At 42.7% G+C, this 72,089-nt stretch overlaps 1 long non-coding RNA gene across 1 annotated transcript; it reads left to right on the top strand.

Moving 5' to 3' along the window:
* The first annotated feature begins 24,411 nt into the window (after positions 1–24,411).
* LOC142591054 (uncharacterized) lies at positions 24,412–51,078 on the top strand. Its single transcript, XR_012830321.1, has 8 exons — positions 24,412–24,439; positions 24,837–24,866; positions 33,826–33,855; positions 37,064–37,090; positions 41,508–41,537; positions 42,731–42,760; positions 45,644–45,670; positions 51,043–51,078. It is a non-coding gene; the product is annotated as an uncharacterized LOC142591054 (long non-coding RNA).
* The last annotated feature ends 21,011 nt before the right edge of the window (positions 51,079–72,089 follow it).

Genomic DNA, 72,089 nt, shown 5'->3' on the forward strand with positions numbered 1-72,089 from the left:
TATTTTTGATTCGCTATGTGGCTAAGTAAGGAGGCATCAGGGTGGCGGTCGTATGTCGTCATAAGGAGGGACCGGAAGACAGTAGGTTCCGCTTGAAACTGTACATTCGTCCTTAAAGCGTATAAGGTAGATACCATATAGAGAACACGCCACACACAAGTGCTTGCATGTGTCGTGTTCTTAGTGCGGGGTCTGCTTATGGTGCAACAAAAAGAGAACGTGTGACATACCACTGAAATTTACCGAGTAAAATTTTAGTTTCTATTTTTCTGCACCGTTTTTCCTTCACCCAAGGCCGAATAGCGATTGCAGCGTCGCGACTATTTGAGTGAGTTGTGCTATCGCATTGCTCAGTTGTTCGGTTTGCACGGTTTGCTGATCTATTGCGCGGTTAACTTGCATGGTTTGCTGTGCTTCTTGCTCCATCATTGCGTCTACCTTGTCTTCGAGTCGGTCGACTCGTTCACGGAGTTTCTGCTCGCGTATTTGCAATTTGGTCTCGGTCTGTTCCGTCTCTAGCGCCTTGCGTTTAGTAGGTGCGGGTTGCGCGTCCTACGGCTCCATGACTTCTTCAGCTCTCTCGACCGTTCGAGCAGCCGTGTCTGCGGCGAAGGGTTTGGTCAGAGGAGGACGAGAGGTAGTTGTCGGGCCCCCTTTAACGTGGCGATTCTAACTGATCCAGTCGCTTCTGTAACAGGCTTTCTGTTCCGCAGTTGCTACTGTGAGCGCTACTGCGGCTTCTAGCTGCTTCTTGAGTCATGCATAAATAGCCCAAGGGTCTCATCTGCAAATCAAAATTTCGTCGATGGACGCATGTGTTCGTCACTGGCGTTCTTCGCCAGTGTAACTTGTTTTTGTGGGCACAGGTTTGCCCAGAAACGAGTTACATTTTGGTTCGCCATATTTTGACGGCATCATATTAGAGAGCCGCTCTCAGGTGCCCGTTCCTGCGTTAAGCGTCAGTGTCATACTTCGGTGGCGTAACCGAGTGAATGAGCATAGGGAAAGAAGAAAGCGAACGCGCAGCGCCGAAGGAAAGGATAGCGCGCGCTGAGGAAAGTGAAGAAAGACGCTACACTGAAAGCGTGAAGGAAAGAGCGGAAGGCAGCGGAGGGGAGATGGCCTATGGCTGAGCTGAGTTGCCGGCTCCCACGGCCGCCGCCACGGGGGCGGTCTCACCTGCGCTTCCGAGGGGAGGGCTATAGAAGAGGGCAGAGTAGCGTGAGATGCGGAGTGCTACGTTCCTCCGCGGCGTCGTCATTCCGTGGTACCAGCGTGTATGATGGGGATTGCTGCTCCAGCAAGGGGCGATGGCGAGCGGCTACGAGTAAGGTTCGATGTGACACTCCCTTGGGTGTTGACAGCGCTGACGCTAGTGGCACAATTTCCCCGTTAATAAGGGCCGCTCTCGTCGTTAGTGGAAGGGAATGATGAGAAGAAAAGCGCAGTGCCGCGCAAGACGGGCGACCATGCAGTGCTAACACACGATATGGCTCCAGAGTAGCGCGCCTCGTCTGTTTTGACACAAATTGAGCTACTAATAGCGTTGCCTTCCTGATATAAACTGTGTTTCGAAGGACCTGTATAAAGTTTCACCTTACCATATCTATGTAATGCTAAGGCAAAATATTGACTCGCCAAATGAAAACACGTATAGAACGGCGCTCAAATTTTGCATCAGGGAGTGTCCTAATCGTCGGTGAAGGTTTTTGTAAAGTATGGTACAGGTAGAAAAAACACCTGCTATGCTAGCATTATCTGTCCTAAAGAGCCGCGGTAGGAGGTAGTCACTATACATTTTTAATATGCGCAATTGAAATCAGATATGGTGCACTATGTAGAACGTATCCCAGAGTGTAGTATCGAGAAATAGAAAATTTCTTCCAGTTTAGGTGCTTTCTAGAAAGACTAGCCTAAGCCGTCAACGCGTTTCAGTTGGATAGCTTGTTTACAATGACTGGCATACTATTGCTTAGTGAAGGAAGGACAAGTGTCATCGTCTTCATTACTCTCGTTTGTGTTTCGTATTCATTGGTGGGTTTCCTTACCTCTGCCAAACCAATTCTCAACATTCTCGCATCGAAGGGTGTACCGGAGAAAACGAGATCTAGGGAGCGTAAATTTTAGGACAATATTGCTAAGTATCAAGTATGTGTCAATAAACGGGAACATTTGCTTGAAATAGCATGAACGCATTTCACTTCCATCAATAAAGTTATAACTTTGAAGCTTCGCCACCTCGTGGAAACCTTCGACTTTGCGACATGACATTCATCTAGTGGCCATTACAGTCTCGTCTTATAGAGTCTTATGAACGGGCAAATTTCAGGAGCAGTGTTGCCGCATAACACGCACTTTCTGGAACGCGTTTCCTTGTAGTGCCCTTACAGTGTACCTCAAGAGAGGCGTTCAGCGGGAACCTTTTTAATACTAATGAGTCAGAGCCAGTGCGCTGTCCCTGTGATATCGGTGGCACGGCCCTGTGGTTGTGTTTTTCGCACGCACCTCAAGAGTATTTCTTTCGGCTTTTCCTAAATTACAGTGTTTGACCCGTTATGTTCTTACTGTTGCTGAAATTATAACAAAAACTATTTCTTTCAGAAGTTGGAGCAACAGGACAGCAGGGCGGGGAAGGTAAGTGCACATCCTATTCTCACATCTAGCTATTAGATGCCAACTGCAATAACATTTAGGGCAGCGTAAGAAGCCCAGTTTCCGATATTGTAGATGGATAGGAGCCTTCGTGCGAAATGATGTGTTTGAAATACGAGTCGGTCTGTCACGCAGGGCTCACCGAGGTACGAAATCTTTAAAGTGGACTAGAAAAAAGGCTGCAGATCCAAATTTTGTTCCAGTAGGCCTTCATTGGCCTTAAACGAATCCATGTAAAAGAGCGTTTTCTTTCTGAATATAGCTCATGGAACTGTCCCTTTCACTGTTTATAGAAATTGGGAATGTTGAATATTTGATCGGGTATCGGAAGGACGGTGTTCTCAAGGATACACAATCAATTTGATTAGGAAGTTTGGGCATTTGGACGCACACATTTACTACTTTGGCTTGCATGTTAATACCCATAATTCTATTTTTTTATTTATGCCAAGGAGGAGGTGGCGGCAATGACGTCAGCGGTAAGTGTGTAATTTTTTCAATGCACACTTGATACGTGGTTATTATTTTGTCCAGAGAAGTAGCACAATTATTTCAAAGCACCGAAGCTAGGTCTACTAGTGCATCGTTTTTGTAAAGCATTCGTTTGGATTGAGGGAAAATGAAGTTGGAGTGTTGCATAATACATGAAACATTTCATAAATGATTATGCTTCGTTAGAGGGCTACAGTCATTCCATACACTTCTGCGTTCTTACAGCATGCCACGCTCTTAGTCTCTATTGTATTTACAGAGAGCATTGCTGCATGCACTGCAGTCAGCTTTAAAACTCTCATCTGACTTTTGTGGAAACATGATTGGGGGCTTGTTCGTTCTGACTGAACACGATAGTGTTGTATACTTAGCACAAGACGAAAGGAAAAACAGGCGGAACGCTACACTAAAAATTAAGTTTGATTGACGGAAAATGTAATAGGGGTGCATGTGCGATAAAAATGCCGCCATGAACAGATAGAAAGAAACAACGTTGATGCCACAATGGGGCTTTTATAAAGACAACGTTATCTTTTTAAATTACCCTCTAACCATACCTTACCCACGCCTCTCGGTGAGAGTAAATTAAACGTGTCTCAGCACCCCCCCCCCCCCCCGCGTTGTCACTTCACGTCTGTTGAATGCTATAAAGTACTAAAATGCTATGAAACACTGATTGGTTCTTAGATACGTTGCACTGCTACACTAGCTGCAAATAAAGGGCAGGAGTCAGGGTCAGCATCTCATAAACAGGAAAAGAAAAAAAAATGGCACAAATTGAGGGAACACTTTATTTCTAGTTAGATCGACAGATTATATCCACTGACACGCATAAACAACAACACTTGCAAGAAAGACTTGCGAAGTGACCATGCCGTTTTTATGGAACGTCCGATAGTTTATATTCCAATGCTCATTCGATTTACCTCCTTCCTGAATGCATAATAAAACATATTTTTTTCAGAAGCAGCACCTGGAAGTGAAAATGAAGGTGGGTCAAGTCTTCTGTAGCTCTTCTAGGGTAAAAATTTAGTAAATTCATACCAATTGCACGTTTGACTCCTCCAGATCACTTTCATAAGTTTGCAATGAAGAATACATTTGTTTCGTCTAAGTGTAAATTACAAGAAGTTGCCTCCTTGTCCTATTATTGCACAATAGGTGCAGCAAAACATTTTGCAGAGATTCAGCTTCGTATTCATGACAACGAAAGGAAAAAGGAAACAACAATAACTTATTGTATAACGCCCTCATGGCAGGCTCAATTCACCGAGTTGCTCTTGGCCGGTACCATAATGATGTTACCACAACACCTTGCTAGGATCACTGTACGCATGTATATTATGCAGCACCTTAGTGGTACTTCGGAAATTTGTATCGAAGGATATCAGACTTTGGCGTCAGATCGCAAGCCATCATAGAAACTGTATCGGCAGGGCTATATTTGGGTGATACGACAAAACTGGGGCCAAGGTAAGAATCTTCTGTATATACGTACACTGTTGAATACCTAAACCGGACCAATGTTACCAGATTAAAAATTATTGTTAAAGACAGCTTCAGCAAAATCATACCAAAACAGCAGTTGAAGATGACATCAAGGCTACGTCTGTACGGATGCCATTGTTTACGCGCAAAGGCGCTAGTTCGTACAAATCTTCATTTAATTATGTTGCACAAAATTCGAGAAGGCCGTGCGCCTAGACACACCGTTTCCAGGCATGCTGCCGCTTCGAATTGTCTGCTTCGCTGGCAGAGGATCTCCTTACCGCATTCTCAGATTTAGAGAAGGTCAGTGACACCATATTTACCCCCGAAAATTGTATATTTCATTGACGAACTTCGTAAATAATACGGTAGGAGGCGGCATCCAGAATACTGTAAAGATTTTCTGCTCGTTCGTCAGTGCAATTATATGGTTCGTGAACGTGGCAGCTAACATTCCGGATGTGTTTCAGCGCAACTTGGAGAAACATTTTTGCTGTTTTCTCTTTCGTGGCTACTAATGTTTAATGCATGCTTATATTCTAAATACTTTGACCAGATAAAAAATAGCCCATTGAGCAAGGCGATAAAGGCAAGTGAATTTTCATTCTACGAAATGAACTATTGGACATAAAAAGAGAGAACAAACAAAACAGTTAACTAACGATCCATGTTAATTACTGTTGAAAAGGTATTCGCGGAAATTGTATGTATAAGTACACATACTAAAACAGTTTTCCCTGTCACGGCACAACAATGGAAATCGCTAATGCCTGTTTACTAGTTCTGAGCTTTCAAGCTTGCTTATTTTTGGACCTTCATTTGCACCTTCATGTCCGAATTCACTAAAAAGAACGTAAAGTAAATAGCTGATTACACTGATAGCAATGGGTTGTTCATTTCTAACCTAATGAATTCAAATTCACCGAAAGCGATGATAACGGCGAGTAGAGTTTATTTCTCTCTAGTAGACTAAACATGGAATGAAGAATATAATACGTTACATCACTGTTTATTTCTCAATCAAATGAAAGCATTAGTCTTGATTCTATGGAAGAAGTTAAAGTGGAAAGTTTGTTGAAAAGCTTATCGGAAATGACTGACTTGGGTATTTGCAGGTTCGTGCGCGGCGTTAAAGCTATTTGTGTTATTACAACAGAAGAATTAAAGACGTAAGATGGTGTTCTGGTAAAGCCGTTAGAAAAATTTTATCAAATGTGTATCTTTAGTAAATTTAACAAGCTTTGTAGGAAAAATAAAAATAAACTTGTTCTAGCAATATTGCGTTAGCTTATAAAGCTTTTTAACTGCAATGCAAAGTGTCAAGGTAAACGTATTTACAATCAAACTGTCTCGATTTGCATTATGTATATTTTGTTACAAAGTAAAAAAAAAAACATTTACAAGCAGAGAGACAATTTGGTGTTGGAAGTGTGTGTATCGCGTATTTCGTTCCCCTCACATGATAGAAGAGCATAGGCCTTATAACGTAAAACTATTCGAATATGTGTTATTCTAATCTCCTGACGTCAAATTTGCTTAACGGCCCACGCAAGCACCGGGCGGTCACCCGCAGCGTTGTCTGAATAGACCAATCAAACGCTCTTCTTGTTCATAGGATGTCACTTTTGTTTGCTTGAAAAATGAGTAACATTGCCTACACTGAGGGCCTTGTTTTATCTAATTGGCTGACAAGACGCGAGGAGCACGCTCAAGTGGAGAGAGATTCGATGGGGCCGAGCCACTGCACTGAAAATCGATAACCGGATGGAGAAGGTGGTGCCGCCGTCTGCGATTGGTGCGCTTTTCCTTACTTAGCTTGCTGGTTGAAAATCGCGGCGGCATGTAACGGAAGCCTAAGAGTGACGCTAAAACGGATCCTCAGCAAAGAAGAGTTGGCAGAATGAGGTCGCAAACGTGCCGAAAGTGTTCGAAAACAGCACGGACAAGGAAGAAGTTTTATTAAACGCAAATAAACCCATGGCTCTCCGGCAGGTGCGAGTAGGCAGCGCTTGAGCGATATCGGCGACATCCATCTTTTATTCCTTTCGGAACGGAACAGCCTGCGGCTATTCACAAGAAAATTCAGTTTTGTTCGGCATATTAATGCATCTTTAATGTGTACATGTCACTTTGACGCAGTGAGTTTTTGCGGTTTTGTGACGTCGCGTGACAGGCAGGTGAAGTGGGTGCAGCCCGAAAACTTTTGACCGATAGCCGGGGGCTAATTGTGAAAAGGCGTCAATCAGAAACAACTATTTTCCTTTTGTTTTGTCAAATCATGCATAATCAGTGTGTGCGCGTCATATGAGATGGGGAACTATCGCGGTTTTCGTGACGTCGCCTGATAGACAGGCGAAGTGGCGGTGGTCGAAAAAAATTTTTGGCCAATCGCTGAGGGCTGATAACAAAAATGCGGCAAGGGTCGCGTCGCGACGTGCCCGCGACACCACCCTTGCCCTTTCCTATCACGCACACTTGGCGCTCTACTGCGGCAGCAGGTGTGCCCTTTCGCCTGCTCTGCTCCTTCGAGGCGCGCTCGTATAGTGGCATCGCAGCCAATGAAAATTTAGGTGCCCTTTCGCGGCTACAGACGCCGGCTTTCTCTTTGATACTGTCGCATAAAAAATATGTGTACAAACACTTTGTACATAAATGTGTGCTATTTAGGCCGACTTTCAGAATGCACAACATGCTTTGACTCCGAAAGAGGGGTTGGAGTTTATGCAAGCTCTAATTTATTAACTTCATATTTCACCAAAATTTCTTTATAATTGACTGTTGACTTAGATTCACCTTATAAAGGAATATAGTCCTTAAGGAATAAACTATGTGCATTTACAAACTCAACTACTGTTTTATTGTTGCGTACCGATAATGATTTGGATAGGAGCTTGGATGTTTGTGAAGTTTGTTGTAAATAGCACTTTTTAAATTCATTTAGCAAAGCTTCCGAAAGATTCTTTGGGCTCATAACTCGGTAAGATGTTTACACAATGTTTTAACAAAGGTTTCTTGCTTAGTTTTAAGCTTGCCCATGAACGAAATTGTATATAGAAATACTTTTAAGTATTGCTTTTTTATGGCGTATACATGACGGACGAATGCACTACGACCTCAGAAATCACCAAAAGAGGCGCTCTCATGCCCTTTCTGTCAGACGCTTTGTATCATTTCTGAACAACTAAGCGTATTGGATTATAAACATCAAAGGGATTGCCTTGTAATATGTGGTGGTTGTGAATAATTTGTGTGTATCATTTTCTTGACACATTTTTATCAAGTTTTTTTTTGCTTCGATTGCGCATACAGCGCAAAATGTAGGCCGCATTCCTAAGCACTATCGCTAAATGCTCTTATGTCGCTCGGTGCTCCGCTTACCGTTGGTCGAAAATATCGATGGATATAAAAATCCACGGCATGTGTTGTTTTTTAGACCTATTTTTTGTGCAATATTGTCGGCAGTGGTCCTTCTTGAAATAAAATATCTAATTTATTGGCTGCATTGTAAAAATAAAATCTTGTGTATTATCTTTCAGCAGGGGGAACAAAGGCCGAAGATGGGGAGGGTGACAAAGGTGAGCGTTTTATTTTCACTTTCCAGCGGCTCACGTATAACAAAGATGTACTTTTCAAAGTATTGCTGACTTTAATTTTATTTCTTCCACATCTAAATACCTCAATGCGGCGGTTATAAGAAGGTTGCGAAATAAGTAGGTCAGCAAAACTTAACCAGATGAGGTGGTTTTTTTTTCTAGTAATAGCGATAATGTTTGTAAAAAAGCTTCTCGGTGTCGGCGTATATTGTCGCTTTACTATGTATTTCAAAATGAATCTAATGAAATTTTTCAGCAAACCAACGATCAGCACAAAATTTCATGTCAGTGATCTTCAGAAGTTCCGTAATGTAGACAAGAAATTATTGTGAACTGACTTTTTCAGCTTGATTTCGTTCTCTAAGCGGCGTACACTGTATATTTCAATACGCACTACTAACTCACTGCTGCGCAGGAGTGACACTCTCTCCTCAAGTGTATCTTTGAAATAAAGCATTGAACTTTGACTTAAACCTACTCCTAGCCTCTTATTATGAATGTTTATTGTATAATTACGAACATAACTAGCGATATTTTACACATTCCTTTCTTTCCGTTGTTCAAGAGCTTGTGCATGCGGATTTCATTGAAAACAAGCGATGGTTTCTTTCAATTACGCATCAGCCAATTATTTCGCAGCTGCATCACTGCCACAAATGCTTTGTGTTAAATAGTGTGTCAGAACGCGATTGTGTTAAGGGCCCCGTGTCGCAGAAAATGCGGTGTCGCCGTGGGTGGCGTTGTCCGTTAGAGAAAATCATCAATGTCAACACATGCCAAACCACATAGGCCCTCCAGGTGGCGCATAGGCGTTACTGAGCTAATTGAATTTCTGAAACTTAAATGCGCCAGAAAATTCGTAAAGTAGTTCATGCACACAACCTACAGATATGATATCGTCGCATTGTAATCTGAATGTACGAGAAAACATTATTCAGTTATCTGGAAACTGAAAGTCAAACCCCTTTTCCAGCAGCCGTTTGAGGTCTATCTTAGTAGGAGCGGCACGCCCCGCTCCGCTCGTAGCAATACCATACAGATGGTCCTTGCCTTCGCGTATCCGCGACAGCAGCGGTGCCCGCCGTAGGGGGGTGCGGAGGGAGAGAAAAAAAGAAGAACCAGAAAGCTCGCCTTCGTGCATAGCATTCGCTGCCAGAGTTTCCAGGAAAACATTTAAGTTCTGTAAGATGTAGTTGCCTAGAAGCGTTAGAAGAGGTCAGGGATCTTTGAATAAATCGCGTTCCGCTATTAAATGATAAACTTCATCATCTCCAAGTTTTGTGCGGATGTAGGTGAAAAATGTGAAAAGAAATTGAAATATTAGCCTGCCATTACACCTTCCTACTATGGTTGTCTTTTGAGTTGGTCTCAAGGGACAATTCAATTTCGCATGAAGGAGTACCATAATCGTCGGTGAATTTTGTGAGAATAGCACAGTTGTAATTGGCCGGCAGCGTACAACGAAAATTGGATGTGTCTTATCCTTACAATAAATTATCTTCTTTATTTTGAACACTGATACAATATTTTCTTCGAATGAGAATCAATTTATTTTATGCACCTTTAGGGCGACAAAAAATAGCACAATGCATTCTTACTAAGGTTGCAATTGTTTTGTGGTTTAGCCAGCAAAGACTATCTTTGTTACGCTGCTACGGCGACACCTACTCGACAGAAATGCAAAATTGAAGCCGTATGAACAAAGTTCTTTCTTACAGATGCCTCATTCCGAAAATATTTCACGTCTAGACTACAAATTGATATTTTTTTGTTTGCTGCCAACTCCTGGTGTTCGTAGCATGAGCCTCATAAATGCTCGTACACGACTGCTTAATGTGATGTTTCACTCTATCTATGAAAACGTAAAGTGCAGGTGGAGTACTGTAATACGCCATAATTAATAACATCGTGCACGGCCCTTGTACTCGCGCAGCTCAATCTCGCCATGTGTGAAGCAGATGAAATCGGGAGGAAGCGCGCCGTCTCCCGTGGCGAGCAAGGCATCGGGGGAGGGGAGAAGGGAAGGGAGGGGGCGGTGTTCTACTCCGGCTGCACCTGTGCATGTGGCGTTTGCGCGCGGTCTCCCAGAGCTGTATATTGAGAGCTATCTGCATTGAGGGCACAGTCTATGTGCCTCGATGACACGTAGCTTTGTGCGTGCTGTGTCTTCTTGGCGCTCACTTTTCGTTGAAGCAATAAGAGCACGAATGTCACTTTGCTCGCGGTCGCGGTCGCGTTTTCTGACGCCAGCTTCCTGAAAGCGAGTTTCCGCGGTGGTCGAGGGAGATCTGTTCATGTTGGCTTGTGGGCACGTGACACTATCCTTGTTCATTTGGTTAGTACGCATACGTTTACAGATTTGTGCGGCTGATAAAATTGCTATCCTCACTTCGTATAGATGTCGACTAATTTGCTGTTGCAATCCACATGGTTTCTCACAATCTCTTACGGACGCACTCTCTCAGGCACACCAAGCATTACAGGTCATATCATCACCATCATCATCATCATACTGGTTACGCCCACTGCAGGGCAAAGGCCTCTCCTATACTTCGCCAACTACCCCGGTCATGTACTAATTGTGGCCATGTCGTCCCTGCATACTTCTCCATCTCATCCGCGCACGTAACATTCTGCCGCCCCCTGCTACGCTTCCCGTCCCTTGTAATCCAGTCCGTAACCCTTAATGACCATCGGTTATCTTCCCTCCTCATTACATGTCCTGCCCATGCCCATTTTTTTCTTGATTTCATCTAAGATGTCATTAACTCGAGTTTGTTCCCTCACCCCAATCTGCTCTTTTCTTATCCCTTAACGTTACACCTATCACAGGTCATATAATATACATTATTTCGAATGAAAAACTGAGTTTTCATACTGTAACCCGCCGTGTTGTATTTTACTAAAAATCTTATATATTCGAGGAAAAGGTTATAGTCAAAAGGAAGACCTGTTTTCTTGGTTGTGTTATCACCAACCAGTTATCATGCCTGGGTTATTCGGAGAAATCTTAACTGAGATCATATGTGCTGTAATGTAGTGGAAGGGATACACTGGAGATTTAGTGAATAAAATATTGCTTTGTGATGATGATGTCGTTCTCCACGTGCGGAAAAGGGAGATGTTTGAGTGCTGTGCTACTGAGTGGGTTAACATGAATGCAACAGCGCTGATTTCTCAGCAACGATCGCAACAAATAACAAAGTAATACTAAAAACTTTATAGTATTATTGTTAATGTTGATAGCATTGTCCTTGACATCTTGGTTGAAATGTCATGTAAAGATACTCTTCATAAAATGACCACATTTGCAATTTCATTCAAACCGACTTGTAATATTGCCGAAGTCAGACGACCAGCGCTTAAATGAGTCACACGAAAAATAACGACGCGCACATTGTGTTTTGCCTAAGCGCGGTACTTCCATCATCTGCAGCCTGCTACAGGAAAGGACCTCTTTCTACGTCATTCATGATTAAACTATATGTACGCCACTGAGCGAATAAATCTTCGTTGATGCACCTGCATATGCAATTTGTGGTACACATGCCAAATGTAGAATATACACACTCACATTCTGGTGGAGGAAATATGTAATAAAATTCAAATCATTTTGTGAACATAGTACACCACGAAATGACGTGTCATTGGGCTCGCCAGTTATCTTCAAAGATGAACATGTTGCGTGCAAAATGAATACCACACAGAGAAGACGAAGAACACCGCAGGGAGCTACTACGAACTGATATTTATAGTTGATTCGAAAGAACCAGTGTATATAGAATGTTCAAGCTAAGGTTACTCTAGCTGTTCCAAGAAAGAGAAGTATTTAAAGATTCGCTGCAAGGTACGCCTCAGAAACCTAATGTGTTTGGTAGTCAGACCTCTTACGACCAATCACCGTAGCTTTTATAATCGCATCGTGCGATGTGTTTCTTGAATACTTTCTTCTCTTTACGCAGGTCTTATAAAGCTAACTGCGACGCACGGCGCACGATATCATAACACGGAACATAAAAGTAATCAAGAAAAATCCAGATAGGACACCTGCCTTCACATCGTTTTCAGCATGAACATAATTTTCTTGTAGACATCTAAATGGTATCATTGATGCACATGTATCTTGTTTTTTTGAAAAACTACGATACATAAGAATACATAAAGATAAGAGGAATACCGTGGTCAGAGTATTGTTAAAGCTGCAAATTCGTAATAACGTAACTGCGAAAACCTGAGAAAATGCTTAAACATTATTCCGTGCTATTTGGTTGAATAGTCGATGAACACTCTCTACTTATATACAGCACACAATGCTGATGTAAGTACTTGAAACTGTGCTTCTGCTTTTTCCTTCAACACGTACTGTGCCAGTACTTTGTACAGAAGGAGAAGAGTCAATTATTGGAGGTACTGCTAGTGCCTTTGTACGTACATTTCCCATTGCCATTTTTTCTAGTATTCAATTAACACAACTCTTACTGCGTATGTGAAATATTCTAGCGATGAAAAGGAAGGCATCTTTGAAAATTTATTTCCATTAAGAAGACCTCCAACGCAATGTGCTACCTACAACGCATGTTGCTGAAATACAGGATTGAAAGCTGCGTTGCTTCCTTTGGCAAAATATTGATAGCGATAATAATTTTACAGTAGAAAAAGGACAAAACGCAGGCAGAGCTGCTAAATGCGACTATTATATCACTGTTAAATTATGACAACTCCCAATACCTACTGCAGTAAATGAAATATTTCAGAAATCATTCTGAAACGAAGCAACCTTCAGAATTGCTTTATATTCAGAGGTCTCTAGTGGAGCGCCATACCTGCAACACGCAATGTGAAATACGGCGAAATAGAAAATTGAGCTTGTATTCCTTCCTTTACAGAAGTTACAGAGGGAGAGAACCCACAAGACACAGTTGCTGCAGGCAACTATATGTACCTTACCATTCTTGAACCTTACCATCTGAATAAATGATCGCAGTACCTTTTAAAGAATAAAATTAATATTGAATATCCCCGCAAGGAGAAAGTGCGTAGCATTCATTGTAATCACTACTTTTGGAACCTATACTCTATCTTTCAAACCTAGACTGGAGTATTTTAAGGGATAAGCAACAATGACGATCTCCCCAGCAAAACCTATATACCATCAGTCCTGTATTTCGTAAATGAAACAAATGCTCTTTTAGTGCTTTCTTACCCGCATAATCGGGCCTGCCGAGACGCCTGCCCGCATTGCAAAGCATCCTTTTCATAAGCTTCTCCGTAGTGCTGTAGACGCAATTGTCCGGTTGCTTGCGTTTGCCTCACGTACCTTGCGTGGCAAGTTCTCGCCTGCATTCGGACTGCACCTCAGTAAGGTGAAATCAAAATGCTTCAAACATCCCGATGCGGTCACTTGTCCGCGAGAAATTCAAAAGGATGTTCTACGCTGCTCGTAAATGCATGCGTCCGAAGTTTGACTATTTAATATCGGGATTCTGTACTAGACGTCTTTTGTTCGAATCGTGCCCTCGGACAAGCTTAAATGTGTTTATTTAATTGTTTATAAAACATTACTTTATTTAAAATGATGTGTTTACGGAGCTGCTTGAAGCGAGAAGTTTAGGCAAATTTGTGTACTAACCGTAACGCTCACCCGGCTGACATAATACCGCGTCACAGGCTCCTGCGCCCACGAGTAGGTAGCGGTAAGTGCAGAGAAGCTTGTACATTCATAGAAATTCAAGCCTATATGTCGGTACTGGCTTTTTCGGAAAAAAAATACGGAAGGTGAAGCGGACTGGAGCAGAAAAGAACCCTGGTCACATAGCCTTTAGGGCTCATTAACTCGGGTGACTGACAGTGGTCGCGCGACCAAGTTGGTCGCAAAACGACCTGTCGCAAATGGTCGCAAATGGTCGCAAACGGTCGATTTTCTCTAAAAGCGACCATTTTGGGCAAGTCGCGCGACCTTGGTCGCAAAACTGATGATCAACAGCGCACCCGAAGTGATCTTTCATACGTCTACATCCGGCCTCCTCCTGCGTCGCGGCAAATTCCGCATAGATTCCGAGAGTTCTCGCTGAGAACGATAATTTCCAGGATTGCGACTTGCGGGTCGCGCTCAGCTGGGCTTGCCGGTGTGAACATAAGTCGCCTTCGGTCGCTTTTTCATCGCCAGTCGCAAACGGTTGCGTGACCTCCTCAAATCCCCGGCGTTAATGAGCCATAAGAATTATTGCGTATCCAAAGGCATTTAACGCTGTGCGCAACGTACAGCGTACAAATGATGAAATACACCATGATGCATAGTATAGAGTGTGTTTCTTTTTTTCTTCAATTAATCACATTGAAAATACCTTCTACAGGAGGTGGATCACAAGACGGGGCTGCGGCTGGTGAGTGTAACATATAGTACCTTCGCATTATTGAAGAAATAATATGCAGGGTGTCCCAGTTACTTTTAGCCATAGCTTAAATATATTGCTTTTGTAAGACGACGCGGCCAAATGCATGTTTCTTGCTATTAGGGAGTATGTCACACTATTTTTGTATTCTCCCTAATTGCGTAATTAGTCAACATTATTTATTCTACTATTAAAGCAACGAGGTTACGCGAAAAATTTCGATTGGAAAGTGATAGAGCAGTTTGCAAAGCGTTCGAATAAACAGCTTTTAATACGCTATCTATTAAGGATTTTTTTTCTAATAATACACTTACCTCAGAAATAAAAAAAAAGTACTGCGTGACATGCCCGCTCGCGTGGTGCAATTGCATTGCTCCCAAATGTTCCGCGTAGAAACGACCATAGCATTTAAGAGGGACTGCTGCCGCTTAACGTAAAAGGGGACAGGGCAGCCGTTATCGAAGCGCAAGCGATAACAGTTCCTACCCTAAATTGCGCTATCTTGTCGCTTTTTAAGCGGTATCTGATTCTGCTAACTTCTATGTTCGTTTGTACGCGGAACGTTTGGGAGCACTGCAATCACGGCACGCAAGTGCGCATATCAGGTGTCTTTTTTTTTATTTCGCGGGCACCTGCATCAGGCAGAAAAGCTAATACTCAATAGATAGAAAGAAAAAAATGGTTTAATTGGAGCATTTTCTAATAGAATTTCTTTGCGTAATTTTATTGCTTCAGAAGTTGGCTAATTATTCTTGAGAAATTATCAAAGTAAGTACAAGAAATAGTATGACTTACTCCATACGTCAACATCATGGACTCGGTCGAGTCGTATTAGACTGCATCGGCATGTTACCGCGAAGCTTGCTATGGCTAGGATCCGGGGTTTTATGGCATCCGCACGGACACACTCTCCCATAAAACGTCCATGGGAAAGAGCCAACAACACAGGAAACGTATTTCACTGATCGCCTTGGAGCTCGGGTTAACGGCCACCTGTATCTCAAACGGCGCTCCGTCGCAGCTCTGTCGCAGTGAATGTACAACATAGTGCGTGAAGTAGCGTCCATCTGATAAGGAGACAAAGGGAAATTTTTGGTACCATTCCGCTCCACCGTTTTTATGGGAAGGCCACGCGTGATTCTTACGCCTGAAGAGCAGCGTACCTACGAGGAGTGACAGAGAGCAGCGGCGAGAGAGGGACCGTCGACGTCTTGCAAACCCGGCGGCCCGAGAAGAACAGCGTCCCAACGATGTCGTACGTAAGGGATGAGCGAGATCCGATGCAGTAACGGGTCAAATTGCGCCTACTAAGTACATCTATGCTGTAGACTATTTGCTATGGCTTGATCGTGTGCTCAAACTGATGGCTAATCCCGTTCGTGAATAAAGGTTTATATAGCACTCCCTTCCAGGATTGCAATATATGTGACACCTTCTGCATTGATGTGGAGGAATGAGCAGTTATAGCAATATACTTGCAAAAGCCCAAATTTATTTCCTGTAAGGATACGCGCTTCTTATAACGCGCCAGTAACACAAAACGAGGCAAAACCTCAGTGCTTTTTCATCATCAAATCTAATTGGAATAGTGGCGCCTATTGCGGGGCATTACTACCACACGATGCCGCAAAATTGTGAAAAATGTGAGGATTGTCAATGCCAACTAATTACATTTGCCAAGTTTGTTTTATAATTTGTTTTATTTGTTTGCCCCTGCAATTATATATCGCGAAGGGGGTCAAGAAATAATTCCGCTACTTGACTACTTGATGCAATCTTTAATCTTGCTTTCGAACATCACGGTAACAGTTAAACAACTAGGTGAGCAATCTTACGCAAGTATGAGTTATAAAACAGCGAGTGATTGATTGATTGATTGAAAATATCTTTATTTGCAGGATATTCGTAGAACTCGTGGGTGGGCCGGCTATTCCGGTAGCCCACTGGTTACTGCTGCTGCTGTTATACACTGAGCAAGGCAAAAACCATCAGGGACACATCCCGCCCAAATTCAGAGAGAAAGTTATATTGATACTTTGCGAAAGTCACATATAACGGTGTATTTACAATATTTACGAGAGGCAGCGATGCATACACAAGATAGCTATCGAGACCGATTCTACCCACACACGTCCAATCATCGTCTTCTTACGGGCCCCACTCTTGGTTGCGCCGTAACTCAACCCCGTATTGTAAAGACGCCATATCAGTCATATCATATCATACCATATCATACCATATCAGACGCCTACAAGAGAGGTGAACTCGCGACAAACTAACTTTCATTGGGGCTACAACCCAAAGTTGATGTGGCGGTTCACCGACATATATAAGCCTAAAATTTATTCAGCTCTATGCAAATGGAACATGACTCGCCCTGACAGTTGTCATGATTGTGCGGCCTCGAAGCGTGCTGCATCATAAATATGAGGCGAGTCAACATCTGCAGCGATAACTAAATATGGCTAGCCCTACATAAATGGCATGCGAGTGTTAATAAGTGCTCGGGTGAACACATTTATAAAAGAAAGCGCATATTTCCCTGTTGGATTCCACTATAGCACATTATTCATTTTCCAAAAGAGCTATTGCACTGTTTTTTCTAATTGAATTCGCCCAACATATTAGTTATTTATTTTCTTATTTATTTTTTTATTTTTTACTTATTTATTTATTTATGTGCTTCCTCAAGGGTCTCTCGTTGAGACATTACATGAGGGAGTGGGGGATTAGTGACAAAGAGAGGTACTAAAATTTACAAAGGAATATTTTCGATGAGTCGCTTGAATGTAAGTGGGTCGAGGATAGTGGCAACGTTGGTTGGCAGGCCATTCCAGTCTTGGGTTGTGCGTAGGAAAAATGATTGCTGAAAAGTCACAGTATGGACTTGTGGGGGATATACTGTGATGGAATGATTTGTGCGGACAATGCGATGTGCTCTTTTTATGTACGGGTGGTCAAGAGCAAAGAAAGGAAAAAAATTATGAAGAAGGTTAAGACGTGCGACTCTACGGCGTGATGCTAGACAGGGTAACCTTATTTTGGCTTTCAGTGCTGAGATGCTTGAATTGTACGAATGAGTTGACAGAATAAATCGTGTCGCGCGGTTATGAACCGACTCGAGGGCGTTGATAAGGTTACTGTGGTGGGGGTCAAAAATAGCATTGGCATACTGCAGCGTGGACCGCGCAAGGGCTAGAAAAGCAAGTTGTTAATTAGACGGAGGAGCGAGAAAAAAGTTACGGCGTAGATAACGTACAGTACGATTAGCAGAAGTTATTATGTGGTTAATATGGCAGGTCCAAGTTAAATACAAACCAAGATAGTTGAATGAATCACTTGTAACAATCTGCTTGTTATTAATGCTAAAATTAGGGATATCGTAATTAAGACGATGATCAATATACATTAACGGTTTTAGCTACACTTATTGACATGAGTCAAGTGTTACACCAATTTTGTATGTGCAATAGGTCATTTTGTAACGCCTAATGGTCGGTAGGATTGGTAACTGCTCTTTAATATACAGAATCGTCAGCGAAGAGTCGTATATGAGAAGAAATATTACAAGGCCGCTCATTGATGTATATTAAGAAAAGGAGGGGACCAAGTACGGTACCTTGAGGTGCGCCTGAAGGCACGGGTGTTAGGGATGAAGAGTGTGAGCTAGCGTATACGAACTGCTGATGGTTAGTTAAAAACCCTCGAATCCAGCTTAGAACGCAAGGATGAAGATTAAGACGGGACAACTTTATTAAGAGACGACCATGAGGAACCTTATCGAACGCTTTTCCATAATCTAGAAATATTGTGTCAGTCGGGATGTTACGATCTAGGTTTAAATATAAATCGTGCAAGAAAAGAGCAAGTTGGGTGTCACAGGAATACTTTTTGTGGCAACCATGTTGACTTGAGTGAAAAAAATTGACGGAGGTTAGGAAGCTAGCAATGTGCGAGTATAAAATATGTTCCATTGTTTTAGAAGACAAGCTGGCTATGGAAATAGGGCGGTAGTTACTCGGTGATGATCGGCCTCCTTTCTTGAAGACTTGGATGACCTTGCCCGCCTGGTAGTCATGTGTAATTGAAGAGCTGTTAAGCGAATCCTGGAACATGAGTGATAAAAACAGACTACACAGATGTTTAGTATTTTCAGCACTTTGGTATTGATACCGTCTATTGCTGTGGATTCAGTGATATTCGGCGCTAACGTAGCTGGGGTTTAAATGTGTGGAGTCAAAGGTCCGGTAGACTTACACATTCAGGGATTACAGACCCCAATAAAGAGATTCCTTTCTATAAAGATTACGGCGTGAATATTCCTTAGAGCGCATATCTCTCGTTTGAACACTGATTGAGCTTTCGACATCTGGTAGCGTGGTGTTTGTTTACCAAAAGAGGTGCATCAGTACGAAGTTTCACACAGCGACGTCCACTGATCAGGGAAGAAAGGGCAACGATTTATTTATAGCCTTTTAAGCAGAAGGTCAGAAGAAGCGGCCACTCCAAGAAAGATCGACTGGGTGCCTGCGGCGGCTTCTGGCTGTGCTGCACATTCATGTCATACCAGCTGTTCGTAGCATACTTCGTAGAGCATTTGTTGCTGTCACCTATTACATTTACAGTTATAAGAAGCATATAGAGACGAAGTAAGGGCAGTGCATTTTGCAGTCCATTCCGACGTGACCACATTGACTTCCCATAGCACGAGCATAATCTTTAGGATTTGCTATATATTTATCTGTGTTGTAGGGATGCTCTCTATTACGTATATAAATATTTATAATTGACAGTATTGTTTAGGTGCAGACTTAGAACACCCAGTGGCAGCTGTCATTCACATTTTTTCATAGGTTCAAACACTTTGATTTGTTTGGCTACGGGTATTTCGTCTCCAGAGAACTTACAAATTATTTTATGCAGAGCCTCAGCCAGCAGAACCGACAGATACGGAAGGTGAGTTTATAGATTATTTTCGTTTCGAGTAGCAATTTTTTAGAGATTGATGGAAAATAATATTATGTTCCTGCTATATGCAGCTTTTGCTGGTAAAATTGACATTGTTTCGGCTAGAACAAAATGCGAAATGCCGAGCATGCAGGTGATGAGCGCCGATTCTAAAGTTTACTTCTTTTAATCACCCAAAGATAATCATTACTTAAATACGAATCCACGGCTGCGCCCTGCATTATTACGATAGCAGTGTAAAAAATGAAACAGCAATTCAAGCAATCCTTGTCACCAAATTTATGTGGCGTTTTCAAGGTGCACAAAAAGATGATGTGGGAACCAACCCTGAGGAAGGTGAGTGCATGGTTTTGTTATCTTTTAATCCAGCATTTCACAAGGTGAAAGAGAATGGAATGTTAGGATCTTTTCTGAATTTATTTTATGAGTCTAACTTAAATTTACAGGGTATTGCACTCGAGTAGAATATCAACTGTATACGCGGATTTAGAAGACGGAATACATATTGGCTTTGTTTTAGTTTGCTATGTGATGTTTTACAACTGGTGTGGTCTACTTTAGTGAGTTTCACTAACAGTGATCCTACGCTTAAACCACGCTGCGATGTTTTTCCCTAGGAAAAATTGCAAGAAAGCGTCTAGCCCGGCGCATGCTGCATGTGACAACTCGCAATAGATAAATTTGCCATTGCGCAGAGAGTATGCCTAATATGTAAGGCGTATAATTAGCATCGTTCGACAGCCAATGCATGCCAATTGCCTATAACTACTTACTCGACCGTCATAGCGAATTATCACTCAATTTCCATTGCGTTTATACTTTTTGGGAAGCGCCTATATCTGTCAACATTTTTATTCAGGGAAAGAAGAAGGCGAGAATACGGATAATGGCGGTGAGGGTAAGTTTTTGCTTCCTCAAAGCTGCGTTTTTGTGGCCAATAAATACAGGCAAATATCACCAGCTATTCTGATATATCTTGGTTTGGCCTTACCGCTGTACTTATGCTGGTTACACAAAGAAATACATTATTAAGAATGAGTTCTAGCAGGTTACATTAGGGAACTCGCGGTACGAGCCAGCCCAACATTCCTTTTATCAATGTGTCCGCAATTGGAAAATACTTCAAGCGCAGCAGTGCTTGTTTTTCAATATCTGGAAAGGTGCGTTTGTAGAAGTTCGATTGATGACGCTGTTTTATACAGAAGATTAGGCTCAGTTTACTAATTTACCTAAATATTCTGAAATAATAGCAGGCACTACTTCACCACCGTAGGGGGGAAAGGGTGAAGGAGAAGGAAAAGAGAGGACCAGACAGCTCGCCTTCGCGCATAGAGTTCGCCGCCAGCGTTTCGAAGAAAACATTACGATTCGATAAGATACATTTGCCTGAAAGCCTGAGAAGTAGTCAGAGTTGTTTGAAAGATATCGGCGTTCGACTAGTGAAAACTAAACTTCATCGTTCTCCAAGTCTTCTGCGGCTATAATTGTAAACTGTGAAAAGTAATTGGATATCTAGCCTGCCACTACACCTTCATACTATCGTTGTCGCTTGAGTTGGTCTCAAGGCACAACTCAATTTCGCATTAGGAAGTATCGTAACGGTCGCTGAATTTTTTTTAGAATAGCACAGTTGCAATTTGCCGGCAGAGTATAAAGAAAAAATGAAAGATCTGTTTTTCCTTGTAGCGTATGTACAATTATTTTTTATCCGTTATTTCTTGCACTGATTGGTCATGGCTAACCATGGGCAGTGGCATGTGTTTTGTTTTTAAACTAAATTGTCAACTCTTAACAATGATGAAATGTTTTCTTCGAATGAGAATCAATGTATTTTACGCGCATTTAGGTGAAAGACATGATAGGACAGTGCATCCTTAATAACGGCGCAATTGTTTTGTGGTTTAACCAGTGAAGACTGTCTTTGGTACGCTGCTACGGTGACATCATCTACTCGACAGAAATGTAAAATTGCAGCCATATAAAGAAATGCCTTTCATACATATGCGTCATTCCGAAAATATTTCGCGTCCAGACTATAAATCGTTATATTTTTGTTTGCTCCCCACTCATGCTGTTCTCAGCGTTAGCCTCATAAATGGTCGTACACGACGGCTAAATGTGCCGTTTCACTCTATCTATGAAAACGTGACGTGCAGGCGGACATCTGTAAAACGCCATAATTCATAACATCGTGCACGGCTGTTGTACGCTCGCGGCTCAATCTCGCCATGTGTGAAGCACATGAAAGCGGGCAGAAAGCGCGCCGTTTCCCACCGTGAGCGAGGCAGTGCGAGAGGGGGAAGAGAAAGGGAGGGGAGGGGGTGGCTTTCTACTTCGGCTGCACCTGTACATGTGGCGTTTGCGCGCGGTCTCCCAGTAGTACCTTGAGTGCGATCTGGATTGAGGGCAGAGTCTATCTAGGCGCCTCGGCGACGCGTAGTTTCGTGCGTGTTGTGTCGTCTTGGCGCTCACTTGTCGTTGAAGCGATAGAGAGCACAAATGCCACTTCGCTCGCTGTTGCGGTCGCGTTTCCTCACGCTAACTTCCTGAAAGCGAGTTTCCGCGGTGATCGACTCAGATGTGCTCATGTTGGCTTGCGGGCACGTGACACTATCCTTGTTCATTCGGTTAGTACGCATATGTTTACAAATTTGTACGGCCGATAAAACTACTATCTTTACTTCGTATAGCTGTCCAGTAATTTGCTATTGAAATCCACATGTTTTCTCACAATCTCTTACGGACGCACACTCTCAGGCACTCCAAGCATTACAGGCTATATAATATACATTATTTTGAACGAAAAACTGAGATTTCGTTCTGCAATCCGCCGTATGGTATTGTACGAGAAATCTTATACATTCGAGGAAAGGATTATTGTCAAAAGGAATCCCTGTTTTCTTGATTGTGTTATCACCCACTCGTTATCATGCCTGCGTTATTCCGAGAAATAATCTTAACTGCGTTCATATGTGTTGTAATTTAGGTGAAGTAATATACTGGAGATCTTGTGAATAAAATATTGCTTGGTGATGATGATGTCGTTCTCAACGGGCGGAACAGGGATGTCTTTGAGTGCTGTGTTACTGAGTAGGTTAACATGAATGCAACAGCGCTGATCTCTCAGCAACGATCTCAACAAATAAGAAATTAATACTAAAAACCTGATAGCATTATCCTTAAAGTTTATAACATTATCTATGAGATCTTAGTTGAAATGTCATCTAAAGATGCTGTTGATAAATTGACCAGATTTGTAGTTATAAGTGGAGTCATTAAAACTGGCCGCTTAATATTGCCGAAGTCAGACGACGAGCGTTTAAACGAGTCACAAGAAAAATAACGACGCGCACATCGTGCTTTGCATAAGCGCGGTTCTTCCATCATCTGAAGGCTGCGAGATCAAACGACCTCTTTCACGTCATTGATGATTAAACAATATGTGCACCAGTGAACCAGTGAATCTTCATTGATGCGCCTGGAAAGGCAAATTGTGCTACACATGCCAAATGTAGAATATGCACACTCACATTCTGGAGGGAGAAATTGTGTAATAAAATGCAAAAAAGTTTTTGAACATAGCACTCTACGAAATGACGTGTCGTTGGGCTCGACAGTCATGTTCAGAGATGAACATGTTGCGCGCAAAATGAATGCCGCAAAAAGAAGACGACGAACAACGCAGAGAGCTACTACAAACTCATGTTTATTGCTGATTCGTGAGCACCAGTGTATATAGGGTGTTCAAGCTAAGGCTAGCTTAGCTGTTCAAAGAAAAAGAAATATTCAAAAAGATTCACATCAAGAAACGATTAAGAGAGCTAATGTGTTCGGTAATCAGATCTCGCACGACCGAGAACCGTAGCTCTTATAATCACATCATGTGATCCATTGCTTGAATATTTTCTTTCCTTTACGCAGCTCTTAGGACGCTAGCTGGTACGCACAGGTACACCAAATCATAACATGGAAAATAAAAGTAATCAAGAAAATCCAGATAGGGCGCGTGCTTTAACATCCTATTCAGCATGAATATCATTTCCTTGTCGTAGTCACCTAACTGGTATCATTGATGCACATGTATCATGTTTCGTTGAGCTAAGATACATTATAATAAATGGCGATAACACGAATATCGCAGTTAGAGCATTAGTAAAGCTGCAAATTCATAAGACAAAACACAGCGAAAACTTGGCTAAATGCTTAAACATCCTCTCGTGTGATTTGGTTGAACGATCGCTGATCACCCTCTACCTATATACACTGTCCAACTGTGGCTATAGATACTTGAAGCTGTGCTTCCGCTTTTTTCTTCAACTCGTACTGTGGAGGTACTTTATAAAGAAGGAGACGAGTCAATTGATGGAGGGACTGCTTGTGCCTTTGTACATTGCCATTGTTTCTACTATTTAAGTACCACAACTCTTACTGCGTATTGAGGTATTTAAAATATTCTAGCGATGTAAAACAAAGCATCCTTAAAAATTATTCCCATTAAAGAGACCTCTAACGCTGTGTGCTACCTACAACGCATATTGCTGTAGTACATCATTCAAATCTGCGTTGCTTCCTTTGGCAAAATATATAGAGCGATATTAGATGCACAGTAAAAAAGGCCAAAACTCAGGCAGAGCTGCTAAATGCAACTATTATCTCACTATTAAATTATAAATATTTCAGTAATTACTCTCAAACGATGCTGTCCTCGGAATTAATTTAAATTCAAAGGTCGTTAATGGTGCGACCCACCTACAACGCGCGAGGTTAAATACGGCGTAATAAAAAATTGAGCTTGTATTCCATCCTTTCCAAAAGTTACAGAAGGAGAGAAACCAAAAGACGAAACTCCTGCAGGTAAGTGCAACTATTTGCACCTTACTACTCTTCCGCATATATCTAATTAAATGATTTCTGTACATTTTAAAGTGTAAAATTACGGCAGAATGTCCCCACTAGGGAATCCCACTAGTCCCCACTAGAGTAGGTAGCGGTAAGTGTACAGAAGCCTGCGCGTTCATAGAAATTCAAGCTCAAATGTAGGTATTGGTTCTTTTGGAAAGAAAACGGAAGGCCAAACGGAATGGAGCAGAAAATGAGCCTGGACACTTAGCCTTTAGAATTCCTACACATCCAAAGGCATTTAACGCTGTGCCGAACCCACAGAGTACAACGATGAAATACAGCATGATGCATAGTTTAAAGCATATTTCTTCTTTTCTTCAACAAATGACATTGAAAATACTTCCTACAGGAGATGGAGCGCCAGGCGGGACTGCGGCTGGTGAGTGCAACATAGAGTATCTTCGCATTATTGAAGAGATAGCATCCAGGGTGTCCGAGCTAACTTTAGCCATAGTTTAAATATATATCGATGGTTTTTAAGACGACGCGACCAAATGTGTTTCCTACTATTATGGAGTAAGTCACACTATTTTTTGTATTCTCCTTAATTGCGTAATTAGTCAACATTTATTATTCAGCTTTGGAAGCAATGGAGTTACGCGGTAAATTCTAATTGGAAAGCGGTATAGAGCGGTTTGTAAAACTTCAGAATAAACAGTTTCTAATACCTTATCTATTAAGTATAATTATTTTTCGCCAAATAAAGATGCCTGCAAAATACAAAAAAAAATAAAACACCGCGTGACATTCTCGCTTGCACTCTGTGATTGCAGTGTTCCCAGACGTTCCACGTAGAAATGACGGTAGCATGTCACAGGGGCTGCTGTCGCTTAAAATGTGACAGGGCAGCCGTTATCGAAGCGCTAGCGATAGCGGTTGCTGGACTTAATCACACAGCCAACGCCTGCGTCCGCTCTCCTGTCGCCTTTTAAGCGGAAGCACACTCTGCTAAGTGATATGTTCGTTTGTACGCGGAACGAATCACGGCGCACAAGTGGGCACATCACCTGGTATTTTTCTTATTTTCGGGCATCTGCATTAGGTGGAAAATCTACTACTCAATATATAAAAATATACAAATGGTTTAATCGAACCACTTTCTTACTGCAATTTTTTGCGTAACTTGATAGCTTCAGAAGTTGGTTAATTATTCTTGACTAATAATGAAATTAAACGGCATACAAGAACTAGTGTGACTTACTCCATACAGTTGTCAACAACATGACTTTGGTAGAGTTGTATTAGAGTGCATCGGCATGTTTCTGCGAAGCTGTCTATGGCTAGGATCCAGGGTTTTATGGCGTCCGTAACCCTTTTCGTAAGTCTCCAGGTTTCTGCCCCATATGTGAGTACTGGTAACACACAGCTGTTATACACTTTCCTTTTGAGGGATAGTGGCAACCTGCTGTTCATGATTTGAGAATGCCTCCCAAACGCACCCCAGCCCATTCTTATTCTTCTGGTTATTTCAGTCTCATGATCCGGATCCGTGGTCACTACCTGCCCTAAGTAGATGTAGTCCCTTACTCCTTCCAGTGCTTCGCTACCTATCGTAAACTGCTGTTCTCTTCCGAGCCTGTTAAACATTACTTTAGTTTTCTGCAGATTAATTTTCAGACCCACCCTTCTGCTTTGCCTCTCCAGGTCAGTGAGCATGCATTGCAATTGGTCTCCTGAGTTACTAAGCAAGGCAATATCATCAGCGAATCGCAAGTTGCTAAGGTATTCTCCATCAACTTTTATCCCCAATTCTTCCCACTCCAGGCCCCTGAATACCTCCTGTAAACATGCTGTGAATAGCATTGGAGATATCGTATCTCCCTGTCTGACGCCTTTCTTTATAGGGATTTTGTTGCTTTCTTTGTGGAGGACTACGGTGGCTGTGGAGCCGCTATAGATATCTTCCAGTATCTTTACATATGGCTCATCTACACCCTGATTCCGTAATGCCTCCATGACTGCTGAGGTTTCGACTGAATCAAACGCTTTCTCGTAATCAATGAAAGCTATATATAAGGATTGGTTATAGTCCGCACATTTCTCTATCACTTGATTGATAGTGTGAATATGGTCTATTGTTGAGTAGCCTTTACGGAATCCTGCCTGGTCCTTTGGTTGACAGAAGTCTAAGGTGTTCCTGATTCTATTTGCGATTACCTTAGTAAATACTTTGTAGGCAACGGACAGTAAGCTGATCGGTCTATAATTTTTCAAGTCTTTGGCGTCCCCTTTCTTATGGATTAGGATTATGTTAGCGTTCTTCCAAGATTCCGGTACGCTCGAGGTTATGAGGCATTGCGTATACAGGGTGGCCAGTTTCTCTAGAACAATCTGACCACCATCCTTCAACAAATCTGCTGTTACCTGATCCTCCCCGGCTGCCTTCCCCCTTTGCATAGCTCCTAAGGCTTTCTTTACTTCTTCTGGCGTTACCTGGGGGATTTCGAATTCCTCTAGGCTATTCTGTCTTCCACTATCGTCGTGGGTGCCACTGGTACTGTATAAATCTCTATAGAACTCCTCAGCCACTTGAACTATCTCATCCATATTAGTAACGATATTGCCGGCTTTGTCTCTTAACGCACACATCTGATTCTTGCCTATTCCTAATTTCTTCTTCACTGTTTTTAGGCTTCCTCCGTTCCTGAGAGCCTGTTCAATTCTATCCATATTATAGTTCCTGATGTCCGCTGTCTTACGCTTGTTGATTTACTTAGAAAGTTCTGCCAGTTCTATTCTAGCTGTAGGGTTAGAGGCTTTCATACATTGGCGTTTCTTGATCAGATCTTTCGTCTCCTGCGATAGCTTACTGGTTTCCTGTCTAACGGAGTTACCACCGACTTCTATTGCGCACTCCTTAATGGTTCCCATGAGATAGTCGTTCATTGCTTCAACACTAAGGTCCTCTTCCTGAGTTAAAGCCGAATACCTGTTCTGTAGCTTGATCCGGAATTCCTCTAGTTTCCCTCTTACCGCTAACTCATTGATTGGCTTCTTGTGTACCAGTTTCTTCCGTTCCCTCCTCAAGTCTAGGCTAATTCGAGTTCTTACCATCCTATGGTCACTGCTGCGTACCTTGCCGAGTACGTCTACAACTTGTATGATGCCAGGGTTCGCGCAGAGTATGAAGTCGATTTCATTTCTAGTCTCACCATTCGGGCTCCTCCACGTCCACTTTCGACTAACCCGCTTGCGGAAAAACGTGTTCATTATCCGCATATTATTCTGTTCTGCAAACTCTACTAATAATTCTCCTCTGCTATTCCTAGAGCCTATGCCATATTCCCCCACTGACTTGTCTCCAGCCTGCTTCTTGCCTACCCTGGCATTGAAGTCGCCCATCAGTATAGTGTATTTTGTTTTGACTTTACCCATCGCCGATTCCACGTCTTCATAAAAGCTTTCGACTTCCTGGTCATCATGACTGCATGTAGGGGCATAGACTTGTACCACCTTCAATTTGTACCTCTTATTAAGTTTGACAACAAGACCTGCCACCCTTTCGTTAATGCTATAGAATTCCTGTATGTTACCAGCTATTTCCTTATTAATCAGGAATCCGACTCTAGTTCTCGCCTCTCCGCTAAGCCCCGGTAACACAGTACATGCCCGCTTTTTAGCACTGTATATGCTTCTTTTGTCCTCCTAACCTCACTGAGCCCTATTATATCCCATTTACTACCCTCCAATTCCTCCAATAATACTGCTAGACTCGCCTCACTAGATAGCGTTCTAACGTTAAACGTTGCCAGGTTCAGATTCCAATGGCGGCCTGTCCGGAGCCAGGTATTCTTAGCACCCTCTGCAGCGTTACAGATCTGACCGCCGCCGTGGTCAGTTGCTTCGCGGCTGCTGGGGACTGAGGGCCGGGGTTTGATTGTTGTATTCATATAGGAGGTTGTGGCCAAGTACTGCACCAGGGTGGCCAATCCTGCTCTGGTGAGAGAGTGCGTTACCGGTTCTGGTCACCCGGATCAGGCCGCACTCCAGGCCTGTTTGTGCAATTTCTCAACACACGGTTTCTTTTTTCTTTTGTTTTTTTTTGTATTTCCCGGAGGAGAATTGCGCGGCACCGGGATTTGAATCACGGTCCCCTTGCACTGGAGACGGATACTCTACCGTCCCCGCAGGAGTTAAATTAAAATTTGAATTATGGTGTTTTGCGTGACAAAAACCACTTTCTGATTATGCACGATGTAGTGGAGGACTCCGAAAATTTCGACCACCTGGGGTTCTTTAACGTGCACCTAATTCTAAGTACACGGGTGTTTTCGAATTTCGCCCCCATCGAAATGCGGCCGCCGTGGCCGGGGTCCGATCCCGCGACCTCGTGCTCAGCAGTCTAACACCATGACCACTCAGCAACCACGGCGGGTCCCGCAGGAGTTGTACGCCTCATTTAACCTACAGTGGCGCCCTATTTGATCAGTCAAGGTGGACCAATCTGAGCTCGGTTATACCGCATGGATGGCACTCGGCTAGAGAACCTGGTATTTATGACCTGCACATGTGTGGCCACACATAATTGAGGATATAGAATTTTTTTTTTTAGGAGGGTTTCCGTACTGTGATAAAAGGAAGGAAAATACCTTTAAAAAAAAAGGGGGAACATAACATGTGATTTGAACTCGTGATCCTTCAATGTTGCCCGGAAAGGTAGCTCAGTCGGTTGGTTCGTCAAGCCAGCGGTTACTTTCAAGCGCTATAGCTCCTGCTCCGAGCCTCATACTTATGTGGAAAGGGGCTGGTGTTGTCCGCGATAGTCGACATAATTTCTTGGAAAAATGGCCGCCAGAGGAGCAGCGTGAACTCGAGCGGCTTTAGAGACTAGGAAAACTGCCTTCGCGGCCGGAACGAAGCCCCCCCTCTCCGCCGGCCAGGCGTGGAAAACGCGCTTTCCGATCGCTCAAGGTTGCGTAGGAATGGTATAGTTCTAGCGTCTAGGAAAAGTTTTAACAGGTGCGAGGACGGCACGCATAGCGTGGGAAGCTAGCCGCCGGAATAGCTATCTTCGAGAGCTATTCTATATTATATTATATTATACTTCGAGAGCTATGACTGATGGTTTTCTATATATATGTATTCATCTCATCTATGCGATCGCATGCGCGTCCTGTTTCTTTGTCTCTGCGTGTAGTAGTTAAGAGAGTCAGTTTAAGGGCGGAGAAGAGGGAAGGAAAGGAAAGCAAACTTGCAGCGCCGTGGTTTTAAAGCGCAACCGTGGTAGAGAAACGGAAAGGCGATATAAGCATGCGTGGCCATGATACGCACACGACAAACTGCCTTAAGGTATTTAGAATTGAGGGGTAGTTTCGTTAACAAACTATAACACGGCAATCAGCACTTGAATATAATTATAACCCTAATAATAATTGTAAATATTCATCTCATCTATAGTATCTAAAGCGCGCGTTGTTTCTTGCCTCTGCGTGTAGTAGTTAAGAGAGGGCGGAGAAGAGGGAAGGAAAAGAAAGCAAACTTGCAGCGCCGTGGTTTTAGGGCGCAACCGTGGTAGAGAAACGGAAAGGCGATATAAGCATGCGTGGCCATGATACGCACACGACAAACTGCCTTACAATATTTAGACTTGAGGGGAAGCTTCGTTAACAAACTATAACACGGCAATGAGCACTCGAATACGACGAGAGAAATAATTGAGACGTGGAAAATTCCCTTGAAATAAATCTGGTTTGCGAGACAAATGCTTGTATGTATTGAATCTCTTAAAAGATGAGGGGGGAAATATGCGCTCACCGAGAGGGCATCGTCCGCACGAGACCACCGCCAGGCTCCTTACGGGGATGTGGAGAGCTTCGCGGCCGGAACGAAGCCCCCCCTCTCCGCCGGCCAGGCGTGGAAAACGCGCTTTCCGATCGCTCAAGGTTGCGTAGGAATGGGGTATAAATATTTGAGGTATAAATATTTATTTGTCCCTCTCTGTGCTCGTTCTAGAAGAAAGTTATATTTTCAAACATTTCTAGTTTTCATTTTTTCCACCGTTTTTCGAACGTATAGCATTGAGCGCACTCCTTCGCAAGGGACATAGCAAAATGCCGCATATAATTATTTAGGACATGCCTTATGGCTAGGTTCTGAGCCCCTTCTAACTGTTTGATATATTTATTTAACCATAGGACACATGCTGTACAAGCGTATTCCAGTATAGGCAAAATAATAATTTCGTATTGGGCAAGTAAAACCCCATAATTTTCTTTAGTTTCAGAATTTCTTACAGTCGCTGCGTAGTCTCTACTGGCCGGCTGGGTAGCCTTCATACAAATTGATTTAACTAAAAGAATGACCATATGCTTACCATTTCGCTAACTGATGCCATTTTTCCAACACATGCAGTGCATTGGTGAAACCAATGGAGTGGAAACTCATGAGTAATAGCTTGCGGGAAAATGACATCCTTACAGTTTTCAAAAAAAAAACTTAAGTGCATCTTAAAGTTTTCCACCAATGAACAACTTTGTGTACGCTATGTTGCAAAGAAACGCAGTCACTTGGTTTTCGCATTACTCTGTATGAAACGCAGTCGTCTGTAAATAATCCCAGAGAAGACGGCAGATCTTTACAGATATCATTCATGAAAATTAAGAACAACAGGCCCAACACAGAACCTCATATTAACCCTGACGTCAGTCCAACCTCAGGCGAGCATTTGGTTTTAATAAGTACTTCCTGACATTGCGCATTTAAATATTATTAATGCATGTGATAACTAATCTCTTTGTATGTAGGATTCTATTTTTCGATAAAAAATGGGCGAGCAACGAGATCACAGGGAATTTTTAAATTGATAAGAAATAAGTCGACCTTCAAACTCTTATCTAGTGCACCTGTTAGCTCACGTACTAACTCTGTAAGTTGGGTGGCACGAGAGTGGCCATTACGGAAACTGCGTTGTCGTGGTATCAGCAAGGAGGGTCCCTTCCCATATGCCACATGATGTTAGTAAAAAGAACATTGTCATCATCAGCCTCTATTTATGTACACTGCTGGGCGGAGGCCTTTCCTGCGCTCTCCAATTACCCCTGTCCTGCGTCAACCAATTACAATTAACGCCGGCAAATTTTCCAATTGTATCACCCCACCTAGTATTCGGCGGCCTTTGACTGCGCTTCCCTTCCCTCGACACTCGTTATGTAATCTTCGTGGTCAACCTGTTATCTAACGTACGCGTTGCCTGACTGGCCCAGCTCCATTTTTTTCCCTAATGTCAATTAGAGTATCGGCTATCCCAGTTTGCTCTCTGATCCACACCGCTCTCTTCCTCTCTCTTAACGTTAGGCCTGACATTCTCCGTTCGATCTCTCTTTGCGCGGTCTTTAACTTGTTTCCAAGCTTCTTTGTCAGTCCCCAAGTTTCTGCCCCATCTGTTATCACCGGTAGAATACAATGATTGTGCACCATGTTCACATACCTTGCACCCTACACTAGTTAGTGAAATGGGCCTGCAGTTGGAAACAAGACCTTTGTTGTGCACATGAGCAACATTGGCCAATTTGCAGTCATTAGGTAGAACACTTCCGACTAGAGATTTTTCAATGTGACAAAGGAATATCTGCAGAGTGTACGGACGAACAAAAAAGCAATTGAGAGGAAAGAGGACAAATCGTCTACTCGTGCTGCATTCGATATATCTAGGTTTTTTAGTAGTAATTCAATTCCACGCTGAGTACATATCTTGTCCCGCATGTGTTCTGGACATAATTTATCAAGGAGGGGTATCATTTCATTTTGGGTAGCTGCGCATACACACTGAGCCGAAAAAAGTATTGAAGCTCTTTGTTTTAGCATAGCTGCCTAGAACAACAGTATCTTCGTGGTTGAGGGTGGGTTTTGCTATCTCGTTCTGCCTGTTCATTTTTATTAATCTATGGAGTTATTTGGGTCAATCTTTGACCTCGGTGAATGAAAGGTAGAAAGAAAGGCAGCTTTGGCACGTGCAACTACTGCCTCTATTTCCGCCGTGACTTGCATGAACGAGCCCTTCCTAATCGGTGAGAGGCGTGTCTTATATACAGCGTAAGCTCGTTGTCTTCGCATAGTAAATTTTCTCACTTGTGTATTACACCACGCCTTACTTTTCCTGTTCCGTGTCATCATTGTCCACGAAGGGCCGTATTGTTTACGCAGTTGAAATGGCTTTGCTTTAAATACGATCCACAATTAATGTACAGTATTTGATTCAGCCATTGTTTGCAGCGCGTGATAGAATTCATCGAGTGCTTGGGAGATCATACTTCTGCAGGATTTTGAATATTTATACATTATTCTGCGTCCAATGTTTGATACATTTAAAGAATTTATGATTGTTTCGCATAAGACAGCTGTGTGATCGCTTATTCCAGGCCATACTAGAGTAGAATGGACAGCTGAAAGTAAATTGGAGAATAGTGGAATAGCAGTATGTTCATCCGGCGAGTTGGTATTCATACACACTAAATGGATCACAATACTATGCTGAGCATTTTTCTAACAGATTGCACTCTTCTATCAGATGCAGTGCATTGGTGCGACAAATTAATTGCGGACAGGTGGAAGTCACCTCCCAGAAACAATCGCCCTCATCTGTTTTGATGGCGTTGGAAGGATGTTGAAGTGTTTCAACTGTGCTACAAGAAGAGTGATAAAACGAACATACTCTCATCGATTTGCCATTAGTCTGCCTCAGAAGTGCCCAGACGGATTCGCTTTGGAACCCCATAGTGTCAACCTCACAGGAGCATATTTCCTTTCGCAACTCAAATGAAGACACCTCCCGCAAGGCTATTGCGTTTTTTTGTGATAACAAACTTCATTTTATGAGAACACTTCGGAATCATCAACGTACCAACCGCGCGTTGACTCAGTCTTATGGAAGGTTTAGTCGTACTGAAAATGCTAGAAAATTCATCAATTTTTGGGGGGGACTTGTGCGGTTTATTTTTAAGGTCGTACAATTTAACTACTAGGACTTGCAGTCGTGCTTGAAGTATGTGTGATTTAGGCTTCCATTCCTCAACAGTTCACTGCTATTCCTCAACCTTTTTAAATTTCCATTCAAGCTTAGTCATGGGCAAGCACAAGTTAGACATGGCTTGACTATTTTGGGTTTGACTGTTTTCAATTTCAGAGAATCAATTTTCAATTTCTTTCTGGCCGTTCAGCAGCTCTTTCAGAATTGACTGAGTTGGGCAAAGCTTACGCTTGGCGCCACCGTATAACGACAACAGCAGCAATAGAGTTTTCTGTGTGTTCTAGTGCTGTTAAATTTTAATGCACCTTTTTAAATAATATATTTTGCTTGCCATTTTTTGACTAACATTTTGTATACAATATACTTCTCATAGGTTTAGGAGCCGGCCCTTCAGAAAGTGAAGGTAAGTGTGATGCTGACTCACATTTTCATGCCTACACATAGGTCTACCAGTGACTAAGGGTCCTTTTGGTTTGCTTGTAATTGAATTTATTATATTTGTAAAATAGGCTATGCTGTAAAAATACTTCCCCTTGCTAATGGAACGTTTTTTTTTTTCACTGCCAGCATATTACATATGCGGCCTGTTGTCGTGGACCTAGAAACCGTAGATTTCACCCAGTTTATGTGTCTTCAAGAAAGAGCCTCGTCTTTCCTATGACAATATATGCCTCCGTGATTGCGATGTGCGCTGCTTATAAAGACAGGAGGAGAATTAGCGCTATCGGTCAAAAGGAAGGTATAGACAAATATCTGTACTGCTGGCTACAGAGTCGAGGACCAGGCATTGTCGTACAGGATTACTTATTTTCAATGATTATCCAGGGAAATTATGCATGTCAGAGGATACACCTGCTAATACTATTTTTAAAATGGCATTCGGTGTAATAAAACCAGCAATCCCCTAAGGTTAAAAGAACACTAACATATAACGGACTTTTCGGGTCTGGTATGAGTCTGTTTGCATTCTGAACAAGGGACTTTAAAAAAACCAAGAGACTTTAAAACCCCAAACGTCCAATAACTATTCGTTTTATTTTTCTCCTTATCCTAGTGCTCCCTATTTTGAGCATTTAACAACATCGCCTGAAGGGTTTTTTACAAGCATTCGATGAAAATAGCACCAATAGTGATTTATTTGGCTGTGTGCCACTTGCGGACCGGTCCGTTATGCGTTAAAACTGCTAGATGCTATCCTACGGCCCGAGGACAAATATCTTTTAAGAAATATATTTTTGCGTGTCACCATGCTCACTGTAAAACTGTAGCCTTTAAGGAGACTTCAGTTCCGAACCATGCTTGGTTCTTATCGAATCGTATGACGAAATGCCTTTTCGAGTCCATTGCGTCTGAGCTTAGTTATCCAAAACTTCGCTATGGTTACTTGTGTTGTATGCTCAAGAAAAACACAAACCTAGAAACACCCCATGTAGTTTGGAACATGACGCATTGTTTACTTATTATTTACTACAAATTCTACGTTCTTGTAAGGTTTATTGATATTCTGCTCGAGAGCAGATTTGGAGGAAAGCTTTTTATCCTAGTTTCTCATGCAAAACATATGCCCGCTTCCTATTTAAAGCAACATTAGCTACTGGGAAAACATGGGGAAGGGGGGAGATGAAAATTCAAACGATGGAGAAAACGAGAACAAGGCGAAAGCCGGAGCGAACATTTCAACAAGTTGACTTGTCTTCTTCAAGGCGACGTATGTTTCCTCAGCACAGTATATAGAGGTATGTTTCTGCTAAAGGGGAGAGGGGGTAAGGTGTGGGCGTGGCAACGAACGAGGATGTGTTATCTGCTACGGTTTAGAAATTATAAGAAAGGTTTGCTACTCGACGTCGATGGAGGAATGTGAAGTAGTGCCCTGTGTCAGCCGGCTGACGTGTCCCTGTAGATTCCTTTTTCTGTGGAAGGGACCTGCGTGACTAGCGGGGAATTATCGGCGGACTTCATCCCCCCTAACCTCATCACCTTTTCAGATGAACCGTACGTATATACACTGTGCCGATGAAAGCACATACCGCCTTGAAAAAGACAACTCCACTTGTCGAAATGTTGGCTCTGGCTTTCGCCTATAGTTCTCGTTTAGCTCGTTTCCTACTGGCTAACATACCATATTATAAGGCTACTGCAGTCAACTGTGGCAGATATTACAGATTCGCTACAGCGACGGTGCTACGTACGTTTGTTGATTATTTTGAAGCATTATTTGCTTCATTGCCGGCACTTTAAGTTAGCATGATTCTTTTTAGTCTTCTAAATGAAAAGCAAATTCCGATGCTTAATGATTGGATTTACATTCAGCCCACCATCCCAATGGTCTAAGCGTCACGCGAATTATTTTTCTTATGCGGAGTACGCTTCTTTATAATATATTCTAATTTTCAGCTGTTCTTTATTTGGCAGACAATAAGGATGATTGCGTGTTATGAACTTGGGTATTATGTGATTCCCTCATGTCAACGTGAAATAGCTTTGAGATCAACAGTTCGTGCGCCACGATAGTCTGGACACCACGATAGACGCCACGATAGCCTGGACCGGCTTCGGTAATGGGCCACATTCTCCAGCCCTTTCTTTGCAGCAACACGTTGTGCGGCATAATTCCGCTTTTGAGACGCATCAACGTCGTTACGAAAGAGGTCCAAAAAAGAAGCACTTGTCATGCCATCCATGGCACCACTCTTGACGTCATGGCCTCGCTATTGCCATTACAGACAGGCGTTTTGCGCGGACACGCACAACTATTTGGTTTAGAAAAACATGCTGGTTCATCTATTAGCTCTATTCGAGAATGCCGAACAATGATTGGCAGCCAGCCTCGAATAAAATGCTTCTGATAGCATTGATTTGCAATAGACATGGTATGTCTCTAATTTCGGGAACAGTACAGCTTCAATTTGCCGGCAGAGTACAACAAAAAGTCAAAAATTATTTTTCTTCTAAGGAAAGTGGAATTATTTGTTACCTATTATTTCTTGGACTGATTGAGCATGGTTCACCAGTTGCGCGTACACGAAAGCTTTAGAATGTGTTTTATGATTATTCTAAATTATGTTCCTACTTTTTATGTGCCGATGAAATATTTTGTTTGAATGAGAATCAAGCGACATTACGCCGGTTTAGGCGAATGAAAAACAAAAACACTACTTTCTTAATAACGCTGCAATAGTATTGTGGTTTAGCCAAAGAACACTATTTTATTAAGCTGTTTCAGCCACACCGTCCACTGGACAGCAAGTGTAAAACGCCTACCGTGGGACGAATGTTCTTTCGTACAAATTTCCGTCCTAAAATTTTTCATGTCTATATTAATATCGATATCTTTTCTTTGCTCTCCACTGATGCTGTTTTTGTCGTTAGCATCATAAATGTTCGGAGAGGTGTGTTAAATATGTTCATTGACTGCATCTACGAGAACGTTAGGAAAAGTGGAAGAACTGAAAAGCGTCATTATAAAGAGTATCATATGTAGAATTTGTACGCACCCGGCAGCGTAACTGTTTTTTCAACAACAGAGGCCTTCTTTGCATTATTAGAATGGCGAACATGCTTTTGGTTTTGTTTTGTCTAATTTCTATTGTAATATTTACGTTTACGTTCAGGAAAAGATGCAGCCGACAACAATGAAGGTTTGTAGACATTTTTCTTCTCTCAGACCATTCAGTTTTTCTGAGGAAAACTTGCAATCATGGACTGTCGCCTAGCATGAACAAGTCACATAATTTGGCCACCAGTACACATAGCAATATGACAGCACACGATGTCTCATTCTGCAACGTGAACGTGTGGTGCAAAATCAATTTTCACCATCACAAATTCATAAGTGGGTTCATCTTACGTATGGCGATACACAGATGATCTATTGCTGTATGCGAAGATGGGTCAGGCATATGAAGGATGGCCAGAGCCGCTTTGACAATAGGACTCACGGTTGGTAAATTCAAGCATCGCTGACTGAAGCAAACAAAGATACCGTATGTGCATCGTATGAATGAAACCGTGGTGTAACATTAACCAAAATATCGTGAATGTTTCAAATAGGGTACGTATCAGTTCAGCATATTGGTAAAAGTGTAGAATGCCAGAAAATAAATACTAAAAGCAACACTGAAAATTCACAGATGCTTTCTCAGTTATTGCGCAATAGGGAACCTGAAAAAATAACCTCTCATCATTAAAATGCGAGAGTTCACACTCATTCTTCAACAATTTAGAAAATTACAAGAATGCAAGGGAAGATCTTTCACACGTGCCTGCAATGCAGTCTACTGTTAGGTCAAACATGTACAAAACACCAGCAGTTTGTCAGTATGCTTACGTGCATATTGGGGCCAGAACGAAGTTATGCTGAATGGGCCGGTTTAATTTTCTCTACCTGGTAGGAAAATATGTATGCAGATAAAAGGACAATATATAGAATAACGGACGAATGACTGAAAAGCGAAATGAGATTGTGTCGTTTTATAATTTCAGAGTAACAGTTTTAAAGTGTTTTAAGTCATTATTTCCAGAACGAGTCTATTATATTGTGCTTCCTATTAGTTTAATGCAAAGTTATCCCACGGTGGCCTACATTTCCTTTCGGAAAAACAAAGACGTTAGCCACCTACGACTTTTTATAAAGCTGTCATGACGTACCGTAACTACGGAAATACATGTTCAATTTAACGCAATAAATATTGCCATGTCGCCACGGTGAAGAATCTGAACGTGGCATAGCGTCGAGTCACAATACATACTATTTATTGCGTGAACTTGTGCGCACAAAGGCAGGTTACACTTGAGCCGAACAGTAGTGACATTTACTTGCGTAATTTGTCCAAATTTGACCTTCAGGTCAAGCCCATCGCCTTTTTCTGTATGTCTAGCCGAAGATTCCAGTGTCACCGTTGGCGCTCGCCTGCCTTCGCAAAAGTACAACAATATTCGAGCCGAGCATTAAATTTCAGTAGACAAAGTTTGGCGAAAACATAGACAACAGATCGCATCGGCTACAGCAAGATATCCAGCGAGACAACGCCGCGTAGTGGTCGACCTACGAAATAATTCGTCCTCAACTTTAAGCGGTTATGTTGTATACCATGCCTTGAAAAAGACAACTCTTGACATTACTGACTTGAAACATTACCGTCTTGAAGACGTTACCACCTTGAAAAAGACAAGTTCACTTGTGCAATCGTTGGCTCCTACTCTCATCTTGTTCACGTTTTGCTCATCATGGTGAATTTACATCTCCGGCACTCTCCGTGTCTACCCTTTTTTGCATAGAAAAGGTCTTCTCGATGGTTGTTACCTCAAAAACAAATTCAACCATGGTCTTGGAGACGCTGTCTATTCAGTTAGCAAAGAGCTCTTGTCTAACACTTTTCATAAAGGAAGGACTTTCTTCTGCTCGGATATTTGCGGGTCGGCGGGGCAGCAAAGACTGGTGATCTCTTCCGTAAAGACGACGATGTTTTTGTTAGGGAGCTCCACTCATGCTTCTATCAGAATTTTCATCCCTTCGCTTCGAATTACGCTTGTGAAGATCTTTATTAGGCTGCAGGGAAAGAGCTCCCACATTGTTTGGCAGGGCTGACAATTCTCGAACCATATCCCTGCGGCATGTTCCAGGGAGAGTAATACGTGTTGCAACTTTTCTTCAGTGTTCCAGTTTATGAAGGTCAAAATCTTTTCCGACATCTCTGTCCAGGTTTCGGGCCGTCTTACGAATATACCCGAAAAATATGTAGTTCGTTCTGCCATAGCGGGATAATGGAGCCATGATTCTATGTAGCTATCATTGGGGCTGCTATCGTCGCCTTTGTCTTGATAACCTTGTCATGTCATGATAACATTAACATAATTGATAAATGTTAATGACAACATGATAACAATAAACATAACATATATGATAACATGATAACAATTAACATAAATGATGGCATGATAACATTAAAAGTCTTTGTTCCGTGCACAAGCTTTATTGCCTATATTTAGTCGATAGTGTCTATAGTGAAATAGTGCAGGACACTACGCAATTTTTTGTAGACTGCTTACTTGCATAATTAGTCAAGATTATGTAACCAACTTGCGAAGCAACGAAGGTACGCAAGAAGTCCTATTTGAAAGTTCTAGAGTGGTTCGCAAAACTTGAGAATAAACAGTTTCTAACCTTTTATCTATTCTTTGCTATTAGTTTGTTTTCTACTTACTATAGATGCCCATGAAATAAAAAAACTAGTGCGTGACATGCTCGCTTGCGCGCCGTAATTTAAGTGTTCCCAAGCGTTCCGCGTACAAACGAACATATCATTTAGCAGGATGTGCTACCGTTTAAAAGGCGATAGGGCAACCGTTATCACTGCGCAAGCGATAACGGGTGCTGCCTTGAATCTTACCGCCAACGGCTGCGCCGCTGCCCTGTTCCAGAAAAAACTAATACCTATTAATACATAGAAGGTTAGAGACTGTTTGATAGGACGTTGTGTAAACCACTCTACAACTTTCTTATTGGCTCTTTCTTGCGTAAGTTCGTTGCTTCGCATGTTGGTTAATTAATCTTGACTAATAGTGCACTTAAGGAGAACACAAAAAAATACGGTGGCTTATTTCATGCAATAGCCAGCGACAAGGATTAGTCGTGTCGTCTTAGAAAGCATCGGCATGTTGCAGCGAAACTGTCTATGGCTAGGATCCGCAATATTATGGCTTCCGCGTGGAAGAACTTTCCCCTACCACTCTCCCCTAAAAGTGAGAGTGAAAGAGCCAACAACAAAAGCAAACGCATATCGCCGCTCTCATCGGAGCTCGGTTTAAGGCCACCTGCGTCTGAAATGTGCTCCCTAGCAGCTCTCTCTCTGTGAATGCATGAGGTAGTGCGTGACGTGGTGTGCGCCTGATAAGTGGACCAAGGGGAATTTTTGGTACCATTTCGTTTCACGGTTGCTATAGCAATCGCAGCAAGAGCAGTAGCGGGAGGGAGACCGTCGACATTGTGCCAAGCAGGTGACCCGAAAAGGTACTTGATGTGGTACTTGTGTAGTACTTGATATGAGAAGGTACCTTGTTGAGGTACGTGAGCGGCGAGCAAGAGCCGACGACGCATATCGCGACGCCGAGAATGCAACAAAAAGGCGTCGACATCAAAAAGGCACGATGCCGCGATTCGAAAGCCCCGCAAGGTTTCAGATAGACTGTCTCGATCGCAACTCTGGATCTAGCGGCCGAGTATGGAATCGCCTACGGTTCGATAGTGACCTCTCCGAAATCCACAGCATACGGTCAGAAGAGCGGCGGCAGAAGGCGGTGTATGTGCTGACGCGGCGGTGCGTTCCCGGAGAGGCCATTCGGGAGTTTCGAGTCTGCGGCACGTGTAAGGAGGCACTGGTAAAGGATAACGTGCATCGCTTCAGTACAACGCGTGCACAGAGGCTCTGCTAAAGGGTGCAGTTCCACATTTCTCGACAACGAACGTTTACGCGTGCCCGCATGTGCCGGCGCATTTTCCAAAGCTCAATGCTGATGGGATCAGCTTCGCTTGTCATCCTCTTTCACAGAGTGGAATGGCTGATTATTTTTTTTTACTCTGGTTAAAGCTAACTGGGACAACCTACAGAAGCACGTCAATGCAAATACTACACGAATTATAGCGAGGTGAAAAAAAAGTATTGCTGAAAATTGCTGCAGTGGGCTCCAACGCTGTAGGCTTCTTAAAGCGCACAACATTTACGTACAACAATAAATATCTTTCCTCACTTTATTTAACTAAAAATAATTATAACATTTTCACAACAGAAACTGAATCACAAGATGGAAGATAGGATGAAAAGTACAACTCTATGGGCATTCCCACTTTTCTATATTTGTTTTTTATGACTCTCGGTACCTAATAAAACATCACAAATACCGCAGAATTGCTAAACACTACGATTCCTCAGAATTCATTCTATCTCAAATGTATCTAACAATTTGCCTTACCGAACAACGTTGAGTTGCGGCTTAATCTAGAGTTGAGATTGCATTGCTTCCTTTTGTCATTAACTACACTGAGAATGTCCTGTGCAGGAGACAAACCAAAAGTGGGAGATGCCACTGGTAAGTGCCATTCTTTGTACCTTTAACTTCTTCCACAGGTAAATTATTAAACGCCCTCAGTAGTGGTTGAGGTATACGAAATATTGTAGGATTGTAAAGCGAAAATATTCCGCAGAATTCTTTGACATTCTAAAGTATCTAACGCCGCGGCATACCTAGAGCATAGAACTATGAAATACAGAAAAGCCCCGAGTTCAACTTGTAACCCTTCGTTTCTTAAACAAATTACACTGATAATACATTATGGAGGAGACGAATCACACGATGGACGTACAGGTGGTAAATGCAAGTGCTGGTACCTTTCTATTTCTCTGCATTTAAATTACGAAACGTTCTTGGCCCATTGCGAAGTATAATACTTATTCCAGCAATGTGAAAAAAGAGTTTGTTCAAAACTTTTTCTCATCCAAAGGCATATAACGCTGTGTCCTACCCTGATTGTCTACCACGCTAAAGTACAGCTTAATATAGAGTTGAATTTTGATTTGTTTCTTTCTTCAAATATTCACATGGATAATACGTTCTACACGAGATGAACTGCCAACTGCAGATGCATCTGGTAACTGCAACCTGTCCATCTTTCTACATTTAAATTGTTCAAAACTTCATGTACTTTTTGAAATACAATAAATATTGAAACCATGTCAGATAATACTATTCCTGAGAATTTCTTCCGATGAAGAGCTATCTACATATGTGCCCTAACAACAACGTACAACGTAAGGAGACAGCGTCAGACAGAGTTGAAAATGTATTCCTTCCTATGACGTAATAGTTCTGCGGAAACCCGCAAGGTTGAAAGAAGTAATTGTTTAGGGAAAATTATACATCCACCCAATCGTAGAAATTGCTACAAATGAACCCATACGGGTTTCCCGAAAGAAAAGCCCCACAGTTGAAGAAAAATTCGTGCTGGTCTGGGAATCTAACCCGGGACCACCGCCATTCCACCACCTGCTAGCCGACTGGTTAGCTCAGGTGGTCGAGCGGCTGCCCCGGAAAGGCGGTGGTCTCCTGGTTCGGGTCCCAGAACAACACGAATTTTTCTTCAACTGCCAAGCTTTTCTTTCGAGGAACCCATATGGGCTTCCTTTGTAGCAATTGCTACGATTGATTGCGTGGATGTGCCATTTTGCCTAAATAATATATTTCTTCCTTTGGTCAACTAATTACACTGATGTTAACTTGTGCAGGAGGTGAATCAGAAGTTGAAGGTGCCGCTGGTAAGTAAACTGACCGTACCTTTCCAGTTTTTACATTTGACGTTTGAAATGCTCTCAGTACCGTTTGAAGCAAAATATATATTGCAACATTGTGAAACAAATGTATTCCTCACAAATACCTCAGAACTGAAGGTATCTGTGTACAACGTTGAGGCTGTGTACAACGTGAAATACCGCATAACACACAGCCGAAATTGCATTTATTCCTTTTTTCTGCTAATGACACTAACAATACGTTGTGGAGGAGATGAAAAACAAGTTGGAACTGCACAGGGCAGGGAAGCATTTAGTACCTTCCCATTGTCCACGCAATAAACTTCAGGTACCTCTCAGTAACTTTCTTACTAAAAGATTGTAATGTCAATAAATCAAGTACTTCCAGAATTTCTTCAAAGGCCTCCAACACTTTAGGCTACCTATAGAGCATCCAATGCTGAAATGCAGCATGAAAATTGTACTCCTCCTTTCTTCAAATAATTTGACTACCAAACTTTTCAGCTGTAGAAACAGGATCAAAAACGTATACACTGCTGCTAAGGGCAACTCTGTTTTCCGTTTGCCTAGAACTAACATTCAAACGCTTATTAACTTCTGAATTTGATGAAATACTGAAGTGATGTGAATTAAAAATATACCACCGAATTCACTTCAGTCAGAAGCCCGCGAGTTGTATGCGCTATCTACTGGGCACAACGTTATATACTACTTCGAAATTTTGCTCCTTCCATTGTAAACTAGATTTAATAATACTTTTAAAACAGGAGAATATTCACAAGACGGACACGGAGTTGTTAAGTGCAACTCTTGCAATAACGTTTTCCAGAGAGAGATCGTGGATGATATAGGATAACACTTCTTTGTAGAACAAAGAGTCAGGAACGAAAAAAAGAAGCCGTGACATGAAATAGCATAAAGTAAGGATGCGTTCTTGCGGCCTGACATTCTATGCAAAAGAGTAACTAAGCGTTACTGCTCGAAAAAGCAGAGCACCTCTACATATATGTTAAGGTAGCAGGATCACCCATATGATGCCTGATTATATATGTAATATCAACTTTAAAGCTGTTTTTTTACCAGCTTGGCAGCACAACCGGAGCGCTACGAAGCCTCCACTCCGGCTATCCAATAAGATAGGCGCTACTTTTACAACTGTTTTTACCAAAGCAAAGATTGATACATACTGCCCAAACGGGGACGGCATGGCCACAATTAGTACATGACCGGGGTAGTTGGAGAAGTGTGGGAGAGGCCTTTGCCCTGCAGTGGGCGTAACGAGGCTGATGATGATGATGATGATGCCCAAACACCCTATAGCAAGAAGCCTCGAAGAACAGAACAGTCAACAACGAACATAACTTAGCAGTCTTATTCCTAATTGCACAAAGAAACTGCGGCATTCAAACTAAGGCTTGACGATTCCTTTGAATGTGATATGCTTTTAACAGTTCCGACGCATTTTACCTTGACTTCTGATGTGCGTGTACGCGATTATCGGGAAGATTATAATCTTATACGCATCCATACTCAGCATGGGTGTTAATTTCAATACTAACGTAAAATATGAAATTATTTCTTCTGAGATTACAGAACACAATAACATGTTTACCCAACTCAACATAAGAAAAGCAAAACGCACGAGTCTAACAAAGCGAGCTCATATATCAAACACCAACTAAAAGGTACAGATAAGCATGATCAAGACGTGTCTAGCACTGGCTTAAGAGAGGGAAAGCATATGTGGGATTTTACAAGGCAATTTTTATCGTTGTTTTTCTCGTACAAAGCCGAGCACCTGGCGAGAATTTTACACGGCATTGTCGCATAGTGCTGCTATGCTTTTGGCCGTGCCTTATTACCAATGTCAATAACCGCCTTCCTACCAAGAACGATGGAGTAGAGAACTGTATACTGCTAAGAATAGATTGACTTCTGCCACGAGCTGAAGTCAACTTGTGCATGTGAGGTCTAGGACACAAATTTGCAATTTCTCAAAAAGTAAAACAGGAAGCTTGTGCTTTATAATCCTGAAGTTTCCTTTATTATCCTAAAGGCACTGGAAGTGGTAAGGGAATGCATCTACTTAGGGCAGGCAGTGACCACGGATCCAGATCATGAGACTGAATTAATCAGAAGAATAAGAATGGGCTGGGGTGCGTTTGGTAGGCATTCTCAGATCATGAACAGCAAGTTGCCATTATCCCTAAAGAGAAAAGGGTACAACCAGCTGTGTCTTACCAGTACTCACGTAGGGGCCGAAACGTGGAGGCTTGCGAAAAGTGTTCTACTTAAATTGAGGACGACGCAACGAGATATGGAAAGAAGAATGATGGGTGTAACGTTAAGGGGTAAGAAAAGAGCAGATTAATTGAGGGAACAAATACGAGTTGATGACATCTTAGCTGAAAGCAAGAAGAAGAAATAGGCATTTGCAGGACGTGTAGAGAGGAGGGAAGATAACCGATGGACATTAAGGGTTACAGACTGGATTCCAAGGGAAGGGAAGCGTAGCAGGGGTCGGTAGAAAGTTAGGTCGCCGAATGAGATTAAGAAGTTGGCAGGGACAACATGGCCACAATTAGCAGATGACCGGGGTAGTTGGAGAAGTATGGGAGAGGCCTTTGCGCTGCAGTGGGCGTAACCAGGCTGATTATGACGACGATGATAGCGCTGCCTATTCCATGTATGAAATCCCCTCAGTGCACGCAGAGCGTAGAGTATACGGACATCATTCTGTCAAAGATGAAGTAAACATTTCTAAAGAAGCGTTTCCTATGAATAAAAGAAGCTTTCATGAAGTATTTGTAAAAAAAAATTAAAAAAATTACCTGTGTGTGGTTTCTTCCTGCCCCTCATTGTTCTGTTTTTTTTTCTTCTTTCATCAAGCAGCGACGCAAAGCGCTCCATCCGAAGGTAAAAACGTTGCTTTATTTCTTAATCTTATTGCTGCAAGAAAAAATATTGTAAATTTGACGCGCCGTTCTATTCGTACATATTGTACGAATAGAACACTGTGCAGCAGTGCTTGCTTATTTAGATTTAGTTTAGCCGTTGTGTGGAAGTTGACCGAACCAGCAGGTATGTTGTCACATATTAGTGACGGTGAATATTACAGCGAAGAAATTGTAAATGAAGTAATTAACATTTATGGGGCGAACTTGTGCCCACAAAGGCAAGTTCCATTGAAAGCGTCGATAACGGCGAACGAGGCCTGCGATCGTCGAAATTTGATCAGCCGGACAAGCACGACGACTTTTATATATGAATCCTAGGAGGGTCCAGAGTAATCGCGGGTGCCTGCGCGTCTTCCAGAATTTTCTACGCAATTCGCGTCGCTCATGCAATAAGATCACACATGCATCGGTGAAAACAGCAACGGGTAGAACCATTGATAACATTCGAGAAACTTCCCATACATACAGGCGCGTCCTGCTGTGAATGATAGCGTGTAATATTGGTTAGCTCGTGAAAAGCCTTCACACGAGAAAGGTAAACTATACGTGTGAATGCTCTCCTCGTAAAATGCTTTGTCATGATGCTATAAACATAACAGGATATCAAAAAATAAAAGCACACTATTGAAGGAAAAGTAACAGCCGGCGGATCGTCATGTAGGGCGTGCAGTACTTCTGGACGCAGTGCTGATAGAACAATAAGGAGGTAGTTGGCGCGGACTGCCGAAAAGTTCTTTACGAAGACATTGTTTTGCATAAAAAACGACAACCCTCGCCTAAATACCCTAGGAACGACGTCGGCGTTCCCTTTAAAGTACTCATCGAGGTAGTTTAGCTCTGGGTCAGCTCGTTGCTGTTAGAGAATTCTTCAGCGCTTATTATTTGAAGGAAGGCGTCGTCATCCTCGTCTTCTTGTGGTGGTGGGCCAATGGGGGCGCGTGATAAGCAGGTGGCATCACAGTGTTTTCGCCCAGACTTTTAGATTAGTGATCACATATTCTTGCAGTCTGAGGCTCCACCGCACCAGGCGTCCTGAAGTGTGCTCTAAATTATCTAGCCAACACAAAGCGGGATCGCCGCTGACGGCTTTGAATGGCCTAATATATAGGTAAGGCTTCATTCTGCTGTAGCCCAAATTAGGGCGAGGCGTTCCTTTCCGGTCCTAGAATAATTGTTTTCCGCTTTTGACAGCGACCGGCTAGCCGAAGTTGCGATCTGCACGATTCGTGTGAGTTCTTGTAATACGTCGGTCTGCGGTTTTTTTACATGAAGTCGACATCACATTTAGTTTGATCTGTCAGTGGCTCAGCGATGCGTTAAGAGTGGTTGACAAAGCGCCTATAGTAGGCACACGTGCGAAGGAATCTTCGCACAGCCTTCTTGACGATGGGCTGCTGGAACTTTGCGATGGAAGCTGCCTTTTACGGGTGGAGGTGGACTCCAGATGTGCTGATTACATGGCCCAGGAACAGAAGCTCATCGTAAGAGAAGCGAGACTTTTCCGGCTACAGAGTGAGCCATGACGACTTGATAGTCTCCAGTACTGTTCCAAGCCGCCTAATATTTCGTTGAAATTTCCGGCGAAAACGACGTCATGCAAGTACACAAGGCAGGTCTGCCACTTCACTCCTGCTAGCACCGTGCCGATCGCGTGCTGGAACGTTGCAGCTACCGAGCAGAGTCCATATGGAATGACCTTGAACTCATATAGGTCTGGCGTGATTAAGGCGGTCTTTTCGCGATCTTTCACGGCGACTTTTTTGGCCAGTAGCCAGACTTCAGATCCATCGAAGAGAAGTAATTACCCTTGAAGAGCAGATCCAATGCATCGTCTATCCGTGAGAGAGGGTATATGCCCTTCTTCGCTATCTTGTTAAGTCGTTGATAATGAACGCAGAAACGTAGGGTTCCATCCATTTTCTTCAGCAAGCCTACAAGAGATTCCCATGAGCGTTTCGGCAGCTGGATGATGTCATCGTGCAGCGTTTCATCGACTTGTTGCCTTATATCTTCACATTCTCGCGTTGAAACTCGGTAAGGTCCCTGGCGGAGTGTGTGAGTGCGCACCCTTCGCTTATTACACTATGATTTGCAAATAGGTGTTTGTCGAATCCTCGATGACGTCGAAAAGTAGTCTGTTCCTGCTTACTCAGGGGGAGACTTGGATTTATGTCAAACTCTGATTTGGGAACTGTGGTCCTCGGAGTAGACGCGGCAGTATCCAAGAGGACATCAGCATTGCTCTCTTCCGCATTTTCTTCGATGTATGCGATCGTCGTGCATTTGTTGATGGGCTTGAGCTGCTGCCTGATGTTCGTAAGCATTACTTTCGCTTTGCCTCTGTACAGCTTGCGGTGACTGTTGCAACGAACGTCCCACGATCAAGCAGCAGACGTTGATCGCCCTCGATTACGCCTTCAACGTTTGCGCGTGCATCGGTGCCGACGGAAATAACAATGCTGGAGCGAGGTGGGATGCTCACTTGATCGTCTAGCACACTCAAGGCGTGCTGAATACTAGAGGTCTCCGGCAGTATCGCTTGATCTTCGGAAAGCATCATTGACTTCGGCTTCAAGTCGATGATTGCACTGCGTTAGTTCAAGAAGTCCATGCCGAGAATGACGTCCCGTGAACACTGTTGCAGGATAACAAAGGTGCCAGAATAGGTCCGGCCTTCCGTGATAATTATTGCAGTGCAGAGTAGGGTCAGCATTATTTGGTGTCCTTCAGCGCTCCAAATTTGTGGGCCTCCCCATGCAGTTTTAACTTTCATCAACTAGGTGGTAATGGGTCCACTCATCAGAGCACAGTCGGCTCCCGTGTCCACTAAGGCGGTGACTGCGTGGCCGCCGAGAAGCACGTAGAGGCCAATGGTCATTTGCCTTGTGTTGCAGTTAAATCTTGGCGTCCGAGCCCGTCTGCATTGTGCTGACCTGTGGCTGGAACGTCACGTCGTCAGGTCATTTGTCGGCGTATACTGGGCTGTTAGGCTGTGTCGGGATTGCAGCATCTCGTTGATATAATGTGGAAATCGTCTTTTGGATCCTTTCGTCGTCGGCGGAGGATGTTCGTCAGTTAGACGAACAGCAAACTTACCTTCATCGGTTGCTGCTTTCAATATTTCGTTATGGGCTGACAGACCGGCCCCGGGCTGTGCCAGTGTAATGTCTGGGCGCTGTGGTGATAGGTATCTGCCGGGTGACGGTGCGGGACGCCTGTGGAGGGCTCTATTGAGTGGCGGTACGTAGTCGGTGATATCACGAGGGTGTTCACATTGCTGCGGTAGCAGAGCGAACCTTGACAGAGAAACTTCGCAGTCCCATTTCGCGGTATTGGCACAGGCGATAGATATGGCCCATTTCTCCGCAGTGACAGCAGAGCGGACGATGGTCTGAGGCGTGCCAACTGTCAGTCTACATTGGAACGCTGCGCTGGGCGACGGTCGGGCGTGCTGGCAGCGACAGCGGTAGACGACGGAATTATGGCGCTGCAGAGTCCTGGCGCTGGCGGGGAATGGGGGGGGGAGGGGGGACCATGGCAGCGGGTGACCGCGGTGTATGTAATCTCTTCTAGCTGGGGTTGCGGCGATTGGGGCTGCACCTGAGGAACTCCAAGTCATCGATTAAGCAGTGACCATGTCAGTTACCGAGGCCACCTGAGGTTGCGACGAAGGCAAGATCTTGCACAGTTCCTCGGGCACGATGCTCGTGATAGATTCTTGGAGGTAGGTGAGCACTTGGTGGTTATATCGCCCACTGCGCATTTCCAGAATTTTCTCAATCGCTGAAGACTCTGTAGAAAACTCCGTTATGGTCTTCGACAGGTTGCATATCAGCCCGGCGAAAAGTTCCTGCTTGACGCCCCGCATCAGGAAGCGGACTTTTCGAGCGAAAGTTTCTTTGCCTCATCCTTAGACTTTCCCACCACTGCTGCTGCAACTGCTGTGGGCTGCTGCTGTCGCACACAGCGCGTCGGTGGGGGGAGGAGCTCAGAGCCTGTATATACATATGACCGGCGTGAGTAAGAGGAAAGGCGACAACAGAAGCTCGTTTTTACCCCAGTGCGTCGAATGCGTACAATGCCCTCTCGAGCTCCCTAGCCTTCGCCACATTAACCGCTTGTCAACTGTAATTATCCTTGACTCCACTCAGAAGCATTGCAGAAACTGCAGCGTTTCCCTTTCTACTAACGTGTCAGACCAGAGGGGACGCAAATAGAACTGTAGAGAAGAGAAGAAGGAGAGAGAGGAGAATAGGGCAGTTCCCGTACAAGAAAGGGTCGAGGTGACGTCAAAAGGCAAGGAAACCCGACAACTCTACGACAGCGTTTGCGGGGAAACAGGATGCGTGTAAGTTCAAGGTACAGTACAGTAAGTTGCTCCTATTTATGAAAAATAATCACCATGCAAATATGTCAAGCGGGCAACTTGCGCAGGGCGTGAAGACAATACGGAAGCAGTCGAACGTCGAATCAACACTTATGTTCCCGCCGCTTTAGCTTTGTGGCTGTGGCATTGCTAAAAGTTGTGAATTTGATCCCAATCATGGCAGCCGCATTTCGACGCAGGCAAAATAGAAAACGCACGTGCACTTGGATTTTGGGTGACGTTAAAGAACGTCATGGTGTCAAAATTAATCCAGAGTCCGCCACTACGGCCTTCCTCATAATCTGAGTCTAGTTTTGGCACGTACAGCCCCATAATCCAATTTTAGTTTATTGCTTCTGCCACAATGCGCTGTGCTATGCGAGGCAATGACAACGCTAAACCCTCTCAGCGGTTCTTTCTTGGCTATGCTTGGACCACCTATTGCGCTAAATCAGCAATAACACGCTATTTAACATTAGTCCTGTCTTTCCCGGGGGGGGGGATCATTATTAGAACACTTCATTTATTGGAGAACATCAAACAACACAAACCGCCAAATTCGCGACAAGAAACCAATATTTATACTAGAAATATTACAATGAAGAGGCTGGAACATACAAACTTCTTAGCTTAGTAGTACTATTAGTACTACTAGTACTACTTGCTACTATTAACTTAGCACTACTTTAACGAACGCATTGCAGTCTCATTGTGTCAAGCGTTCGCTATATGGTTCAAAGTTTCTCCAGACTAAATAATTAATTTCAGCGATATAGCAAAGGTATCTGGGGGCACGATCCTACTTTCTCTGCTAGGCATTGCAAATTAAGTTGTTTACCTTGCGCGCTTCAGAGATATATTTTAACGCCCAGCAGCAAGTCATCCCTAAATTATTCTGCAGAATATTGTCCTTTTTCTGCGGTTGCCGTCTGCTGAAATCACGTTGTTGGCATTATTTTATCCAGCGGGAGAAGCCACAGGAAATGGAAATGAAGGATTACAAGAAGGAGAAGCTGGTAAGTGCAATCTTTCTTGTATACTTTTTATAACCTATCTTACGCTGTAATTGTATACAATAGACCAAGATTTTTGTGTGCCTAACTTTTAGTGGAGTTAATCCGCAAGATCTTTCTTATCTGCAGCTGCACAATTAATTTGAAGGATGTGTAAAAAACGGCATATGCTACTCTGTCACGGTTTCATGCAAACAATTCTGTTATTGCACTTCTTAATATTTTTCAAGCTTGCTTTTCCTAAGCGCCATTATTACTTATAGTGTGCATGGCGAAATTGGGCAGTTGTTTTATGCAATACTATAGAGGACGACGGCGGATCACTTATATTCAATTAGCACATGAGGTAATCAAATAAGCTTTCTAGTGCTCAGCACGAGAGAACCAAAGCCACTGCGCCACCATGACTCATTGTCACAGCTCCATTAAGATAGAGTGTTACTCATTGTTACTCACTGATCGTATGCATTCTTTCAAGAATATTTTTATGCTGCTCGTCATATGTTGAGAGCGTATGTCGTGTGTGATGGAAACCATTTAGGTTCTTTGACGTACTGTTTGGCATTGTGCAGATCTCGCATGCCTATTTAAGCACTAGATAAGTGAAGTGTGTCGCAGCTTCTATTATTTGACAACCAGTCACGAGATCTAGATCTTTTGCTAGGCTTCTGTAGATTGTTTTCTCTTTCCTTGGTGATATCTTCTGCACGTCTTCAACAGATGTTCTTATATATAAACCACCTGATGCAGCACAATGATTTTCTTATATAATACATACCGACTTGAACATTTCTTCTAATCATCTAGTACTCTGCACAAGAGAGTTGTCTCGTCCAAAGAAATCCTTTTTATTTCGTAGTTTTTCACTCTTGTATTAACGAAACACGTAACTACTATCTATTTATTTAAGGGAGGTTTATTTTTTGGGTAATCACGTATTCACTTCCGCACCTTGAATACTCTTAATTTATAATGATTCCATGTATACCGCTTTCGTAGTTTCGCAATACATAATAGTACTAAAAAGGCACTTTACCTTTGAAAATATCCTTCTATCCGTGCTTCAGTCCCACTCCTTTTCTCTATATCGGTAATATCACGTTGCACAGGATCGCCGAATGCAGTCTTTCTCTTGGGAGGGATCCTCAATGTCTAAGTGGAAGTGACTAAGCGGGCTTTTTCACGAGCCTTGGATTTAGCAGCTAGTTCTTGGAAGAGTGCCTGGAGAGTGACCAGGCGATGTTGAAAAAAAATGAGACGCTTGTTTACATAGTTCAGTAATCGCCTCCAAAAGCAGCTAGAGAGCGAAAGTTACGGAGACGATGAAGGCTCAGTGAGCTCCGCACCCTACTAGTAGGGCTCGCCGATTTTTTTAGCATTCCAGAAGTGCTCTCGTCAGAAGGACAAAGAAATGCTAGTCATCATATGTGTTGTAGGTACTCAGTTGTCGTATTTGGACTTAGAAGGGTTTAGCTGACTCATTCCGCCTTCCTGTATGAAAGCTCACATGCTCTCCCACGTGAAATGCGCTTCGTAAAGAAATGGCGCAAGTTTCGCACAGAGAACGAAGCTGATCAGAAACGCCTAAGCGTGAGCACGCGCTTGGTTTCCTTATATGGGACATGTTATGTTATGGCACCTCCAATTCATGACATGTCCATGGCACATTTTTTGATAAACTGAACGCATATACTGTGTGCCGTAATCGGAATGGGAGCTTGAAGCTTTTTCAGTTTAAGCATGTTTCCCTTGATTTATTTACAGTTACCTCAATTAAGGAAGCATGTGCGACAACCTACTGTCTTTTTCAGCAAATTATTGAAGGTGCTTTAACTTATTGCTTTGGACAAGGCTTATTCTGTATTAACCTCGTATATGAACACAACAATCAAACTTCGGCACTGAGTCCCCAGCAGCTGCGAAGCAACTGACCACGGCGGCGGTCAGACCTGCGACGCAGCAGTGGGTGACAAGACTCGCTGGTTCCGGACAGGCCGCCTATTCAATCTGAACCTGGCAGCGTTTAACGCTAGAACATTATGTAGTGAGGCGAGTCTAGCAGTGCTATTGGAGGAATTAGAGGGCAGTAAGTGGGATATAATAGGGCTCAGTGAAGTTAGGAGGACCCAAGACGCATATACAGTGCTGAAAAGCGGGCACGTCTTGTGCTACCGGGGCTTAGCGGAGAGACGAGAACTAGCAGTCCGATTCCTGATTAATAAGGATATAGCTGGTAACATCCAAGAATTCCATAGCATTACCGAGAGAGTGGCAGGCCTTGTTGTGAAACTTAACAAGAGGTACAAATTGAAGATCGTACAGGTCTACGCCCCTACATCATGATGATGTAGGTCATCATCATGATGATGTAGGTCTTCTAGGTCATGATGACCTAGAAGTCGAAAGCTTCTATGAAGACGTGGAATCGGCGATGGGTAAAGTCAAAACAAAATACACTATACTGATGGGCGACTTCAATGCCAGGGTAGACAAGAAGCAGGCTGGAGACAAATCAGTGGGGGAATATGGCGTAGGCTCTAGGAATAGCAGGGGAGAGTTATTAGTAGAGTTTGCAGGAAAGCGGAAATATGCAGATAATGAATACCTTCTTCCGCAAGCGGGATAGCCGAATGCGGACGTGGAGGGGCCAGAATGGCGACAGTATAAATGAAATAGACTTTAAAGTCTGCGCTAACCCTGGCATCATACAATATGTGGACGTGCTCGGCAAGGTGCGCTGGAGTGATCATAGGATGGTAAGAACTCGAATTAGCCTAGACTTGAGGACGGAATGCAAGACACTGGTACATAAGATGCCGACCAATGAGTTAGCGGTAAGATGGAAAATAGAGGAATTCCGGATTAAGCTGCAGAACAGGTTATCGGCCTTAACTCAGGAAGAGGACCTTAGTGTTGAAGATATGAACGACAATCTTATGGGCATTATTAAGGAATGTGCTGTAGAAGTCGGTGGTAACTTCGTTAGACAGGATACCAGTAAGCTATCGCAGGAGATGAAAGATATGATCGAGAAACGCCAATGCATGAAAGCCTCTAACCCCACAACTACAATAGAACTGGCAGAACTTTCCAAGTTAATCAACAAGCGTAAGACGGCTGACATAAGGAAGCATATTATGGATAGAATTCAGCATGCTCTCAGGAACGGAGGAAGTCAAGAAGCAGTGAAGACGAAACTGCGAATATTCAAGGATCAGATGTATGCGTTAAGAGACAAAGCCGGCCATATTATTACTAAAATGGATGAGATCGTTTAAGTGGCTGATGAGTTCTATAGAGATAATTACAGTACCAGTGGCATGCACGACGATAATGGACGAACGAATAGTCTAGAGGAATTTGAAATCCCACAAGTAACGCCGGAAGAAGTAAAGAAAGCCTTGGGAACTATGCAAAGGGGGAAGGCAGCTGGGAAGGATCAGGTAACAGCAGATTTGTTGAACGATGGTGAGGAGATTGTTCTAAAAACAGGCCAACCTGTATACGCAATGCCTCATGACTTCGAGCATGACATCTATAAGAAAGGGGACGCCAAAGACTAAGGTAATCGCAAATAAAATAAGGAACACCTTAGACTTCTGTCAACCAAAGGACCAGGCATGATTCCGTAAAGGCTACTCAACAACAGACCATATTCACACTATCAATCGAGTGATAGAGAAATGTCAGGAATATAACCAACCCTCATATATAGCTTACATTGATTACGAGAAAGCGTTTGATTCAGTCGAAATATCAGCAGTCAGGGAGGCATTACGGCATCAGGGTGTTGACAAACTGTATGTAAAAGTACTGAAATATATCTATACCGGCTCCACAGCCACCGTAGTCCTGCATAAACCAAGCAAAAAGATCCCAATTAAGGAAGGCGTCAGGCAGGCAGATACCATCTCTCCAATGCTATTCACAGCGTGTTTACAGGAGCTATTCAGAGACCTGGATTGGGAAGAATTGGGGATAAGAATTATTGGAGAACACCTTAGTAACTTACTATTCTCTGATGATATTGCCTTGCTTAGTAACTCAGTGGACCAATTGCGATGCACGCTCACTGACCTGGAGAGGCAAAGCAGGAGGGTGGGTCTAAAAATTATTCTGCAGAAATCTAAAGAAATGTTTAACAGACTCGGAAGAAAACAGCTGTTTATGATAGGTAGCGAGGCACTGGAAGTGGCAAGGATACACATCTACTTAGAATAGGTAGTGACCACGGATCCGGATCATGAGACTGAAATGATCAGAAGAATAAGAATGGGCTGGGGTGCGTTTGGCAGGCATGCTCAGATCATGAACAGAAGGTTGCCGTCATCCCTCAAGAGTAAAGTATATAACAGCTTTGTCTTACCAGTACTCATTTACGGGGCAGAAACCTGAACGCTTACGAAAAGGGTTCTACTTAAATTGAGGGCGACGCAACGAGCTATGGAAAGAAGAATGATAGGTCTAGCGTTAAGGGATAAGAAAAGAGCAGATTGGGTGAGAGAACAAACGCGAATGAATGACATCTTAGCTTAAATCAAGAAAATGAAATGGGCATGGGCAGGACATGTAATGACGAGGGAAGATAACCGATGTAATTAAGGGTTACGGACTGGATTCCAAGGGAAGGGAAGCGTAGCAGGGGCCGGCAGAAAGTTAGGTGGGCGGATGAGATTGAGAAGTTTACAGGGACGACATGGCCACAATTAGTACATAAGTGGGGTAGTTCGAGAAGTATGCGAGAGGCCTTTGCCCTGCAGTGGGCGTAACCAGGCTAATGATAATGATGGTGATGATGATAATGATGATTCTATTCGAAGATAATATAAGACCACTGCTCAAGCAACTGAATGTTGCCACCAGTTATTTTTTACATAGGGTAGCAGCCTTTTTTCTAGCGTGATTTTATATGACCCTCTGATAGAACTTCTTGAAGCATACGTAAACTGTTATTTCGCTGGAGGTACAGCAACATGCCGCAATCTGACTTCAACCAAAGTAACTTACCTGAATTACACACAGAAGCGATTTCTGTGAAAAATTGACAGAGTGCAACTGCACAATTCAATGCACGTAGCTACGCAAAAGTGAAGTTACAACGCCCAACATTGTGTAAGTCAACCTAGGGCGCTCTAACGTAAAGCTATTCCAAAATTTTCTATTCCAATACTGCAATCAGCCCTCCGCCATTGGTCGAAAACATTTTTGAACCACCCCCACTCAGCCTTTCTGTCATGCGACGTCACGAAAACCGTGATAGCTCCCCATCTGTTACGACGTGAACACACTGATTATGCATGACTGGAAAGAACAAAAGAAAAATGGTTGTTTATCATTCGGCGCCTATTCGCCATTAGCGCTCGGCTATTGGTCAAAAGTTTTCGGGCGACTCCCACTTTACCTGCCTGTCACGCGACGCCATAAAACCGCGTCACGTCAAAATGACGTGTACGCGTTAAAGATGCATTAATATGGAGAGCCAAACTGAGTTTTCTTCTGAATATGTACAGGCTGCCTCATTCCGAAAGGAATAAGAGATCGCTGCCGCCGATGACTCATGTACTGGCTACTCGCACCAGCCAGGTAGCACGGGTTTATTTTCATACAATAAAGCTTTTTGTGTGGCCGTGTAACGTTTTCGAGCACTTTCGGCATGTTTACAACCTCATTGTGCCAACCATTCTTTGCTGAGGATCCGTTTTAGCGTCATTCTTCAGCTTCCGTTGCGTGCCGCCGCGATTTTCGACGAGCCACTGCAAGCTAAGTAAGGGAAAGCGGACCAATCGCATACGCCTGCACCATCCTCTTCGTCAGGTTATCAATTTTTATCGCACTGGCTCGGCCCCATCGAATCTCTCTCCACTTGAGCGTGCTCTTCGCCTCTTGTGAGCCAATTAGATACGACACGCCACTCAGTGTAGGCAATTTTATTCGTTTTTAGAGCAAACAAAAGCGACCTCTTATAAACGAGGAGAGCGTTTTATTGGTCTATTCAGACAACTCTGCAGGTCACTGATCGATGCTTTCGTCGGTGCTTACGCAAAATTTGACGTCAGGAGATTGGAATAAAGGCCTATTGGAATAGTTTTACGTTATAGGGCCCCTAATGTATTCTCTATGTAAGGACGCTTGTCCTTGGTTTGACTTAGCAGACCTTACGAGAAATTTGCAAATAGCACCTAATTTCTCAAAATATTATTGAAGGCGCTTGCATTCCTGGATTTCATTAGGATTTTTTACGAAGCGTATTTACTAACGTTACACAATGCATAGCACAAAATGACGCCAGCTGCCGCCTCTCGTACTGAACGCGTTTTGCCATTCCGAAAAGAGAAAATGATAAAAGAGAGAACGCTCTGCATACATAGCAGTTGTATTTAGATGCTATGTGTAGTATATAGAGTGCTTATTTTGCTTAACAAGATGAGTAGTGTCTCGTACATTTATCAAAAGACCTGCGACGGTTTTAGGAAAATCCACTGATGATAAGTAAATGCGCATGTGGTAAAAATGTGAATGCCATTTGGAGACGTAGTTTTATTCTTTAAAGGTATTTCAGGAATGTACGTTCCCTCCTGAGTTTTAGAGCGCAATAAAAAGCGGCGATTATAATAAAAGCAAATCGGATTCAATGTTTCTTTCCAATGAATCGTTATGCGGAAGATTAACAAGAATGTTGCAATTTAAAAAAAAAAAACTCAGTGTTTCGTCCGAAAGGCAAAGCATTGATAACAGTAGCAAAACTTTGACAGCTGCACTAAGTAAGGTTCGTACATTTATTGCCATATAGGTTTCAATAGGAATTTGCATGCCAGTCGAATTATATGCACCGTGCCACACGCCCACGAGCAAACATGGTAACAATTCGCTGAATGTCTGGGAATATTGGTTGTCACAATGCTGCGTGATGGAGAGGGGGGGCAGCGCAGACCGGATTCGACATCAACGTTGCGCGCGTGAAAAGGGGCAAAGACGAAAAATCACCATGATGTTGTGTTAGCTGGAACTCCTTATCCTAGCACTTTATTGAATGTGATGTCGACAGCTCTTACGCCATTTTTATGCTTCTGCTCAGATTTGAATATTTGTATAGGCGCACAAACACGTTAGCGCCGGTGCACTAACGAAGCAGTATATATATTACATACCCACTCACAATTGCGTCAGATATACCTATGACACCTGGACGGCTCATGGGTACTGTTTACGCTGTGCGGCAACGTATAGGCCTCACGCGCTTGCTATTTTTGCCATTGCTTCACCGTTCAAGAGAAACAGTCAATAATAAAATATTGTGCACATTGATGGACTCTTATTTCTCAATGTGCAGTGAAGCTGCCACTGCTTCCTATGAAACACACTTCGCTTTTGTATCGTCACAAATTCTTCTGAAGAAGGAAGAAGGATCAACAAAATTGTTTTCTTTGTAGCGGAATTCCAAGAGAACTTTTCTGCAACACAATGACTGCGCGAGTTTGAGCCAAACCTTAGCATTTGTTTTTGTAAACGCTACTTCTTCGTCATGGGAAACGCATTGTAAACCAGCCAAATGCACGCTGTAAGAAAATTCTTGAACCTAACTATTGCTAATATGCCCTTCTTGTGCGTGTTATAAAAATGTAAAAGTAAGGTCAAACACACGTCAGATTTCTTCCCACTCATTGTATATAGAGTTTGCGCACTTCCTTCGAAGTTTTTGAGGGGCATAGTCCCACAGTGAGTATCACGCACGCCTGCTGCCGCTATAGTTTATTTTGCGTTTGACTGCAATACCAGCTCAAACTTATAATTTTTTGTGAATACTTTGCAACTCTCATTTTTGCCGTTTTTCGCATAGAAGGAGCAAGCGGGGAAGGTGCACCTAAGCAAAGTGAGTACCGAGATTTGTGATTGCTGTGCATAAATTTTACTGAAAGCAAATGGGAATGCAATGTTACGGTACTCATTTTCCTGCGAGCAGCATATATGTACCAAGCAATGGGCAGGTCGCGTCGGTCCTTTCTCAAGTTTGGTACAAGCGCAATTTTTTGAAACGTCGTGCACTTGCCATACATGAGTTGCAACTTATCTTTCAATCTGAAGCGTTAAAGATCAAACGAGTGCTCATGGTCATAAATAATTGTGTACGACACAACGGCCGTTGTGCAAGTGTATGTAGCGTAGAGCATTTACTTTGCACTTATACATGCGGTCTGTTTCAAATCAGGTTAAGTTAGTGGATGATCGAGACGCAGTAGCTAGAACTTGTGACTCGGACTGGTGAGTTCTTATTTACGAGTTCGTCGTTTCGTAGAGAAAACGAAGACAATACTGGTCTAAATTCTACACGGACGTCGTGTTGCCTTCCAAGTACTTCATGAGGCTTTTTAGCTCCGGGTCTGCTCGTTGCTGTTCAGCGAAGACTTTCACGCTTATTGTTTCCATGAAGGCGACATCATCCACGTCGGGTGGCGGCGCCGTGTCAACGGGGTGTGTGATAGGCAGTCGGTATCAGGGTCCTTCCGTACCGCCATATAGACGACGCTGATGTCAAATTCCTCAAGCCTGAGACTGCGTCTTTCGACGCGCCCTGAAAGGTTATTCACATTTCCCAGCCAACATAACGCATGGTGGTCGCTTAATACTCTGAAGAGCTTGCCGTATACGTATGGGCAGAGTTTCACGGTAGCCGAACTGATGGGAAGGCATTCTATTCCGTCGTAGAATAATCGGCTTCCCCTTTTGACAGCGACTGGCTAGCCTAAGCAATGACCGTTTCAAATCCGCGTTTCCTTTGGACTAGGACGGCTTCGAGGCATAGGCGACTTGCATCATCTTGAAGTTTGGTGTCATCGACTTTCATTGAAGTGCACGAGTTACTGTTCATGACTTCCCTTGTCATTGAAAATTTCCGAGTGCTACGATTTTTGACGTTTTCAACCTTAACTCGACGCCAGATATTGTGAGATATGTTAATAGCTCGATGGCTCGGTGATGTCGTAAAATTATTTGATGAAGTGCCTGTAATAGGCGCACAGGCCAAGGAATCTGCGGACCCACTTCTTGTCGGCGGGCTACAGAGTGAGAGCAGACGCCTTCTCGCAATAAGGACCGACTCCAGTTTTTCTCATGACAAGGTTCATGAGCAGAAACTCATCGTAAGCCAAGCGACACGTTTCCGGCTTTGCAGTAAACCATGATGACTTGATGGCTTCTACTACTGTCCCAAGCGGCTTAAGGTGGTCGTCGAAATTCCCAGTGAGACCAACACGTCACCCAAGTCGACAAAACAGGTCTTGCATTTCGACACTGCTAAGACCATCTCCATCACGAGCTGGAACGTTAGAAGTGCGAACCACCGTCCGAATGGCATGACCTTTAACTCGTATAGGCCAACGAGAGTGGCAATATGTGCCAGTTGTTCAGTCATCATAGAATGATATCTGGATAGAGCATCAAAACACAGACACCAAAAGAAACAAAGACGAAGACAACCACTTGTCTTCGTTTTCGTTTTTTCTTGTGTCCGTGTTTTGCTACGCTATCCAGATACGATTCGTAGAGACCATCTGGCCTGATGAAATGCGATCTTCTCGCGATCCTACTTGTTGACTTTTGTTTGTCAGTAGCCAGTCATGGGATCCATAGATGAGAAATTATTAGCGTTGAACAGCCCGTCCACTGTGTCGTCCATCCATGGGAGCTAGTATACGTCCTTCTTCGTGATCTTGTTTGGCCGACGGGAATGAAATTAGAAACGCAGGGTTCTGTCCTTAAACAGCAAAGCTGTATATGGCTAGGGTTCCATGCATTCTTGTTCTACGTCAACAAATACTATCATCATAGACTGACCGGCTGACTGGCTCTTCTAAAGCCGCAACAATAAAGAAATCACCGAAGAAAGAATAAAAAATAAAGAGCATGCCGCCGACACCCCTGCATTTTTCCTAAGCTCTCACTACGCCAACAGCCTCCAGCGCCCTTCTTTTTCTTTTTTTGTTTTTAATTTTCTCCCTCTTGATACATCTTTTCTTCTTTTTTCATATTTTTTTTGTTCTCCCCGCCTTCCTACTCTTCCGCTCTGCTACCCTCGTCTTAGTAACCACGCTTACAGACGTCAGGCGACAGCGCTCATTCTCTTTCCAATCTCTCCCTTTACAACCAGCCGCCACAGACAACAGCCACGCGTGACGTCACTCTACTAAACTTTTAAGACAAGCAAGCAGAGGAGGACGAGGCAGCCTTTGACGAAATAGGTTCCCCTATCGAAACGTATGCCAACCTTTCTGAGGCACCTTATTTCAGTTTATAACCATTATACCACACTCTGCTGCACCATCTTTCAGCCCCATTTTTGACATTCTTGACAATCTTGTTACATACTTGTAGAAATTTCAAGCGTATTCACCTTCTTTTTCTCCGCACACTCAATACTCGGTTACATTATTATTGTTTTGATGTATGCCAAATTCAATATCTGTGGAATACAAAGCAGTACCAAAATAGCGTTTTACCTTTGATAAATGTCTTTTTTCTCTTAAAAACAGAAATACCTACGTGAGAGCACGCGCTTTTCCATTTTGGATGGCATATTTAATGTCTATGTCACGTCCATTTAATGGAACGTCCATAGCACATTCTTCTTGAAACATGAACGCAATGACTGTGCGCCATTTTTCGAGTTCAAGAATGCTCGCCTTGATTTATTTACATTTAGCTCCCTTTCAAGAAGCATGTACGATAAGCTAAATTTTCTTTTCGGCAAATTGATGAAGGTGCCGTAACTTGTTGCTTTGCACATGGCAAATTCTGTAGTCAATACTAATTTTATTACAATTGTAAATCTCACTAAGGTTCGACAATGTAACGAAGACGAAAATTATGTTGTTTTGTTTATTATACAAATCATTACCTGACAAATATAACGTTAGTTATGTACTTTGCTGACTTCCAATCAGCGTAAGCTGAAGTAGCTGCAGGGGCCGAAGATTAGCTTCAGCGTTCGTTCTCACTGTCTAAGTCTGCAGAAATAAATAGTCAGGTAGTTAAATTATATTAACCTACCAATTAATAATTTGAGGCGCCCGCGAACGAGACTGTGGCCTGATTGCTGGTGCGAAGAAAATGAAAACATGTAAAACAACTTTGGTGAAAATGTATACAACTTTAAATACAAGAAAAACCATACAAAAGAATACCGCAATAACATACAGTTGAGAATACGTGAGAGGAGTGCAGCTGGGAGAAAAAGGCTGAAGAGAAAGTTGGAACCTCAGAACAGAAAGAGGACAGTCCATCTTCGAAGATATCCTGAGGGAGAAAATAACTGATGCATTCAGTTTGCATTCTGTGGGGAATCGAGGGTCAACTGAATTGGACAGGAATGTGGAAGGGACTATGTTCCCTGGTAGTCCTCTGCGGAACCACCTTGTGAAGCGGAAGCTTGTGTATCCAACGATGTAATGATTCCATTTGTGGTTTTGTACAGCAGAAGATAGTATTAGTGGTACTATACTACATTTCATAAAATAATATACGAAATGGGACGTAGTCAACAGCTTTGCACATGACTTATTCACTTCGCTTGACGTTTCTCAGTCCTCTACTAAGACCTTACGTTAAGGTACGGCGCCGGAAGTACCAGCGGAAACTAGCACGATACAGCTAACTATTAAATTATTATTAATTATTCTGATAATGATCGTGCCTATGATACTTCCCTCTACATAAAACCATTATTATTTACTATGCACTGTTCCAGAAGCACCTGAATCGCCAGGCAAACAACTTTCAGCCTCGTCGGTTGGCAGAGCAGAATTAAACTTTCAAATTGGTTTATTTTCAGTGCATAATTCAAATGCATTAGCATTTCTAGCATGCCCTTATAGGAGATTGAAATTTTAAAACGAGGCTACCCACGAACCATTTATCTAACTTATAATGATTGCGTATGCGATTACATTGATGACTTCCACTAAACATTTCATTTTAGATTTTTTTTACATTTAAGTTAATGCCAATGAATGACATCATTCGAAAAACGTTTACTCTTCTTTTATCGTAACAGCTGAAGGAGCACCACCCACCGGAGGTAAGAATATCGTTTGGGCTCATATGTTTCTTCAGTACAATTCAGCAGCACACAAATTAGAAGGCTCGTGTTGTATCCACCATGAATTTCACAGCGGTACGCATTAGGATACACGTCCTGCTGAGCAGTAATGCAAGGGAACAAAGTAAAAACAGTGAGTGCATAGAATAGACGAAATATATAAAGAGCAGCAAAGGAACAGTTTCCGGGAATACTTGGTTCTGTCCTTTTGCAGAGCCCCTAGAGTAACTTCCAGAAGCGCTACGAATTCTACTCACCAATAAAAAATGATTTTGGTGAAGTATACTCAGCCCCCGAAAACATATCAGCTCTACTCTAATTCTAAGATTCACGGTAAATATAAGGCCACTCCGCAAGGAACAGAAAGTTGACACCAGTTTTTTTTTGTAGAGAGATTAGCTGAGTTTTATTTCCCACAGTTTTAAATAACGCTGTGATATCCCATCTTGGAGCATACGTGAACTGTTATTTCACGGGAGACACTGCAGCATGCCGCAATCTGACTTCTTCCAAGTAACTTACCTGAATTAGCAAAAGCTATTCTTGAGAAAAACACACAGAGTGCAACTAGACAATGCAGTACTTATATAGATAAAACAGTAAAGTTACCACGCAGAATCTCGTGTAAGCAAACCTTTTTTATTCTATATGTAAAGGTGGCTGTCCTTGTTTTGAATGAGGGGAGCGGACCGCGCGAGGCATGTGCGAACTAGCAACCAAATTTTCTGGAAAACTGACCAAGGTGCCGGCATTATATGATTTCTCCAAAATGTGCAACGAAGCGTTTTTGCTAACGTTACGCAATGGATCGCAGAAAGCGATGCCACTAGTGGCCTCAAGTACTGAACTCGTTTTGCACTTCAAAAAGAATCAAATTCAATAACTGAAAACTCCCCGCATAGATACAAATCACAGTTAGATTTATTTATTTATTTATTAATTTATTTATTTATTGAAAATGCCTCATATACCCGAATAATCGGCATTTGGTAAGAGGAGCTCTAAAATTTTACTTAAGCAGCATATAATTACACAAATCTTAAGAGCACTTTGTTATTAATGATACAATGAAGAATCATGTTGACAAAAAGTGGAAAATCCCTGAAGTAAAAGAGACAAAAACATCAGACAGGAAGCAAAGCATACAGGAAGGTATTTAAAGTAGGAAGTTAATGTATATGTCGTAACGGAATTTTTCTTGTTAGATTCAGCTACCAGGATATAAGAAAGGTCGTTCCACATGGGGATGGCACGTGCAAGTGCAGATGAGTTAAAAGGATCTGCTTTTCCATAGGTGCGCGTGAAAGAAAGATAATTATGAAATCTTCAAGCGGATGGAGAGATTTGCAGAGTTATTGGAGATGGCCTTGGTGTGTGAACGAACTTGTGAAACAGCGATAAATGTGCTACATAATGACGAGTGCTCAAGGAAGGACTTGATAAACGGTTTCTGAATTGCATTATATTTGCATTATAGTTGTAATCATGTGAGAATCGAGCGACTCTATTCTGAACTGATTCTACCATAGTGGTTAAATAAAGGTAATGAGGGGACGATACTGAAAACGCAAATTCAAGCTTAGGGCGAACAAATGCTAAACAAGCCTAATGTGCGTACATTAGTCGGCGTCTTACGCAGATTCTGGCGTAAATAGTTCATGGACTGGAAGGCGTTGCCGAAGGTGTTGATGAGTGTAGGCCAGGAAAGCTTTGATGCCAAGATTACTGCTAGATATTTGATTGAAGTAACTACAGTGATAGTGTGTATGCTGTACTAAGCACTTAGTTTGGTTAAATTTTTGAGCAATGTCTCGTGCATTAGTCAGCAGATCTGCTTACGTTTGAAGAAAATTCACTGACCATAAGTAAATCTGCATGGGGTTAAAAGTTGAATGCGATTTGGAGACATGGTTTCATATTTTCAAGATATTTCATAAACGTGTTTTCTGCTTAGTTTTTGAGCACAATAAATGAGCCCGACTAAAATGAAAGTAAAGCGGATCGAATTTTCTTCCAATGAATACACAGGATTAGCACAAATATTACAGCTTTAAAGAAATCCGCGTTTAATCCGAAAGACAAAGTACTGACGGCGATAGCATTAAAACAAGCAACTAAACAAAGTAAGGTTCGCAGTTATCTTAGCAGTATCCTAGCAGCACTAAACTCAGATACATTTATTGATTTAGGTGCGGGATGTAAGATTCCTTATGCTACTTTCCATTGGTAATTCACTTTTAAAGTACTCTAGTTTGCTGGCATAGGTAGTGCGTTTCGTTAGAGGCAAGGAATGTATGGCTCAAGGCAATCTTTAATAGAATTAACAGATTATTCTGAGCTGTAATTGATAAATATATGTTATTCTAAAGGTTATATAGCTGCTGCAGTGGCTAGGGCAATGACGTTCTAGAGATGGAGCACGAGAGCTTGGTTGGAACTCAAATCCCAGTGCGCACTCTACGTGAATTCGTAGCAATGAACCCTACTCCAACAAAAATAAACCACAGCCCTTCAGCATGGCTTACACATTCCTTAGCATAATCGAGAGGCGCCTTCCTGTGATCAGATATTCGTAACGTTCTTCATAGCGTACGAATTTTGAATATAGTTAATAGAGGGCTCATTGTTTGACGCATTATATAATAGCTATGTTTTTAAAGATTTCAATGTTCCATTTCTTTCCTAAAGTTCTAGTGTAGATAATTATTTCACCAGAAAATGCTACTTAAATGGCTATATTACATTTTGCTCTTTAGTAGTAAAAATAGTTATTAGTAGCAAAATAAAGGGTATGAAACGTCATTCGATACCCAGGAAAGCAAGAAAAGGAAGCTCAGTTTCGAAAGCACTCGGTCTCCACATTACAATTGGGGAGATCGTTTCCACAAAGCGCCAGGGTTACATTTGTAACCTACTACGACCATACGGCATGTTCAAATAATGACTTCGCACAAGCTACAGGAATAAATGCTAGTGTGGCTTGTTATTCTTTCAAAAAGTCGAAGTGACATAGGGTCCTAAAGCTTTGTAAGGGGTATATTTCGCACACAACCACCTTTATTCACCCAGAAAATAGCAAAATTGTGGTGCTCAGTGTATGTTCTACAAAAACATATACACCGCCTTTCTAAAAAGTTTACAAAATGAGGATGCTGAAGGTTGCTTTGCACCCATAATTGTATAACTTTTTTGGTCTGGAATGTCTTCGGAATTGGCCCACGAATACGGTTTGTAATGAACAATTGTGGTTAGTTTCCGAAGAAGCCAAAGCGCATGAAAAAAAAAATTACAGACGGTTTGGCTATGCGAACCACGGAATGTCATGCAAAAGCCCATTTTGTTGGAACAAATTAGTGAGTTTCTTGTACCAAGCTAGGCATTGCCAGGGCATTGTTTCACATGCTGCTAATTAAACGTTTTGCAGTCGCGATGTCGTTGTTAAACTGTTTCGTTATTGCACACCTGATACGCATAGTAATGTACATTGGGATGCATAAGGTTTACAGGGTTACCCGGTGGTCCCAGGAGGGGGAGGTTTGCAAGCTTGCAGAAATAGCGTTTTCTGATCCGCATAGTAACTGTCGACCGTTTTGATGTATCCGACCAGGTTAGCATTTCGGAAGCAACTATTGCACTGCGTCGTAACGGTAGCGTTGCCTCTGTGCCGAAACTCGATGCGCTTTCGAGAACCACGTATGACGTAAAGCCAGCTGCCGACATGGGTGTCATCACGCACAAGCCGAGGCCTAAGGGAGGACTGACTAAGCGGCGCGGGCCGCCTGTACGTTTTATAGGGAGCGTGGTTGATTTATATGACGTCACGTACCGTGACGCGCGCAAGCGTCGGCAGAGGAGAACGGAGGTGTAGCTGGCTGTTTCACGCAAGTTTCACTCGGACGCGCGGGCCTGTATGAAGAGGCTTCACACAGACAAGGTTAAGTCTGGGTTTTATCTTTATTTTATTTAATACATAGTGCGGACATGAAGTCTATGCAGGGTGCATAATAAAATATTGGGTAAAAAGAAGTAAAACAATGTCAATACAACAAAATGCGACAACAATACGACAATAATGCTGATACAAAAGGTAAACAATCGTGGTACAAGTTTTATAAGGTAAGTCATTCCAGTCATTAATGGTGCGTGGAAAGAAAGATTACCTAAATAGGTTGGTTCGGGCAAAAGAGGGGGTTAGAGCATATTGATGATATTGGCGAGTAGATCTTGTTACTAGCGGACTCACGTACATTGCCGGGTAGAGTGCCAATTTGTTATTAAGTAAGTGGTAGCCTAGTAGTGGTTTCGCACTAAAGAAATTGGCCAGTATTGCCTGAAGAGCAGAGCCTCAACCACATGCACGCGATTTTCGAGCTACGGCAACAGCCACTGACGACGAGCGACAGGTTTTGCAGTCGCGTAGAGCATATCCGTCACTGTCGTTTGTCGCGTCGCCGATTTTCGGCCAACCACAAAATTTTGCTTGTAGCTCGCAAGTCCACGCTGCTACTTCCGCTGTGGTAGAGTCATTGCGAAACAACGTGGCAGCAACGAGTCGGCCCACTTAGCTCTGAATTCGCTCTGCCAGCATTCTCTGTTCCGTGACGGCAAAAAATAAATACGAAAATCAGCCTCGCTTCGTTTCCACTCAAGCTGCGGTCTTGTCGTACTTCGTATTCGTTTTGGCACTGTTAGGCCTCGGACGCTACTCTTAGCCGCGACAGTGCTTTGAATTTTGCACAGAAAATGGGGTCACGGCATTTCACGCTAGCAGTATGGTGGCATGGAAGGGATTTCCACTGGCGATGAAAGCATAATAACGCTGGCCTTGGCCTGCTTGTATATGCGTTATTTGGTGGCGTGCTCACGAATGTATTTCTACGGACTATAGTGACAATTTCTCGGCATTGTTTTTCGCGATGTCGAGTCCATATGGTTTACACAAGCCGTGACGCCACAGAGCAACCGGGTCCGCCTGTAGCGTCGCTTGAGGCTGTTGCTTGAAGATCGCATGGAAGTCATAGCGGCTTGAAGCACAGAAAACGGTAGCAACTAACGCTGCGGTCGATCTCCACACATGAGCTTACAATGGGGCATGTTGGTGAGACGCAGCATGCGAGATAACTAATGCGTCGCTTCACAAACCGCCCCCTCGCAGCTACCACCTGGTCACTATGAGGCGTCTCAGAAAGCTTACATAATAGGCGCGTCACATTGGTATTTTGAACTGTCTTACCTTGACCGCAAACGCGAGAACAAACGTAATCCATGCGCTTCTGAAGGTTGAAATTCACGGCCTCTTCCGACTTTTTTGAGCTAGTTGACAATTTTAGGTTCGTTGTCCAAAATGTTGTTGAAAAAAGAAGCGTTGTTTTATGTTAGCAGTAGCTTTCCAGCGTTAGCGTTGTGGGAAACCCCAAGCCAGAATGAACGTTAGGCTTCTCACAAACCACGTTCATGACGGCAGTGGAAAGCACATCGACTGGACGGTGACAGTGCAGCCCATTTGTTTCATCGTTTTTGCAACCAGACACACTGCGCAGTACTCGCGTCTAGAAATACCTCGAACTCTAGACGTGTGGCCTGTACACTGACCGCCGGTACACTGCGACAGTGGGACGGTATACTGCGCAGGCGGCGCCGACGGTGCTGATGGATCCAGCTCGCCTGTAGTGTCCGGTAGAATGGGTGTCACTACAAGAGCCTTTGTCGCACTACTCGCTGCATATAATATGTATCTCAAAGCAAATACAATTCTTTGCCTCTTACGGTAACATTCATGGTCCGTGACTGCTACTCATACGTATGGGTTTGGTGCTGGTTGGACTGTCAACCAGTGCACAAAAGCGCCGAGGCAAAACGCATGCGCTGTCGCGTGGTGTTGTTCCCTGGCATATTCATAAAGTTCCTATATAGCGCTTTTGAGATTCACGTGCGGTCGCACGCGACCTATGTGGCGTCTCCAGGTGGCATGCTGCAGGTTAGCGCTCGGGAAGCCCAGGCTTCGTTCCTTTTCTCCAGCCGTAACACGAGGAAAGCAGGACCATAAGAAAATGTGACCGTAAATAAGATGATGTTCTTATTTATATAACTTCTAATCAAACTAGATAGGGCAGCACTACTACAATTTCTTATAAGTGATTTGTTCATCAAATGTTCACAATGTAAAAATTCATGTTTTCCTTCAAACAGAGGGGCCAGAACAACCAGCCCAAGGTAATATTATGGCAACTTTCTGATCACCTCATTATTCAGAGATAAATAGAAATTGAAGACATGCATTTTTCACAAAGGTTAAAATTATATAAAAGTTGTAATGCTTCAGATGCTATTAGCCTACCATCCGCTTCCAGCCCACCGATTATGAGAGAACTTAATTGGCATTTCCCACTACACGCGCTGGTATGGCAGCGATCATAGCTTTGCGAATTTCCATGGGGTGAAGTGTGAAACCCCAGGATTTATTTTATTGAGCCGCGGTGCAATACAAAATATATCAGCAAAGTACAGTCATGAAACGTTTCGTCCGAAACTGATTTCAATAGGCTCGCCAAGTTGTGGTAAATAGTACAGGATAAATCATCAATACGCTATATTTTATCTGTGTTGGTTGCTTTCTGGAAACTCTTTCTGGAAAATAATGGATATAAATTTTACTAGCTATCGTGAAAGGAACGTTTGAACGCCCCAAGAGCGAACATTATTGAAATCCACAGTAAAGCTTTAATAAAACCAATCGTTAATACGGTAGCGAAATGATCGCAAGGCAAATAATCCATCTCTTAATGTCTATAGGAAACACTGTCCGTCAGTGTGGCAATTACAAATTTCAAATTAGACTTCGGGGAACTTCTGTGAGAGCGTTTGCAAATGTTCAAAAAAGAAAACGAAAGAAAAACTGGTCACGAAAGGCGAAAGAAAGCCGCAAGCAGTCCCTCATTTCTACCAGAACCCGCACAATGCAGATAAGATAGGAATAAAATACGAGGTAAACGTAGTCTTTAGGGCACCGTGGAAATTGTCACGCGTTTGCTTAACCGCTTAAAAAATCGCGCTTAATACATGTGAACGACAGCATGCTTTGCTGTTCACCAGGTGCACTATTGAAGCTGTGTACAATATTTCGTTAAGCCGTGGTAAAGGCTGTATAGCCCAACCTGGGAGGTGTTTTAATGAGCGTGAGCTGAGAGCACAAGCTGGCTACTAAGAGCCGAACAGGTGAGTACCCAGTATTTTATCGCAAACAGTGTACATGGGCTCCTCTTTTCTATAACACCACGGTCATAAAATGGGAGCGCGATAAGCTTGACCGCGACATCATGGAGGCGTATTTTATCAATTTGAAGAGACGCAGTTGTATCAGCAAACCATCATTATCACTATCGAAAAAAGAAGTTCAGTTGTCGACAGATATCGTGTGATTTCTTGATGAAGGGCGCACAAGTCTGTTTGTGGCCTAAAGCGATCGAACGTTAAGTTTACATCCAGCGTTGGCACTTCAGTCATGCGTTTTTATTCGGTCCTTGTCTAGATCGTGCTGAAAATATTTTGTGTTGCAAAATTAGCATGAAATCCGGTGATTTTAAGCATACATGCCTTGATTTATTTAAAATGAGCTCAGTTCAGGAAAAATATGCAACATGCTACATCTTCTTCTAAGCAAATTGATGAAGCTAGACATGGATTGCTTTGGAAATGGTTTAATCTGTATTCAATACTAACTTTACGGCTATTGCATATCTGAATAAGGTTGGGGCGTATGACAACAAACCAAAATTATGTTGTAATTATTGAAAAATTCCTTTAGTATCCTACTTAACGTTCCTTGTGTATTTTGTTTACTTAATAATAATAATATTATTATTATTATTATCCTATGTTTTATGAAAATATTACACATTCAAAAAACCGGTTAGTCCAAGACATGAAGGCTTGTCGGGCTGTACCTGGCAGTCAGCGACAAGCACTAAAAAAAATAAATAAATAAAGCAAGGTTAGCAAGCTATAAACTGAAACAATTTACAGAACAAAAGCAAGCTACAACGAAAAAAGGAGGCTACAACACAAAAGCAAAATACCACAAAGAAAACCTGAGCTACGAGCAACCGCAAGCTAAAAAAGATTTAAAGTGAAACAAACAAGGATACACACCAATCTAGACCAAACGAAACTAATCGAAACTACATCACGGGCTCAAATGACAACTAAACAGAAGAATAATTGGTTTTGAGGTACAGTTTGAGTGTCCGTTTTGATGAGATAGAGTACAGTTCAGTGGGTAAAAAATTAGAAACGTTAGGAACATTATATTTTCTGGTATAACGACCAAAATGGATATAACACCAGGGGTAGTGAAGGTATTATGGTGTCTCAGTGGTCTGGCAGGAACCAACGGATGAAAAAAATCACTGTTCCAAAAATATTTTATCACCACAGTTCGAAAACATAATGCTTCAAATGAGGGTAACTACAAAAAGGAAAATAGATTATTATTAGGAAGAATGGTCTCATTGTATGCTACATTTCGAAGCACAGATTTCAGAATAGAATTCAATTTTGCGCGCCATGTAAATGAACAGTGATAAAATATGGTTTTTGCGTACCTAAGATAGCTGTAGACGATGGCGTGAACAAAGACTTTCCGGACAGAAAACGGGAACAGGTATGAAGAGTTACACAGAAGACAGGATACTGTACGTAGCTTTTTGCTAATACCTCTAAAATGAGTGTTCCATGTCATATCAGAATCAAACATGACGCCTAAATATTTTACATTAGTTGCGAACTGTAATGGTATGCACTTGCAGTTCATACAATTAGAGTCGTGAGAAAAAAATGGCACGGGACGATCAATCTTTTTTATGGGGATTATGAAACAAACTAATTTATCCAATTCTCTAATTATTCCAAT

The sequence above is a fragment of the Dermacentor variabilis genome, chromosome 8 (genome assembly GCF_050947875.1).
Source record: "Dermacentor variabilis isolate Ectoservices chromosome 8, ASM5094787v1, whole genome shotgun sequence".
NCBI classification, from domain to species: domain Eukaryota; kingdom Metazoa; phylum Arthropoda; class Arachnida; order Ixodida; family Ixodidae; genus Dermacentor; species Dermacentor variabilis.